Source organism: Leptopilina heterotoma, unplaced genomic scaffold (genome assembly GCF_015476425.1).
Source record: "Leptopilina heterotoma isolate Lh14 unplaced genomic scaffold, ASM1547642v1 Lhet_80, whole genome shotgun sequence".
NCBI lineage: Eukaryota > Metazoa > Arthropoda > Insecta > Hymenoptera > Figitidae > Leptopilina > Leptopilina heterotoma.
Window position 1 is genome coordinate 686,726 of NW_025111181.1, and position 53,500 is coordinate 740,225.

Consider the following 53,500-nt stretch of genomic DNA (forward strand, 5'->3'; position numbering starts at 1 on the left):
TTAGATTTTGGAGGATTATTTATTATTTATGATATGGGTTTTTTTTATATTATTTAAAGGCTAAAATTTTTAAATGTTTAAGAATTTGAATTATGATTATTTAGGTTCTCAAATTTTAGATTTCTTTTTATTTCAAATTTTAGATTTTTCAAGATTCGAATTTTGAACTTTAGAATTTTTACTCCTTAATTATTTACAGATATTAAAATTTTTGATTTTGTATTGGATTCAAAATTCAGACTCTAAACGATTTAAAATTTTTGATTCTTTATTGCCCGGAATATTTTGATGTTTTAGAAGCTGGAAATTTAGCAAATTTTTGAAATTTTGATTTTTGATTCTTTAGGCCTAACAATTTTACATTTATTATTGTTTATCATTTTTAATTTTATGTGGTTAGAGAATTTTTTCTTTTAAGATGTTAATGTAAAATCTTCGATTATTTAAAATCTATATCTAATCTAGATTTAAAATCTATTTTTGAATAATCAAGAATTTTCAAATATTAAATTTTAGAATTTTGGAATTTTCAAAAAAAAAAAGTTAGAAAATTAGAAAACAGAAAATTAAAATTTTGAGTGTGTTTTTTAGAAACTAAATTTGATAATCGAAATTATTGTCTAGTAGCTGAAGTTAATTAAGCTAATTAAGCTAACATAAAAGCAATTATAATCGTTCAGATTAATATCTATAATAATAATTGTAAAATAATAAATAATAAAAAGCAATATTTAAATTTATTTTTATTTTTATTTAGTTTATTTAGTATATAGACGGGACATATTAAAAAAAATTTTACTTTCTAAAAAGCGTTTAGTACTTTCATACAAAGTAGTATATTAACTGAAATTATTCATATTATTCTCAAATGATTAAAATAATTATTGATCTGTCGCGACAGAGCAATTTGCAAACAATACATCGACCCAAGAGTTACTTTTTATTTACTTCCAGTTAGAGATTGAGAGAGAGAGAGAGAGACTTAATATTAATGACCTAGTATGCAAACTATAGTTTTTCTTTGCGCCAGTAAAGTTTTGAATTAATATAATTATTTGTCATGACTGGTAATTTAAAACATTTTAAATTATTACTTGTAACTAGCAATTTTCTAAGAAGTATTCAGAAGTTGTTAATTGCATAAAATAATATCGAGTTAAAATGCTATTATTCTTTTTAATTTTCATTACACTTAATTATTTTCTAACATAATAAACATATTTATGATGCGATAAATAATTAATCACACTAATCGTGTTGTCTGCAATTATTATACAAATGAAAATTTTTCTTACTGTTTTGTTAAACAATTAACACGTAATAATTATAATTAATTATTACTAATTTCTAATTTTTAATAATGTTACTAATAATGTTATTAATAAATGATAATAAATATATTATTAATTAATGATAGTTTATTAATTATTATTCGTATCATTATCAATTGTTAATTATTATTTTTATTATAATTAATTAAAAATTTGTTAATTTGACAACTATTTATTCAATAAGCTGATAATTTAAATTAAATTATCAATTTTATTAATTGATTAATTAAATTTTATCAATTTATTTCAAAAATAAATTATTTATTTTTTAAATTCGAACCAAATTGTTCTCAATTTTTTTTTTTACTATTTTCCTTTTTGTTATCACGAAATAATAGTAATTTTTTTTATTTGTTTATGCAGAAATTTATCCCCATATTATTTGTATATGAAATTGATATATTATATAAATATGAGTGATTAGTGTGATTAGTGTGACTTCAATATTTTGACAATAAAATTAGGGGAAAATTCTCTCTCCCCCTCGAATGGTATAAAATCAATTTTATGGAGATGTTCTAAATAACTATAGTTACGTGAATTTAGTACAAACTGAAATAAATTAAGCTGCAGCCGATGATTTTAATGGCATGCAGTTTGCCGACGGCAGTGCTTGTACGTGATTTGAATTAAATACTATGCAGTGTTTAATGTTTATGCAATCAGAAAACAACGTATACCGGTTTTGTTTTTTTCAAAATTTTCGTTTATCAGATTCTCTTCTACAAAATAGATATACATTTATATGGGTGAATTTTTTTTTCTTTTTTAAATAATATTATAATTTTGTCACACTCTTGTTTAATTGTCAAAAAAAAAAAAATGTTTTTATTTACAAAATAAAAATAAAAGAAATAAACAAATGAAAGTAATAGAAAAATAAAATGTAAATAAAAATGGTAAAAATTTATAAAAATAGAAATAATTTGTGGAGAAAAATAAAAATATTTATCAATATATTGTGACACGCTTCGAAGATGGGTATCTAGGAAGCAAATAATATTTTCTTATTAAATTTCTTTAGTTTTAAAGTTTTCTTTTCTGACCAAAATAAAGAATTGGCTTAATTAATTTTACCTTTACTAAGAGACTTAAAATTTACTTTAAAATTGTTTTTTAATAGGGTAGAGAACATTTTTCATGTAAAAAAATTTAACATAGAATCGAAGTAGTAGAATAACTGAGAATTGCATTAAATAAAAGACGTCATGATGTAAAAAACATTCTTCTAATTACTGATAAAGAAGTATTTTCTTGGTCCAATGCCAGTATTTTTTTTACAATTCATGTCTCACGGTATAAAAGAATTACACATTAATCATAACAAGATTTATTATTATTGTTTCTATTATTAAATTACATTTTCTGCTCGGTTATTCTATGTTTTATGTACTTTTTTCCTAATTGCAATTATAATTTAATGAGTAATATATAAATGATTATAAAAAATTAATAGCAATAACTAATAATAATTGATATTAATTGACGTATTAGTTAATTAAAAAAGTTAATTAATTTATTAATTAGTGTATTAAATAATATTTTTATTAATATATTAATAATGGCTATATAATAATTATTATTAATTATAGTTATTACTAAATTAGTTAATGTGTTCATTTTTTTTTAAATTTTATTTATTTAATTTGGATAATATTGATAATTTAAAATATTGCTAATTAATGTCTTTGTTAGTTTATTTAATATTTTAACGATTACATTAAATTATAAATTTGTTAATACAGTTTATTTTATTGATTATTACATTAGTTAAATATTATAATTACTGGGGTGCGTTCACGTGACTTTCACTTACCCTAAAAAATTTTCATTAAAATTTCTTACATTGAACCAAAAATTTTCACTTTCACTTCAAATTTTCAAATTTTTCAAGTGAAAAATAAAATAATTTATGTCACAGTGAGGTAAAGTGGTAATTTTTTGGGTGAAAATGAAAATATAAATGAATGAATTAAATGAAATATTAATTTAAATGAAGTACAGTAGTATTTATTTGTAGAATTTATTATAAGGGTGAAAGTAAAAAAAAAGAAGAGGGGAAAGATGAATTTAGATCGGGTTACGAATTAAAATTAGAGACAGAAAGACCGAGTGTTATGTTGGATAGACCGCAGAGTGTGGACCCTATTAGTTATCTCTTAGTTGGGGATACAAAAGCTGTCCTGGTGTCTCAGCTAGTAATTTCCCTGGTGGCAAAATCTGGTATAACCACAAGGACGGCTAACACTTAGGAATACTATATAAACAACCACTGTTCACGTTTCGCTAATTTTACTTCAAATCCTTCATTAATGCTTCACCGCGAAAACTATTTTATTAGATCAACAGAATTGCTTTGTTTCGCTTTATCTTTTTCTTCACTGTTTTCCTTCTTTTTTTCTCTCTTTTCTTTTTTTTTGCACCATCATATGTGTCTTTGGGCTGTAAATCACTTGAATGAATTGTAAATTAATTTTTTTCAACCATATAAATTCACTGAGAAAATTCGAACAAAGGAAAATTTTTTATATTCTTGAAATGGAAATTTATTTATAATTTTTAACTTCTTTTATTGATTTTAGATAAAGGTTTTTTTTTTGTAAAACTGTAATTTTATTAGAGGAGAAGAAAAATTAATTAGTACTAAATAATTTATTAAGTTTATGTAATTAATAACTTTTTTTAGTTTTTACTTTTAAATAAATAGAAATAAATAGGTGATGAAAAAAATGTTTCTGTTTATTAAATTGTTGGTAATTAATTCTAATTTATTAAATCTACAAATTTAAAATTTTTTTTTTTTTTTGAAATAAATAAGAATGAATGAGTAAAGAAGGAAATTTGTTTTTTTGTATAAAACGATAATAATTAATACTAATTAATTTATTAAGTCTGTGTAATTGATAATTTTATGCAATTTTTCTTTTCTTTTGATAAATATAGAAATAACTAAATAGGTAAAGAAGGAAATTGTTATTATGTCTGATAAATAGAGTAAAAAAATTCTATATTGAGCAATAGTAATTATACAAAGGCTTATTATGTAAACTATACTAGATGGTAAAAATTGTTACAATTAGGAAGTGTCTTAACTACGCGAAAAACTTCTCTCCACGACGAAACGGACAATTAAGGAGAGTACCATTAATGATAAGACAACGATCACTGCCATCAAAATTGTACCATATCCTGAAAAAGAAAATAATTTATAAAGTACAAAAATTATTATATGATAAAAAAATTGAAATTATGCAGATTTTTGTTCTTTACTTCTAAACAAAAAAATTAGAAAATTATTAAACAACTGTGATTAAGAAATAGAAAATTTATTTATTTTGCATTATTTTTCTTTATGAATCACAATTTTTTCAACAAAATTATTATTTTGTTTTATTATTATTTTGTTTTAGAAAAAGAAGAAAAATATTTGCACAATTCCTATTTTTAATATTATTTTTGGAACAGAATTTTCCACAGGAATTAAAACATTCAAAAATTTAAAATTCAAACCTTTTTTAAATTAAACAACTTCCAAAAGTATTTCTTCATGTTTTCTAATAATTAAAGATGACCGAGAGATAAAATTATTATTTTATATTATATGAATATTGTGACTGTAACTTCATCAAAATTATTTTCATCATTTTAATTCAATTATTATTTTCTAGAATTTAAAATTATTTTTTATGAAAATAATAATTGAATTCCTTAAAAAAAATTTATTATTTATGAAAATAATTGAATTCCTGTGAACTTTTTATTATTTATAAAAATAATTAAATGTTAGCATACAATTTTATTAACATTTTTTCTTAAATAATTGAATTCTTTTTGGGAAATTTTATTAAAATAATAGATATTGAAAATCATTGAAATTAGAAAAATGCATTTTATTTTTGAAAATAATTGAAATTAGGACAAGAATTTTTTTCACATTTATGAAAATAATTGAACTTTGAAGAAGAATTTTGTTATTTATAAAGATAATTGGGATTTTAACGAGAATTTTTTTCAAATTTTGAACATAGTTGAATTTTAACGTAAGAATTTTATTTTTTTTTATAATAATTGAATTTTTGCAATTATTTGTAATTTTTCCAAAATTGAATTTTTGTAATGTTTTTAACAAAAATTTAAATTAGAAAATTTTTAAATTCTATTATTTTTAAAATTACTAATTTTATTTAAAAAAGGCAGTAAGAAGTTAGCCGCGCGCTTTAGCTTGCAAATTGTTGTTTGTATTTTTATATTTAAAATTAAATTTTACTTTTTAAAATATTTCAATGAATTTTACAGTTTTAAATTTTGATTTTAATTAAAGTTTCAAATTGTTATTAAATTATAATTTTATTTAAATTTATAACTTATTTCCAAAATAAAAATAAAAATTTTAGTTCTAAAAATATTTCTGTTTATCGTTTCAAATTAGTATTGAATATTGAATAAATGAATTATAAACATATTAGTAAAACAAATAGTACTAAATTATTGAAAGAATTTTATTTTTAGAATTAAAAGTGATAAATTAAATTTCGAAATGTTTTTCTAATATCTGCTGTTTCAGATTATTACTAAATTATAAAACGTTGGTGAAGTTCACCACGATTATAATCAACAATTTAGAAGAAAAATTATTTTTCCTGGTAAAATTTTTAAAAAATTAGTTATTAAGTAATTTGCACACTTTCTTGGTGAATAATTCAAAAAAGAAAAATTTGTAAAGAAAAAGTGTTTAGTGTTTTGCTCGTGAAAAATATTCTTTTTTTCATTTTTAATTGTTTAGTAATAAATTAGTTAATATTTTACATTTAAATTAAAATTTTAGTTTTAAAAATATTTCTTCGATAATTATGGATTCAAATTACTATTAACTTATAAACATAAGTATTTGAAAACAATACTAAATTAGTAAAAAACATTCTGAAATTTAAAATTATAATTTTAGTTATAAAAATGTTTTTTCTAATATTTAGTTTAAAATTGTTAAAATATAAAAATGTATTTACAATTAATGGTAAATTATTAAATTATAAAAGCATTTGCATATTAATATATTAAAATTGACGTGGAAGATAATTAATAATTATTATATTTGTAAGAAATAGCAAATATTTTTTGTAAGTAATAGTAAATTATGTTTATAAGTAATAGTAAATTATGTTTATAAGTAATAGTAAATTATGTTTATAAATACTAGTAAATTACTACATTACAAATATACAATTTTTATATAACAAATTTCATAAATTCCCTGGAACAAGTTGCATTTAAATGTGATAAATTTTCCACACGTTATTTATAAACTAATTTTTTTTTGTCTATGTTGACTTGATTAAAGTATCACGTTGCCAGAGCTGTGAGACTTTTTTTTCTCTATTTACGTAAATCAAAACGTTTTTCCCTCACAAAGAATAATTATGCAAATAATTTATTAATATCGAAAAATTGACTCATAGTCTAGTATGTGAAAAGAAAAACGAAAAAGAAAAAAAAATTAAAATTAATATGTAATACTCACTGCGAGGTAAATTTGACATTTTTCCTATTCTTAAATTATCAGGCGTTGTGAAATTTGAGTGTAATTTTGATGTGACAAATGTTGAATCCAAAGAATTTGGTCTAGTGCAGTCGGGACATGTTTCATTATTATGATGATGATTTGATGTGGTCATTCTTTGTTGAAATTGTTCTAGAGTTATTGAATTTCTCACTGTATTGGAATTATTTTCGGGGGAAAATTTATAATACCAGGCTGCATGATTTTGTGGTATTAACGCCGAATATGGAGGTGGATTGTCATCGTCTTCTATTGTTAAACATATTGGTTTATCAATTCTCAATTTTCCATTTGGTGAATGTCCATTACATTCATCTTCACTGTTATTTGTTTCTGCGGTTAGTCTTGTGTGCACTTCGATATTTTCATTTGTTGTACTTGAAGCTGTTTCATCAGTCATTGGAATTTCCACTGATTCTGGAAAATGCTGATTGTCTTCTAGCCTTGACATTGCTGAAAATGTGGAAATTCTTTTGTAATTAAAAAATAATAATCCAATTTTTTAATGATGAAGTCAAAAAAAATGTATACTGATTAAGACAAATTTTTGTTTAGTTTGAACAATTTTTGACTGATTTAAATAAGAATTTTCTTTCTTAAACAAATTACGCCTGATTTGTACAAGTTTTTTTTCTTTGAACTATTTTTGTTCGATTTGAATAATTTTTGTTTGGTTTAAATAATTTTTACTTGATTCTAACAAATTTTCTTCTCTTGAACTAGTTTTTTATTATTTGAATAATTTTTATTTGATATGAATAATTTTTATTTTATTTGACCAAATTTTATTCCCCTGAATTACTTTTGTTTGATTTGAATAAGTTTTGTTTAGTTTGAATAATTTCTGTTTAGTTTGAATAATTTTTGTTTAGTTTGAATAATATTTATTTGAGTTGATAATTTTTCTTTGATTTGAATAATTCTTATTTGATTCGAACTAGTTTTATTCGATTCCAACAGATTTATTTAAACAACTTTTGTCCGATTTACTTATTTACAAATTTATTCATTAATTCCCTTCATTTTTTATTCAGGATTTTATATTGGTTTGAAATTCATTCGTTGATTGAACTAAAAATTGAAATCATAAAGAAAAAAGATTTTCATTTTGGAGCGTGGGAATAATTTTCTAATTAGTTAATTAATGGTTAAATTAATATTATCTGACTAATTAGAAATATTATTCCATTTTACGTATGAATTTAGTACTTTTCTCTGTTGTTGATATTTTTTTTATTTTCCAATTCATTAGCGTCAATGCAGAGATGAGAGGTATAATAATAATTTTCTAAAAATTGTTATTTCGAATTTCCAGTGTTTCTAGATTCATAAAATTGAATGTCTATTATTATATCGAAATAAATTAAATGTAGAACTCATATTAAAAATTAATTTTACATTCTAATTTTGACGTTTTTTTTAATTTATTAATGAATTTTATATAAATTGTAAATTTATGATAGTGTTTGTATTTAGCCTAATTTTCACTTAATGTTGAATTCATTAAAAATAAATAAATTAAATAAATAGAGTTTTTATTAAGGAAGATTTTTTATTACACTACATTTTTATTTGCATGAATTATTCATTAGATTTTTTATTTAGCCAATTTTGTAACTAATAATTGTTGGTATTTGGTAGACCCTTCATAAACCGAAGTTTGAATATTGTCATGGAACGGAATTTTTATTTTCGGAATTTCAATAAATGAAATTTTTATTTAGCTGAATTTTTGTTTAGCAAATTTTTTAACTAATAATTGTTTCTATTTAGTAGAATTATCATAAAACGAAGGTTTTGTTTAGCAGAATTTTCATGGTACGGAATTTTAATTTTTCTAAATTTTCAGTAAGCGGAATTTTTATTTAGCCAAATTTTCACTAAATGGAATTTTTATTTGACAGAATTTTCCAATATATCTTTTATTTAGCCCATTGTTTATTAATAACTGTATTTATGAAGTAATTTTCTTCAAACAGAATTTTTATTCAGCAGAATTTTTATGGAACGGAATTTTTATTTAGCTAAATTCTCACTATACGAAAATTTTATTTCTGCAAATTTGAAAAGTAGAGTAAATTAAAAATTTCACTTAGTAGTAATTTAGAAAAAAATTAACTGTTAAATAAACGTTTGATTCAATAAAATTTCTATTAAGCTGAGATTTAATAGAGTGGAATTTCTGCTAAATATAAATGTAATTGAATATGAATTGCATTAAACGGAAATTTATATTATTTGTAATTTAAATATTGTTAAATAAAAATTCAATTCCTTAAAAAATTGTTTGCAAAAAGTTCGGTTAAATAAAAACTGAATTAAATGAAAATTTGTCGAAATAGTATTTCCGGTGAATGAAATTTCGGCTAAATAAAAAATTAAAAATACAGCTGAATAAAAATTTAGGTAAATAGGAATAGTTGTAAACAAAATTTATTTTTAAATCGAAATAATTAAATAAGAATAAAATTAAATTAATGAAGAATAAATTTGGCTAAATAAAATTCCACTGAAGTTAATAAAATCTAATTTCGGCAAAATAAAAATACAACTGAATGAAAGTTAAGTAAATGTGAATATTACTAAGTAAATTTATCTTTAAATCCAAGTAATTAAATAAAAATGCAATAAAGTTAATGAAAAATAATTTTTACTAAATAAAAGTTCAATGAAATTAATAAAATCCAATTTCGGCTGAATGAAACTCCAATTTCATAAAAAAATTCGATAAATAGAAATACTGTTACATAAAATTATTCTTAATAAAGGTAATATAATAAAAATTGAATAAAAAATAAGTGTGATAACTAAATCAAAGAAAAAAAAGAATAAGTTATTTAAACTAAAATAAATAATAAAAGACAAAGAAAGTAAATAAATGAAAATAATTTAGAAAATAATCAAACAATTTATAGAAAATTAGAATAAAATTCTGCATTAATTGTTTAATTCTTTAATGTCTACTTTAATTCTTTAATTTCTGCTTTAATTCTTCGATTAAATATATTTAACCAAATGTATTTACTGTACAGAGTAAATTCATTCTTAATTCGATTTCACAAATTTCAATCCAGAATCCGGAAATTCTAAAAAAAATTTCTCCCTTCATTGAGTTTTTAAAACTCGATGAGGCAATTTAAAAAAAAAAAAAACCTCTTAATCGAAGAAGAAAATTGATAAAAGACTGCAGTATTAATCTTTTTTTTCCCACACAACTGCAAATTGAACTTTATTTTACATCACGTCACACATGTAACCACTGATTAAACATAATTATTTGCACAATTATATCAAAGCTTCGAAGATGAGGTTCAATCACTCCCGCGCACAATGAAGTTCAATGACGCGAATCGAAGGTCAAATTTTCGCACACTATTTTTTTTTTTTTTGTCTACATTTATTTTCCCTTTTTTTTGTTATATTGTTGGGAATAGAAATGATGGAAAATTTCCTTTTTTTCTAATTTGAGATAAAATAGGAAAAAAAATTAGAAAAAAAATTATATTGACTGTAGAATGGAATTTTGAAAATTTTATTATATTTAAATAAAAAAAAGAACTTTGAAAATTTCGTTTAATCCTTGTTGGTTAAATATACCTCTTTCTGTTTGATTGTTCGACATGATCCCATGCGTATGTGTACGCGAGATGACGGCAAACTGTCGCGAATTATGCGTCTTGTTCGTGACCTGACTAAGCGACCGGTTAACTCTCGCCTCTATAAACACCGAGGACGTCCAAGCACTAATGATAAGATGCGCAGTTGTGATTCGACGGAAAAGTAAATATCTTCTTTTTCTTCTTCTTCTTCTTCTTCTTCTTCTTCTCGTTGAAGAAAGATCACGCCAACTTGAATTGAGAAAAAAAAATGAGACTCAATATGATGATGAGCACCAATCGGTGATCTTGAAATTCGTATCACGTGACTTAAAAACTCGATACCGAAAAAAATAATGTACATAAAATTTTAAATATATAAAATTTTTTCTCTGTGTGTGATATTTTCTGCTTGTGTCTGTGTGTGTTTAATATTCCGACAAGTTTGGAATGTATTGCTTGAAATGTCACAAATATAGCCTCGGCAATCTTTTGAAGGCCAAGGTTTTTCTTTTTTCGGCAAGGACGATTACTTGAGAAAAAAAAACAGGCAGGTTTATATCTTGCAAACTACCGAAAAATTGTTGAGTGAAGGTTCGAGGAAGTGAAGTAGAATCAAGGACTTTTTATTTTATGCTTCGAATAATAATTATTTATTGGTTATTTTAGTTGTAATTTGTTTTTTTATTCTTTCAAGTCAATTTATTGAAAATTTTCTTTGTCTCTTTTAGATCTAATCGAGAATTTAATTGAATTTGATAATTTTTTTGATTACTTTTGGTATTTTAATTGGGATTTGCTTTGTCAATTTTTTCTTAGTTTGATTTTATTTGTTTGGAATAAATTCTAGTGTTCTGAAGTTTTTTTTTTTAATTGTATCCTTAATTTTATTTTAGATGAAAATTTTTGGCTTTAACAGGGATCACAGTTTGTCCCCCTTTTTTTCTCTTTTCCTCTTTTTTATCCCCTTGAATTAATAAAATCTCCTAAAACACCTAAGATCATAAATATTCTCCCCTTTTCCCCTTATTTTTAAGAAAAACTTGTAAAAATTGTCATTTTTTGTAAGATAGAAAAATTTTCAGTTTTACTTGAAGAAAAGATTTTTATTTTTCGCAAACTTTGGAAAAAATTTTGTATTTTGAAACTTAAAAATCGTTTTATATTATTTCTCAGTCTTTGAACATATAAATTTTTTCATAAAAGGTTTTCAAAATATAAAATAACTTTTTCTTCTGAAAAAAATCCAAATTGTTTGGAATTTTTGATAAATTTTATTTAAATTCAAAGTATATTTTACTAATTTTCAATGAAATTTACTACGGATATTATAAAATTTACTTTGGAAATAACAATTTTTAATATCAAAATTTACTATTTTTAATGTTAATTTTTTTATAAAAAATTATTCCAATTTTCATCGAACATTACAATTAGCTATAGAAAAATTCTTATTTTTAGAGTAAATTTTACAATTTTTGAAATAAGTTTTTCTAAGTTTTATTAAAAAAATTGCCTTTGAAAATAGTAAAAATTATTCTGGAAATATCAATAATTAACAGAAAAAGTTTAACAAAAGAAAATAATTTGATTTAAAAAAGCTGAAGTTAAAAGAAAAAGTAAAAAAAATCTTTAAGTTTTATTTGTTTTGGACCAATTGTGTTTGATTTAATCTAGTTTTATTTTATTTAAAGTATTTTTCATTAATTTGATTCGAACAGAAGTTTCGACCAAATTTTCTTTGACTCGAACTAGTTTGATTTGGTTCGAACTGGTTTTATTTACTTGTATACAAATTCTGTTTGATTCGAACTTGTTTTATCTGATTCGAAATGGTTTTTTTTCAATCCGTACTAATTTTGTTTTATTCGAATTAATTTTGATTAATTCAAACAAATTCTGTTTAAGTTGAACAAATTTTATTCGAATCGAACTATAGTTTGATTTAATTTAAACAGGTTTTTTCTATCCAAACCAGTTTTATTTCATTGAAACTTGTTTTGTCTTTTCTAAACTAGTTTTCTTTAATCGAAATTCGTATTGATTATTCCAAACTAGTTCTATTATTATATTCTTAATTCAGTAAAATTTATAATTTTTAATCGAATAATATTTATTATTAAATCAATAATATTTTTTTGCATAAAATAAATAAAATTTACATCAGTAGCATTTGATTTTATTAAACACAAAAATTATTCCAAAAATTTGAATAGCAAATTTAACCATCTTATTAAAAGATTTTTATCGAAGCAAAAAAAAAACTCGAGAATTATTTTTTTTTTTACTAATCAATTGTTAAAATGTCATAATTTGTCAAAGATTCGAACGTTAAAATTACTTTATGTTTTAAAGCAAATAAAAAAAGAGAGAATAGAAAAAAATTCTTCATTATCATGCAAAGTCGTTTGACTTTTTTTGTTGTTGCCTTTTTATTATAAATTTTTCGTAGAAAAACGTATTTTTAATTACAAATAACTTCTTTGGAGTAGTCACGTTAATCAGATCGCAATTCTCGATTGAAATGACAAAGCCGGAAAAAAAAGAATAAGAATTTATAAATTGTAATAAATATTCTGTAGAGAAAAAAAAAACTTGACAATGTCGTAGAGACGTGTTCTCAACGAAGGAATATCTAGGCATCGATAACGAGTTTAATTTTCCATCTCGTCTTGAAAGGGCTGACGATAATTCCATCATATTAGGAATCAAATTATCCCTATGTAATTAATGTTAATTTCAAAATTTATAATTTTCACTCTTGTGTTAAATGAAAAAATGAAAAATAAAATTACAAAAAGAACACGATACCTCTCAAATAAATCGAATTCAGGTAATTTTAGAAAATATTTGTAGAAATAAATAAATGAAGTGATAATAATAATTCTAAAAAATTACAAATGTGAAAAAGTAATAATTAGAAAAAATTAATAAAAATATAATTATAAATAATAATGTTTTAATAAAAAGCCCTAATAGCAATAATTTCTGTGTCGTATATTTAATAAATAAATAATAATTTTGTAAACAAAAAAATAGTAATAAAAATAATAAAATAAATTAAAGAATTTTCAAATGCGAAAAATATTTTAATAGAAAACAAGGAGTAATAAAATTTAAATACAAAAAATAGTAAAATGATTGCAAAAATTATTTTTGGATAATTATTATTCTTCTGTGGTCGGAATATTTTTTTTTTTTACTAATATAGTAAAGTGCAAAAGTTGCAAAGGTCATTGACACTTACGCTATTAAAAAGGCGAACAAAAATAAAGAACCGGATACCAATAAAAAACTTAATTTTTGAATATATTTTTCTTTTCCAAAATAAAAAAGGAGAGACACTTGAATCACTGAACAGAAACATGTAATTAACGATTTTGGTTTAAAAAAAAATTGATACTCATTCAATTGGCTATAGAGTAAAAAAAAATGATTATGCATGCATATCGTATTGCTGAAGTATGCAAATAATCGTCTTTTAAAGCCTTGCTCATGTTCTTCACGTTAGTTACTGACCTTGCAACGATAAAATCAAACTCAACGAGAGAGAAAAATAGAGAGAGAGAGAGAGAGAGAAAATTTTTATGCAAAAAGTTATCGGAATCATCGGCTCGTGATGCAGATGCTTTACGAATTAATTTATAAGAAGCATATATAGTAGAATTATAATACAAAACATTATCCACTTAATTAATTGAATTAATACAATTTTTTTTTCTTTTTTATCTCATTTTTATTTTTTTTTATTTATTTTTATTCATTCGTAGAAACGGGTTTACGAAAGAAAAATTGCCCTTTCGTACTTATTTTATGAAGAACTTTTGCTATTTTTTACAAAAATTAAAAAAAATTTAATGAAAACTATCAAATTTTTATCTTTTTGAAAAAAAAATTCGTATTAGTATTCAAATTTTTTTTTTTCAAAGACGAGATACAAAATTTACTCTTAAATAATTATTGTTGGTTGTTTCAATATTTAATTAGCGCTTGAATATTATATATTTTGCATATAACAATATAATCTTTGAACTGTTGAATTTTTTTTTTGAAAAAATTATTATTTACGTAATGACATAACGCTTAGTGACGTGATTATTTTTATTTATAGAATAAAAGTCTATCGTGACTTTTAACAAACATATGTAAATTTTTGTTTTTTCAGTTTGGAGAAAAATTTTTATAAGCTACAGGTTGAAGGACTTTTATGATAATAAATTTTGTTGAACGGTACAGTGCAAAAGTTATTAGACGAACACAAAAAAGAAAATGGAAATAACGAGAAGAAACGAAATCTTGTATTCAAATTTTTTTTTTGTTTTCGTTATTTGTTAATTTTAAATGAAGTAATAATTAGCTGAACAACAAAATAAGAATTATAAATAAATATTCTAATTTAAGTTTTTATGGTTAATAAAAATTTTAATTTTTAATTAAAGAAATAAGAATCTATAGAAATAAGTAGATAAACAAATAATAAAAGTAATAAATGCTTACGCATTTATTACTTTTATTATTTGTTTATATATTTATTTATTAAATTGTTAGTCAAATTTTATTAATTCTCACAAAATATTTAATTAAACTATTTATAAACAAATAATTGTTTTTTAAATTATTAGTAAAATTTTATTGGTAAATAATTAAATAAATAAATAAATTATTAAACAAATAAATTATTAAACAAATAAATTATTAAACAAATAAATTATTAAATAAATAAATTATTAAACAAATAAATTATTAAATAAATAAGTTACTAAACAAATGAATTATTAATTAAGTAAATTATTAAATAAATAAACTATTAAAAATATAAATACAGCGAAGGATTCTAGTAACTACTTGGATGTATAGGAACGCACTTTGAAGAAATGACAATCATAAAAAGAAGAGAAAATACTTTTTAAAGCGCGACATTCTACGTGAAACTATTGCGACACGATACGTTTTTAGATCTTCTCCCCACATTTTACGCGTATTTTCTGCGTATGCGCTTTGCAAAAAAAAAAATTTTTTTTTCCCATCTGAACCTTATAGTGTGGAATGTGCCTGTAAAAAGTTTGAGTCGTGAAACGTGTGCTGCTCACGTATCAGCCACAACCAACTGTAACTGCACATGAAACATTTTATAAAAGGTTCTCCAGCACTCGGAAAATGTGATTCTATTAAATAAAAAAAAAGAAAAGAAAAAAAAAATTAGGTGCCAAAATAGTTTTTTTTTTACAATTTTCTATGAAAATTTTTAATATTCAAAGAATTTTAGAAAAGAGTCAAAGAGATAGAAACTTTTGAAAATAAATATTACTAGAATTTATATCTACTTTTTGTCTCCAATTATTTTTATAAGACAAAAAATTTAGTTTTTTCAAATATAAAGGTACAATTTCGAAAAAAGGTATCTATTTTTAAATAGATATTAAATATAAATAGTAAAATTATTCATAAAAAAAATTTATTTAAACTGTTTCAAAAATTTAAGAATTTAATTTTTATTACAGAAAATTTTCTTTCTATAAAAAAAGATTTTACAGAGAATTTCTGCAAAATCGCACCCTTCCCACCGCTCCCAAAGAATATAAAATAAAAATAAAAATAAAACTTTTTAATCATTTATTGTTACATATAGAGAAAGTAGAAAAAAGGAGAAGAAAATTAAATTTACAAGTGAAAACGATAAATGGTTCAATTTATAGTTTTTACGACTGTAAAAAAAACTTTTTTTTTTTTTTCTCTCCTTTTATAAGTCTTCTTTATTTTCTTCAGATAAAAGTTTTTTACTCGCAATGAAAACATTTTGTTAATCTTTGAAAAACAGTTTTATTTATTTATTTATTATCAAAGTTGTTTCGAAGTTAATTTTAATTCACAAAGTAGACGATAATGTGCTTTAAAAAAATTATTAAAGAAAAAGAAGCTGAAATATCTCTAACGGAAATGATAATTATTTGGAAAAAATGTTTATAATATGTGTGCATGTGTTTAATCATTATCAGCAATTGTTGCCAATATTTCTTCATAATGTTTAGTAATTTTCTCTGGTATTTGATAAAATTATTGGAAAAAAGTTTTTATTAGAAATTTTACAATTATATTGATATAAATATAGTTATTTTTAAAACTATTTGAAAAGTTCAGTTTTTATTTTTATTTTTTTTTTAATTATTGATAGTTATTTTTAATTGTCAACAGTTATTTCTTTATTGCTTGTAGTTATTATAAAATATTGAAAGTTATTATCTATTGGGAATTATTTTAATTTTTTAATTATTGGTAGTTATTTTTAATTATTAATAGTTATTTTCTATCTATTATTTTTAATTATTAATTATTATGACTTATCTATTTTTTTAAACACTAATAGTTATTTCGAAACTATAATTTTTAATTAAAATAATAGTTAAAATCCAGTTACATTTTAATTTATATTTTTTAATTATCAATAATTCCAGTGTAATATTTTTAAAAAAATTTTTTAATACCTATTTATTGAAGAATTATTTTTTAATTATTAATATAATTGAATACTTATTTCTGAAAAGGAGTAAATTAATAATTATTTTTTAAATATTATTAATTAAATAATTATTTTTAAATATTAGTAATTGAATATTTATTTTTCACTCATCAATTGACAATATTATTCAATAATTTTTAACTGATATTTTTACCCGTATGTAAACTTGCCTTTCTTAATTATAAACAATTGAATAATTAATATTTATTCAGTAATTAATTTTCAATAGTTGCTTTACTAAAAGAAATTTGTAGAATAATTTTTTTTTTGTAACAATAAATAATTTAATTAGTCACACTTTATTTTAAACTAATATTTTTTTTATAGTTTTTTATAGTTAAATCAATGTAAGGGAAAATTTTTGAATTATTTTTTATATTTAATTTAAACTTTTTTAAATGCTATTAATATTTAATTAATTGTTATTAATGATTAGGCAAAAAAACATAAGGTTAATTAAAAAATAGAAGAAATTAATAAATTAACAGCAGTAGAAATGAAATAGAAATGAAAGGTAGTAGAAATAAAATAATAGTAAAAATAAAGTAATAGATAAAACAAATAAGTAAATTGTAAAAATACAGTAATAAATAAAATAAATAAAGAAATAAATAAAATTAAAAAAAAGCGAAACTTGAATGACCTAATGGGATAAAAATGGAGATAAAATTAAATGCCGTCGGATAAAAAGTATCGATAACATTTGATAAGAGAAAATAAATGAATGTCTGTGTGTGAAAAAAATTTACAGCTGATTAATTAGATTTAATGGTAATTAGCGTTTGTGTAAATATATGTACGTATATATATATATATTGATTATAAGTTGATGGTGCAAACTAAGATTAATTCCATGCATAAAATCTTGACGTGGAACTTTCTCAGTGTCGAGATCGGTTTGTGGTGATAAAGCTGAATGCAGTCGCCTGAGCTTGCAAGCTGCTAACCGGATTATTCAGTTTCGACGTCCCTAACTAGTAATCGAATCGTCCAGTTCCGATTAAAGTTCATTATCATCCTCGTCGAAACTATATGACAGGGCACTTGAAAATTGCACGCTGATTATTTAAGATGAACCATTTCCAAGGAAATTCACTATATATATATTTATTATTTATTATTATTTACTTCTTATTATTTATTTTAATTTTCATTTATTTATTTATTTATTTATATATACTATTTATGTTTATTTATAATTTATTTAGGTATATTATTTTTAATTCAAATTAAAATCTCGTCAATAAATACATTTTTTACAAATAGCAATCTTTCCCCATACATTTTTTTTAAACGTGTATAGGTAATAATTTTTCGGTATTTAAAAATTTAAATAAATAAAATAAAACAAAATTTATAGCGTATAGGAGGAAAAGGAGATTTTCATTGATTGCAAAATACAGAGTGGACATTTTTTTTTTTTTTTTTTTTTTTAATCGCACTTCTTTTTTTTTTCTTTTTTTTTCTGTTGTTGTTGTTGATGAAAAGTATCTTCGCAAGTCGCTTTGTGTATACATCCATTCACCTTCGAGCGGATAATCCGGATTTGCGAGCGATTGATCCCGCTCAAATGGGCACGAATAACACGACTCTCTGCTTTATCGAGCTTTTCGTTCGGTCGTTTTGACAAAAGTACCACTTCAAATGGACATCCCGTTTTTTTCACAATTTGATCAAAACTGTGACTACAGAATACATTAACAGTATTTAACGGAAAACATGAATTGCCTATGCAGTTATCGGACACATTTATTTTTTATTTGCTTTTATTATTTTTATTATTATTATTATTATTATTATTATTATTATTATTATATTATTCATCTTTATAAAAAATATTTTTAACTTATATTTTATTTATATTTATAATAATATAATAATTATATTATTAAAATTGTAATAATTATTGAATTTAATAATAATATTTATTATTATTGTTTTTTTTGGTCTGCTTTTTTCAAATATTTTTAATAGATCGAAAATTAACCCTATCAATTTTCATATGTGAAAATGAGACCTGGTGAAACATAGTCAGGGTTGGACCACATTTTGAACTTTGTTTATCAAAAAATTAAAATGATAAAACTATATTATCGTTTTTATATTTATCTTCCTTATTCGTTTTATTTAATTTTATTTTACAGAATTTTTTTTTTAATGAATTAAAATACTTTTTAAAATGAAATAAAGACCTCATTTGATCAAAGAAAAAAAATTACCTATCCATCATAAAAATGCAGCGTTTTTCTTAAGAGGGAAAATTTTATTTCCAGTTGCGCTTTGAATTTTTTTTTATCTCCTTTGAAAATAAGATTTTCTTTCCCTTTTTTCTATTATTGTATTTTGATATTAGTCTGACAGGAAAAAAGTAATTTTTCTCCTTTTCTTCATTTTTGCAGAGGTTTCAATTTCGAAATGCACTTCGAAAAAAAAATAATATTAACAATTGAAATTAATAATTTTACTATTAAATTTTATTAAAATTATTGATAGAAAATTAATTTCATTTAAATAATTTTTTTAGCGTTTTTGTAAATGATAAAATTCTTTTGGAAGAATTTTTTAATTTTTTATAAAGTAATGTAGTTTTGATTAATAATTTTAATAGAAAATTTTGAAAATAATTGAAATAAAGAATTTTTGTCAACATTTAAAAATAATCGTGTCTGTTGAGAATTATAATTAAAAATTTAATTATTGAATTTTATTATGTATTGAAAATAATTGAATTCCTGAAAAGAATTTTGCAGAGGTTTCTATTTCGAATAATCTTCTTCGAAAAAAGTAACTAATATTGCTAATAGTAAAGTAACTAATAAAAAAAATTCCAAATAAAATTTTTTGAATTTATCAACAAAGGATTAAATAAAATAAATAATTGCTCGTTTGCTGACAGATGGATAGCCGGTAGAGTAAAAAAATGAAATTGCTCCATTTTTGCTTTATGTGTGTTCTTTATTCGCTCGTGTATGTGTCTATTTTTTTCTTTCTCTCTTTCTTTTTTTTCTTTTTTTTTTTTTGCTTTTTCCTCTCTCGTATGTCTTTCACAAGTTTCTCTCTCCCTCTTCTTCTCTCTATGCTCATCCTTTTATTTCGTATCTCTTTCTTCCTTTCTGTTTTCCTCCTCTTTTGGCCCCCTCTCATTCCCTCAATTCGTTGGTTATTGAATATTCAAAGCTTTCCTCGTGGAAGAAACTTTCGTATCTTGTGTCTGGGTTTGAAAAGGCAAGCTTCTTGCAGTTGGTTTCCTCCGAGATTCGTTTCATGAATCGAGATAGCCAGACATGAGAAACCTTCGCTGTGAAAGAATTCCTCAAACAACTAACACTGTAACTAATGCTAATTTAAAAAAAAAATGAAAAAAAAAATTTTACATACTTTCAAAAATGTTTAATTATTGTTAAGAAAATATTTATTATAATTATATTTATTTATTTATTGAACAAATAACTAACACTGTAACTAATGCTAATTTAAAAGAAAAATGAAAAAAGAAGAAATTTTTACATAATAATAAATAATTTAAATAATTTTAATTGAAAATTTTGCAAAGAATTGAATTAAGTAAAGAATTTTTATCAACATTTTAAAATAATCATGTCTGTTAATAATTATAATTCAAAAATTGATTATTGAATTTTTTTTACAAAAAGTATTGAAAATAATTAAATTTCTCAGATGAATTTTATTGTTTATAAAAATAATTTAATTCTTGCGAAGAATTTTACTATTCAATGCTCCTGAAGTTCTGAACGTTCAAATGAACGAAATTTATTTATTTCTTCTTTGAATTAAAATTTTATTATAATAATATTGTCACTTAGCTTAAAAATATTAATTTTCACTTTCCAAATATTTAATTTATACTTTGAATTTTAATTGTAATCGCAGTAATTGTTGAAAATATTTGTAATGAAAAAATATTTCGTTCATTTGAACGTTCAGAACTTTAGGAATATACTATTCATAAAATAATTGAATTATTTCAAAGGATTTATTAAAATTTTAGAAAATAATTTAATTCTTTTGTTAAATTTTATTAAAAATTTTTTTAAAAATAATTGAATTCTTCCGAAGAAGAAAATAACATAAAATAATAAAATTTATGAAAATAATTGAAATCTTGCGAAGAATTTTATTACAGTTTTTGAAAAAGAGATAGACAATAATAATTAATTCTGTACTTACCTAAGCGAATTTTAAAAATTTTATTTTTTATATTTGAAAATAAATTTTTTTTGACACTTTTTATTAAAAAAATACTAAAAAAATTTTCAGCTGCTGAATAAAAAAGTTAAATTTTACAAAAAATTAGCAAATAATGATAAAATCATTTTTTTATATTATAAGAATATTGCCACTGTAAGTTCATCAAAATTATTTTCATCATTTTAATTCAATTATTATTTTCTAGAATTTTAAATTATTTTTTATAAAAATAATAATTGAATTCCTAAAAAAAAATTTTATTATTTATGAAAATAATCGAATTCCTGTGAAATTTTTATTATTTATGAAAATAATTAAATGTTTGCATAACAATTTTATTAAAATTTTTTTTAAATAACTGAATTCTTTTTGGAAATTTTATTAAAATAGTAAATATTGAAAATCATTGCAATTAGAAAAATGCATTTTATTTTTGAAAATAATTGAAATTAGGACAAGAATTTTTTTTTGACATTTATGAAAATAATTGAACTTTGAAGAAGAATTTTGTTATTTATCAATAAGATAATTGGGATTTTTACCAAAATTTTTTAAAATTTTGAACACAGTTAAATTTTATGAGAAGAATTTGATTTTTGTTTTGAATAATTGAATTTCTGCAATTATTTGTAATTTCTCCAAAATTGATTTTTTGTAGTGTTTTCAATAAAAATTTAAATTAGAAAATTTTTAAATTCTATTATTTTTAAAATCGCTAATTTTATTTAAAAAAAAGATAGTAAGAAGTTAGCCGCACGCTTTTGCGCGCGATTTGTTGCTAGTTTTCAGTTAATTAAAAACAATTGAAAACAAAAAATTGTCTCTATGTTTGTGTGTGTATGTGCGTTATTTACAGACAATAATTTATTCCTTTGACGTGTAATGACTTTTCCAAATTGGTTTGTATATTTCAATACATAGTAGATTAAAATGGTTAGTGGCCATAAAGGAAATTCTAATGGGGAATTGGTACACATACGCGGAAACTGCAAATTGTAACAAGCTGATGTTGGATTTAGAGGAAAATGCGTGTAAGCTTGGCGTAGGGTAATTACACAGTTATAGACCTGGGGGCTAGAGCTTAGAGAAATGTAGACGAAACCGGTAGTTGACTGTGTTAACATAATACAACATCGAGTCGGCGCATTGCTTTGATCTTAGGAATGTAGTCGTAAATTACACCAGTACACAAGCGGGAAGAGACAAACAACACGCATGACTTTCAGTACAGTAAAGTCACAAACTACTCTCTCGCTGTATGTTTATTTTCCTCTGATTTTTATATTTTTTAAATTATTTTTACTCAGTTGGTATTGATAATTATTTATCTCTTGGGAAAATTATTAAGTTTATGATTATTACATTTTTGCTTAATTCTAAAAATAAAATTCTTTTACAGTACATAACTAGTTATAAATACATTAATAGTTTTTTCGTTAAACATATTTTCGATATGGTTCTCGTATTTAATTTGAGAGTTGTATCATAAAGTTTTGTAAATAACATCATTTTGACTGAGTAATAAAATTTTATGGCATTTTGACTGATTAACATTTATGTATATATACTTAAAAGGGGGAAACATTTAAATTAGCAAATTGTGGAAAATTTTCCCCTCTTAAATAAGCAATTTATATAATATATATAATTTTCATTCTCGTTATGTGTATGTATATTTATCATATCTCTAAAATTTTACCTCAAAATATATATTTATCATCATCATCATCAACATTTTCAATGCAAAGCCAAGAGCGTGCTTTTAGATTTTGAAACATTTAAACGTCAGGGAAATTTCTATTTGATAAAACTTGTCGCTTCTATTCATTAACGTTAGCATTTACTGGGTGGAGAGTTAAATCAGTTTTACAATAATTTCGACAAATGTACAGGGAATAACTGTAAGGAAATTTTCCTCCCTCGTTTACATTTAGTTGAGAGCGAGAGAGAAGGAGAGAGAGAGAGAGAGAGAGAAGGAGAAATGGTTGCAGCCTTCGTCACATCCCGGAAACCGCAAGATCGTATCTTCTGTTGGTAGCTTTCTGGTTCGACCTGGTCTCCCTTTTATTTCATAGAAATTAACGGCAACCGCCGAGTAATTGTCGGGCATTAAAGCTCACAGAACGTAATTACGCCGGACAAAGAGTCTCTCTCCCTCCCTCTCTCTCTCTCTCTCTCTCTCTCTCTCTCTCTCTCTCTCTCTCTCTCTCTCTCTCTCTCTCTCTCTCTCTCTCTCTCTCTCTCTCTCTCTCTCTCTCTCTCTCTCTCTCTCTCTCTCTCTCTCTCTCTCTCTCTCTCTTATTTCTGGTCGACGAAATGTTGTGAGGTTCGCGAACGACAAATACGGAAATACGAATTTGTCGTTGCGCCCATTCTTGTACAGGCCTTCGTTATCGGCAACCATTACATGCTGACTACAGGTGGTGGCGATGCTTCCAACCAGAGCAATTTAAAAGTCCATTTGTTTCCGGATAACGTCGGAAATGCGACTATATATATACATGAATGTATATGTATATCAACTCTGTGTAGTTGACCACTCCTGAATAATTACTCAAGAAAATTCTCGACTCTTTTCTCTCTCCCTCTCTCTTATTCATTCACTCTCTTTCTCTCTCATTCATTATGTGAGAGAATCCCCTTTTCTCTCTCTAATTCACTCTCTTTCATTTACTCTCTCTCTCTCTCACACACAGTTTCTTTCTCTCTTTGTCGAGTTATTAAAACAAATATTTTTCTCCCACGTAAATTATTTAGCTTGACGATTAAAAAAGAAAAAGTTTTAAAAGAAGTCATAAGTTTTCTACTTTAGTTGCGGTGTTGTTTCGCATTTTCAAGATAAATTGTAGCAAAAAAAAGTTTTAGGTGGAAATAACAGTTTTTTTTTGGCTGATAAAATTAAGGTAATTAGATTTTTAATTAAGTTAATTATAATGTTGTTTGTTAGTTTTAAGTAGAAAAATTAGTTTATAGTCATAGCGATAATAGAAAAAGGTGGTTTAATTTTAATCTAAGTAGAAAGGGCATATGAATTAGACTTAAATTGAAAAGATGGGTCAATAGTAAGTAGAAAAGGTAGTTCGGTCTGACCCAAGTGGAAAATGTAACTTGGGACCTAAGTTTTAATTTATGTAGAAAATTTTTGTTTTTTAAACAAAATTAGCAATTTTAAAAATAATAGAATTTAAATATTTTTCATAAAAATGAAATATAAATTAAATATTTCAAAATTAAATAAACTTTAAAAGAGTTGCGTTTACAATTTAAAAAAAAATTAACTCAAAACGGTTTCAGTTTAAAATTTTCTAAAATTTCAATTTTGAATTAATTGAATTAGAAATTATAATGAACTTAGATTTTTGAAAAATTTTAATAATTCAAATTCTTCTGAACTTTGTTAAATTTGTCAATAAATATTTAATTAATTATTATAAATAATGGATTTATAGAAGAATTTTAGTTAAAAAGATTTTAAAAAATATTGAATTTTGTCGAATTTACAAATAATTTTCAACATCTACTATTTTAATAAAAGTTCCCAAAAAGAATTGAATTCTTTAAAAAAGATTTTAATAAAATTCTACGCAAACATTTAATTATTTTCATAAATAATAAAGCTCATCACACAATTTCAATTCTTTTCAATACAATTTTTTTCGAATTTCTTAAAAAATGTAATTATTCTTAAATATTTGATTAAAACTCGCCAAACAAATTTAATTATTTAAAAATTTGTTGATAAAATTCGTTATGAGAATTTAATTTTGAGAAACATTCAATTATTCAGCAAATTATTTGAATTTTCTGAGAAGAATAATTGATTTAATAATTAATTTTAGTTAATATTTTCGATAATAATTGAATATTAAAAGCACGTTTCAAAAGGTTTCAAATTAAAATCTTTGAAAATCTGAATTTTTCATACGTTTAACTAACAATTCTGTAGAATTAATTTTTTTGAAAAAATTTAATTGAATTTTTTTGAAATTATTATTTGATAATTTTATTTTCTAATAAATATTTAATTGAAGAAATTCCCAATAATTAAAATCTCAAGTAAAATTGAATTTGCAATAAAATAGATTTAAAAATTCTCAAAGAACTTTTTAGAAAATTATTAAAAATGGTTGATTTAGAGAAGAATTTTAGTTTAAAATTCTAGTAAATTTTTTCTTCATGTTTTATAACAATACTTTTATAAGTTATATAATTTCAGAAAATTTTGAATTTGAAATTTTTGAAAATCCTTTGGAAAAATAATAATAATTATTTAAAAAAGAAGTTATTGCTCTTTTCGAATATTTTTTCAATTAAAGGAATACGAATGGAATACGAAGATTACTATAGTTAATTAATTTATTTCATCGCTTCAAGTCTACCTAGAAATTAAGTATAAATTTGTTACATTTAATTCAATTAGTATTAGGAGTACTTTGTACAAAAGGGCATGTCCCGTTATTTTGAAATAAATAAATAAATAAATAAATAAATGAATTATTTAATTCAAATAATTAAAATAATTTATTATAACAAAATTTGTATATTTTTATCAATTAAAATTCTGTCTTTACTAGACTAAAGTTATTATTAAATAACAAATAACAAAAAACGGATAAATTTCCAAGAAAATTCCGCTTTTATATTCCTTTTAAACATTTTCCAAGTAATAAATAAAACAAGGTAATAATTCAAGAAAAATTGTGTCATATTTAGTAATAAACATTTGTTTTTTTTCTTGCACCTCACATAAAATCAAATGAAAATTTAATGGCTGAATTTGATAGCTTTCTCGAATATTCTTAAAGAATAAATAAACGAGACGGAAATTTTTATTGAAGAAGAAACAGTGAGGTTAAAAAAAACTTGTTGATTGACACAATTTTCACATCAACATTCAATGTATTTAAAATTCAGATTTGTCAGTAACATTCCAATTGATGTGTTGACAATAAAAAGTTAATGCCAATGTTTCATAAAATGAATAATTACATAAATATATTTATTTATGTAATTTAAGGAAAAATTTATTTTTTCCTTGCATTATAATGCAAGGAAAAAATAAATTTTTCCTAGAGATGTTCATTTGTTTCTGCCTTAAATTTATTGTTCCTTCAATGACTAATATTTGGTTAAGTACTTTGAAAGATTTTCTTTTAATTAAAAAAAAAATTCTTTAATTTTCCCTTTGTTATTTTAATAATAAAATAATATTGTCCTTTTTTATTATTTTTTTTTACTAATAATTTTAGTAAAATATCCTTTTTTGTGCTCGTAAAGTAAAAATTCTTTTTCCCAAAAATTTGCCATTTAAATCTGATAATATTTGGTTTGCTTTTTTTATTAGTTGGCTTATTTTGAATTTTCACTGAATTTCGTGTCAGCTGAGCGCGAAAAATACGACAAACTCGACAAAGTTCTTTGGCACATCGTCAGAGTCGAAAAATATTTACATCTTTTGAGGTGGGATGAGGATGAGGAGGAGGACGTACGTGTAAGTCTTTTTTCCAAACCTGCTTCCTCAATATCCCAAGATTTGCTGCACGCCAACACCTTTTCCCATTCCCTAACTCTCGTTTATACATCGACCGTCGTATTTACGTAAATCAGCCGTAAACTCTCTTCGTATTCTTTATTTTTGTTTTACTTTATTTTTTATTTTTTTTGCTAGCGCGCGCGTCTAAAGTTTGCGAGTTGAATAGATTTAAGAAATCAGGCAACTGTCTACATGTCTATGTTGATCGAATAAATGCATAAATTTTGGTAATTTTTTTGAATTACTTTCATTGTGTTTTTATACTGTGAGTTTATGATTTTATTGGTATTGTTGAAAGTTTTATTTTATGTGATCAAATATTTTGTGATTTTTTTAAGAGGAATTTTTTCTTTTTGAAGTCTTTATAATTTTTTTCCACTTGTTGATAAATTATCGATTTCTTCAATTGTTTTGGTAATTTTTTACTTTTTTATTATTATATTGTTATATTATCTTCTTATTATATTTTATTATTTTTGAAATTAATTTTATACTAGCGACATTATTTTTTTATTTGCTTGCTTATTTTAATTACCCAAGAAAAATATTTTGCTAAATTAAAGTATCATTATTGAAAATTCATTTTTGATAATTTTTTGTTATTAATTTTCTATAATTTTGATAAAATTACTGAAACATAATTTTAACGAATTAACTCAGACCGGAAGTTCTTCTTCTCGAAGTTTCTGTAATTAATAGTAGAAGTGGATTTTAGTCAGACTGCAAGTTTTTATTCTTGTGATTTTTAAAATCAGTAGTAAAAACAAACTTTAGTCGGCCTGAAAGGTGTTATTTTCGAAACCGGAATCACAGTAGTAAAAGTGAGTTTTAGTCAGACCGACAGTTATTATTTTCAATATTTCTGCAAATAGTAGTAAAAGTGAATTTTAGTCAGACTGAAAGTGGTTATATTTGTAATTTTTGAAATTAGTGGTAAAAGTTAATTGTAGTCAGACCGATAGTTATTATTTTAAAAACTTCTGCAAATAGTAGTAAAAGTGAATTTAAGTCAGACTGCTGGTTATTATTCTTGTTATTTTTGAAATCAGTAGTAAAAGCGAATTTTAGTCACCCTGAAATTTTTTATTTTTGAAATTTTTGGAATCAGTAGTAAAAGTGAATTTTATTCAGACGAAAAGTTATTACTTTCATAATTTTTTAAACAGTAGTAAATTTCTTTTTCTGACAGACAAATATTTTAAACCTTTTTTTAGTATCAGTAGTTAAAGCTGATTTTTGTCAGACAAAAGAGTTTTTGATCTTTTATTTTAATCTCAATGTTATTATTAACTATAGTTAATAATAAATTTCCCTGAGACAGAATGTTTTTAACTGTTATCAATTTTTACCAAAAGTATTTAAAATAAGTTTTAGTCCGTTATTTTCGGATCTTTTTATTTTTATAATTCCAGTAGAAAAAGTAATTTACAGACAGACATTTTTAAATTTTTTGTAATTTTTTGTTAGACGAAAATTTGTTGCCTTTTGTTTTCAAAAACAGTAGTATTTTCAATGAAATTTGGAAAATAGGTTTTAGTCAAACTAAAACTAATTTTTCGATAAGTTTTTAATTACAATTCTGGTATCAGTAGTAAAAATAATTTTTACTAATTTATCTTTTTGTTACTTTTGCTGTCAGTAGTAAAAGCAAATTCCAGTCAGACTTTTTTCAACTTTGGTAAATTTCGCTTTCTTGTAAAGGAAAATTTTTTAATTGCAGTAGTAAAAGCAAATTTTAGTCCGACATTTATTGTTGTATTTCTTTGCATTCAGTAGTAAAAATAGATTTTGGTCAGACAGTTGTGATGAAACTATTCAAAAATGATTAAATTATTAATTACTATTCTTATTAGTTAATTGTCATTAGTTTTCGCTAATTACATCTACATGTGACATGGGCGCGAGTTTCGAGAGGAATTTCCGATGAGAAATTTCTCCCTTTCCCCCCTTTTTTTTCTCTCTCTCTCTCTTCCTCTCACTTCCTCCTTCTGGAAAAAGAAGGTTTACGTGTTCACTTGACTTGGCGATAAATTTGAAAATATCCCTCAAGAAGGAAGAATTTTTCGATCTTTTTCTGATGAAAAGAAGTGGTGTGAGAGGGGTTCCCAGGCACGATGTAACTGGCCACGAAGAATCTTGATGAGAGTGCAAGCCCTCGGAGCACGAATTTTAATGGTCCCGACACTTGGCTAGGTTTTGCTTCGTCAACTGACTCGTTGTTACAGCAGTCCTTTAAAAAAAAAGAAGAAGAAAGTAGAAGAAGAAGAAGAAGAAAGTCGATAAAAAAAATCCCCTTTCTTACCCCCTCTACTCCTAAGATTAGTTACAGTCATTTTCTGACATTTCTTCTTTTTTTTCCTTGCTGACAATTCGAATTGTCATCGTAAGAAAATGTCTATTTGTCTTCGTGTATAATTTAATTATAAAGGGAATAATTTTTCATTTTATTTATTTTATGAATAATTTTTCTTCCTTTCATTTCAAAATGGAAGGAATATGAGAAACGAAAAATTTGTTACTTGAGTAATTTCTAAACTAGTAGTGAAAATAAATTTTAGTCAGACATCAATTGCAATAATTGTCGTAATTTTGTAATTAGTAGTATAAGTCAAATACAATTAGACAACGTAATTAGTTAGGTTTATGTGTAATAAGTAGTGAAAGCATTATTTAGTCAGACAAATTTTTTAATATTCGTAATTTTGAATGTAAGTAGTAAAAATTAATTTTAGTCAGAAAATTGTTTAAAATCTGGTCTTTTTTTAATCGAAAATAAATTTTTGGTCTTGTAATTTTAATATCAGTAATAATAGTAAAGTTTAGTCAGACAACTGTTAGAATATTCTCCTTATTTTTACATTTGGTAAAAGAAATTCAATTTTCATAAAGGAAAAGGTTTTTTTAGCAACTTTGAAACTAGTAGTAACAACAATTTTTAGTCAGACATAATGTTTTTCTTATAATTGCTTGTTACAGTTGTAAAAATTTGTTGTAATCAAACTTTTTTTACTTTTTAATATGTTCAAAACAGTAAAAAAAATTTTTTTCCCTATTTTATTATCAGTAGTAAAAGTAAATTTTGGTCAGACAAGTTTAGGAACTTTTTTTATTTTCCCAATGGGAAGTAAACGATTGGTTCAATAATGGGCCATGCTTGGCGAACTCCGTTCCATTATTGGAACATTAATGGCAACCATCATTGGACCACCAATGGTTTAAACTTGGGATGATCACGCTACTGCCAATGATCGGTAGCCAAGCATCGGGCCAATATTATTTGCCAAGGAATTGCCAAGGAGACAAAATCGATTTTCAAAAGCTTGATTTTTTATTGGCAGCCAACAAAAAACAAAGGTTTTGAAAATTGATTTTTCTTAATTATTAATTAAAATTTATTTTTAAAAAATATATTTTTCAAAAAATTATTTTAAAAAAATATATTTTTTAAAAATATATATTTTTTTAAATTAATAGAACATATTAATTTAATTTGTCACCTCTGGTAAAACAAAGATGAAAGACTGATAAATTCCCTCACTTTATATTTTACAGTGGAGGGATAACTGTGAATGTCTTTGCGAGAGAGGAGCAGGTACTTATATAGAGCCAGTGAAACAGGTCACAAGCGAGAAGAAATCATTAGCATGCACTCTGGCGGCGCTTGTCGGAACTGTTTTCTGGCGCGCATGCATATCCTGACGTTATCGACACAGCGCTTGGCAACCAACGTTGCGCCACTTCCGACAAGCGCCGCCAGAGTGCATGCTAGTGATTTGTTCTCGCTTGTGACCTTTCTCACTGGCTCTATATAAGTACCTGCTCCTCTCTCGCAAAGACATTCACAGTCATCCCTCCACTGTAAAATATAAAGTGAGGGAATTTATCAATCTTTCATCTTTGTTTTACCAGAGGTGACAAATTAAATTAATATGTTCTATTAATTTAAAAAAATATATATTTTTTTAAAATAAATTTTTGAAAAATATATTTTTTAAAAATAAATTTTAATTAATAATTTAAAAAAATCAATTTTCAAAACCTTGGTTTTTTGTTGGCTGCCAATAAAAAATCAAGCTTTTGAAAATCGATTTTGTCTCCTTGGCAATTCCTTGGCAAATAATATTGGCCCGATGCTTGGCTACCGATCATTGGCAGTAGCGTGATCATCCCAAGTTTAAACCATTGGTGGTCCAACGATGGTTGCCAATTGTTTTGCCAAGAAAAAACCATTGGGTACCAAGCATGGCCCATTATTGAACCAATCGTTAACATTGGCAACTTCCCGTTGGGTTGTAATTATTTGAATGAAAGTCATTTTTATTACAACAAAGAATTTGTTAAGAAAATAATTCTTCAACTAGTAGTGAAGGTAAATTTTAGTCAGACAACAATTTTAATAATTACCTCGTAATGTTGAATTTAACTAGTAAAAATTATTTTTAGACAGAGATAACTGTTTAAATTTTAAAATATGATATTTTCACGTTTTTGCAGTCGAATATAAATTGTATACAAAATTAATGTAATTTTTTTGTTGAAACGGTTTCAATTTGAAATATTTTTTATAAATTAGTATTAAGTCTATAAATTGATTTTAATTGAACGAAATGATTTAAAATTAATTTTGTATGTATATTAAGTATAATGTTTTCTCAGTGTAATTAACTTTTATTTTTTTTTTAGAAACTTATAGAGCAAAAACACAATTTTCAAGTATATATACAAGGTATACAAAATTGAGATAAGAGTTCTTGTGACAACTTACCTTCAAGGAGAAGCGCGACAACTTTGGCCCGTCTGTCTTTCTCTCTCTCTTTCTCTCGACCCCTTCAAGAAAATTGTGTTTTAGCAACTAAATGAGAAAATGTTACGCTAGAATTGTATGTGATGTGAGGAGCCCATTAAGCTTGCAGACATGGGGCATATGTTTGAAGCACCCACTCTCAACTAGACACGAGTTCCTTTTCCTAAAACCGCCCTCAATTTATCTTCACAAGCTACCGCGCTGTGTATAGTTATATATATATATATATAGTAGTGACTTATTTTCACGGTGAAATCGTCAGGTGTCCCGTTTTCGTCGAAACTTTCAAACATTCTACTCAAATGTAAAGGATGAAGGTTGGAAAAGCAGCGAGAGGTCCTAGATAGTCCCACATACGTCTCGTCGATTTATATGTATATAGCTAACATAGGCACCAAACATGGTAGGTATATAGTGTATGCTTTATATATATAGTATACAAGGACGGAAAAGCAAGTTTGCATAAAGGAAGTGCCTCTTGAATCGATCCATCGAAAACATCCAACTCCCTTGGAAACCTCTTTTCCACTCCCACGGGAGGACTTTCGAACCCAAGGAGCAAGCCGAAACGTTTGCTTCGAGATCTAAGACGAATTGCAAATAAGCGAGACCGTCTTTTTACTACCGGTATATACACAGTCAATACCGTCAAGTAAATAAACAAACTAACTTCATAGTTTACCAGAGAAAAAAAAGGAATTTAAATTAATCTCTATCTCTAAGTAAACCCATCTCTGGAGAGTAGTGTATTCCTGTCGAATTGAGATCATGGAAATGGAAATTATTCTTTTTTTTCTCTTTTTTTTATCTACTCTGTCTGATTCTGTGGTGAATTTTGTTTTTATTTTCACTTTTACTTGCAAAAATTTCCACTTTCACTCAAAAATTTTCACTTTAATTCAAGAAATTTTCCATTTAACCCACAAAATTTTCTCGTCAGCTTCACTCAAAAAATTTCTACTTTCAATAAAAAAATTTTTAAACTTCTCCCAAAATATTTTTATTTTCACAAAAAAAAAAAAAATCTTCACTTTTACTGCCTAATAAAAAAAAATTAACTTTCAATTTCACCCAAAATAGTTTCACTTACTGTGAAAAAATTTATTCCATAAAAGTACAAATTTTTTTGGTGAAATTAAAAGTACAAATTTTTTTGATGAAATTGAAAGTAACCAATTTTTGTTTATGAAATTGAGAGTGAAAATTATTTTGGTGATCGTGAATGTGAAAATTTTTCCTAAAAAATTTTCACATTCACGATCACCAAAATAATTTTCACTCTCAATTTCATAAAAAAAAAATTTTTACTTTCAATTTCACTGGAAAAACTAGAAAAAATATTCAATTTTTTAGAATTTATAAAAAAAATTCTCAATAATTTTTTATTAATTATTTAGCAAATAATTGTATTTAAAAATTAAAAAAATAATTGAATTTTATAAAATAGTTGCTTTTTCAGTTTATACAAATAATATTTAAATATCTAGAAAATGTTACGCGCGAGACGCAGAAGATTTACTCTCGTAATTTTGGGCATCAATAGTAATTTTTTTTAGCAGACAAAAAGTTTCTATATTTTCATTATTAGTAGTTAAAGCTGCTTTCAGTGTCAGACAAAATTTTATGTCCCATTATTTCACGAACTAAAATTGTATTTTATAAAGACGAAAATTTTTTTGATTCCTGTTATTTTAGTCAGAATAAAAAAAATTTTAGGCAGAACATTTTTAATTTTCAGTCTTTTAAGTAGAGAAAAAAAAATTCTTAGGTACAAATTTATTGTTTTGTAACATTTGCTGTCACAAGTAAAACTAAGTTCCAGTCAGACGTTCTTCAATTTTTGTATTTTTTTTAAATTTTCGTAGTGAAGGTAATTTTTACCACGACATTGGTTATTATTCTAGTAATTTTTTGCTATCAGTGGTAAAAGAAGATTTAGGTCAGACAGTAAAAAAACTGTTAAAAATTGTTATATGATGAATAATTGTATTTATTAATTAATTTTAATTAGTTGACTTTTAATTTGTTCTAAATATATTTTTGAAATCAGTGGTAAAAGTAAATTTTAGTCAGACAAAAATTTACGATTGTCGTAATTTTTTAAATCAATAGTAATTTTTATTTTAATCAAACAAAAAGTTGTTAGTATTGTATTTTTAGTTTCTGTTGGTCAGCAAAAATTGTAATCTCGTAATTATAGACTTTTTAGATATCGTAAGTAAAAATTTATTTAGAAATAAGTTTTTTAATTCCTAGCTAACAATGTAGTAAAAATAACTTTTAGTAGTTTAAACGTTTTTAATTTTTATAATTGTCAGTCTCACTATTAAAAATAGGTTTCAACTTCATTTCATTAACTACATTCACAAGCAACATGAGTGGAAAAAAAAATTAATCTAATTTGATTAATCTAGAAAAAAAGTCCAATATTAAAATTTTTTTCTATAATTACTGAATGAAAATTGAAAAATTGCAGTAATTCCTGTAATAAACGAAGGTGACTATTTATAAATGTAAAAAAGAAAAAAAGGAGAAATGAGAGAATATTAATGTGCCTTGAAAAATAATTTTTTTCTCTCGTTCTCTGTCTCTGATAACTCTTTACATTACTACTGGGATCTGTGGGTTCTATATTGCAGGTTATAGAGTGACCGAATGAAATGGAGATAGTCATCGGTGTACCGGCGGTCTAGCCTTGGTGAAATGCCTCAGATTACTGAGAAAAATTGCTCGGTAAAATTGCCTCTTGTATTCTTAATGCTTCTCACGCTAATTACCCTTGGGGATCTCCTTCTCTCTCTCACCCTTTCATTGTCCTCGTCATTCGCTGGAAGTGCGCTTACGACGAGCAAGATAGTTTTCTCTTGAGAAAAATCCCTTGAGAGAAATAAAAACATAAACTCGTCACTTTCAGCTTCATTGGCAATAGAAAAAGAATTTTTGCTTTTTTGGAAAAAAAAGTTGAATAAATATAGGATCGCTTTTTTACAGAAAACTTTTGACTATATCGGTTTTTAGTATTTTCTATTTATAATGACTTATAGTTTATAATTATATAGTTACAATTGCTTTGATAGTTTTTAAATAGTTTTTCACTTCAAATGTTAGTCATGTAGTTTTTACATTTATTTGAAAATTATTATTTATTTATTATTATTTTTTATTATTATTTATTTATTTGCCTCTATCAGACAGGACACAAAATTATATTATCAGTAAGAGTAGTAACTATTAGGCAAAATCCCCAATTTTTGTAACTCCAGTAATTAGTAACTGGTAGTTAAAGTAAATTTCAGTCAGACTTGCGTATCAGTCTTGTAATTTTATTATCAGTAAGTTGTAATAGTAGATTATAGTCAGACCGAATGTTTTCGATTCTCTTATTCTATTATCATTAGTAAAAGTAAATTTTAGTCAGACATCTTTAGAAACTTTCTTCTTATTTTGCAATTAGTTAAAGCAAGCTTAATTTTAGTAAAGAAAAAGTTGTTTATTTCAGTAATTTTGAAACTAGTAGTAATAGTATACTTTAGTCAGACAGAGTCTTTTTCTTATAATTTTTTGTTACAGTTTTAAAAATTTGTTGTAATTAAATTTTTTTCTTTTTTATAATTTTGGAAAAAGTAAAAATAATTTTTCTACAAAATAAATGTAAATTTTTCTCGATATTTTTTAATTTTCGTAATTTTTTGACTAGTAGGTAAAAGAATTTAGAGTCAGACAGAAGTTTAAGTCTAGAAATTGTTACCAGTAAAAGTAAATTTTAGTAAGAACACTTTAGTAATTTTCTCCTTATATTGTAATTAGTTGAAGAAATCTTAATTTTAGGAAAGAACAAAATTTTTTATTCTCGTAATTTCTTAACTAGTAGAAAAGGGAATTTTGAGTCATACAGAAGGTTAAGGATTAAAATTTTTTTTAACAGTAGAGATGGTAAATTTTAGTCAGACTGAATGATTTTAATTTCTCTATTTTAATGTCAGTAGTAAAAATAAATTTTGGTCAGACAACTTAGGGAACCTTTCATTTTATGTTCAATCAGTTGAATTACCGTCAATTTTGGTAAAGCAAAAAATTTAATATCTATATAATTTTTTATCTAGTAGTGAAGTTAAATTTTAGTCAGACAAGAATTGCAAAAATTTTCAGAATTCTCTAATTAGTAGTAAAAATTCAAATACAAGAAGACATCAAAATTAGTTCGTGTAGTTTTTGAACAAGTAGTAAAAATAATTTTTAGTCAGACATGAGGTTTTCACTAGTAGAGTATCCAAAGTGTTGTCAGACAGAAGTTTTTGTCTCATAATTGGATATTTTAATAGTGAAAATTAGTTTTATTTTGATGGGTACTTATTTTGTATAATTTTTTATTAATTGAAAATTTAGTTCTTTTATTTATTTTATTACAAGTAGTAAAAGTACATTTTAGTCAGCCATAGGATTGAATTTTTATAATTTCCATTTTCAGTAGTAAAAATTTATTTTAGTCAGACAACTGTATAAATTCACGTAATTCTACAATTTTTATAGCAGTAAAAACTAAACATTTTTTGAAAAGTTTAATTTTTGAAATGTTTTATACTAGTAGAGTAACAAAAGTGCTGTCAGCCAGAAGTTTATTTCTAGAAATTTGATATTTTAATAATAGTGAAATTTAGTTTTATTTTCTTAGGTATATTTATTTCGTATAATTTTTAATTAATTTAAATATTAATTCTTATATTTATTTTGTTACAAGTAGTAAAAGTACATATTAGTCAGCCATAGGATTGAATTTTCATAATTTCTATTTTCAGTAGTAAAAATTTATTTTAGTCAGACTACTGCTAAATTCTCGTAATTTTCCAATTTTTATATTAGTAGTAAATGAAAATTATTGTCGGACAAAATTTTTTATTTTAATTCTTGCAATTTTAGAATAGTAGAATAAGCAAATTTTAGTCTGACAGAACTATTTTGATGCCCTTTATTTTACTATAACTAATTTAAAATTTAAATTACTACAAATATTTATTATGTAAATGTTATTAATTAATTTAAAATGGCAGTGTGTAAATTTTCATTTATGTTTATATTATTTAATTTCTTTACCGCATACTTAAATTTATAATTTTTACTTTAAAAAGAATATGTACATTTGAGTCAGACAGATCTGTAATTGTTACAATTTTTTCGTTTTAAGTAGTAAAAGTAAATCACAGTCAGACAAGAACTATAATATTTTTATATTTTATTTCAATCCATAGCAGTAAAGTTCTGTTGTAACAAAAAGGTTTCTTTTCTTCGTATTCTAGTCATTTTTGAACTCAGTAGTAAAGGTAAATTTTAGTCAGACATGAATTCAAATTCTCATAGTTTTAAAATCAGTAGTAAAGAATGTATGTCGATCAGACATAACTATCAGTAATTATATTTAATACTTAAGGTTTACTAAAACCTTTATTATTGCAGAAAATTTTAATTTTCTTATTAAAAATAGTATATTAAATTTGCTTTAATAAAAAATCGAAATAAAAAATAATATGTAAAATTTGCTTTAATAAAAAATCGAAATAAGAATAATATATAGAAATATAAAAAAATGAACTGAAATAAAAAATAAGTTAAAAATTAAAAATAAATGAAAATTAATAAAAATAAAAAAAAATAAAAATTAATAAAAATAAATAAAAATAAAAAGTAAACAAAATTAAGTATAAATGTGAAAAAATGAATAGAGGTGAAGAAACTGTAATTTTGTGAGGATATTAAACTACGAATGTAATGAGTGAAATAATACCATGAAAGACGGGGAAAAAAAGAGAGACGAGAAAATAAAAGAGAAAACACAAATTACTCCATCTAATGGGTTTTTACATAATTCATGATACATATACAGTATAAGAAACGCGCATTAAATCAGTCTTTAAGAAGAAATCTTTTATGATATTTAGGAAAATCCGTTCTGCCCAATATATACACAACAGTAGTAGGATAATGTATGGAAAGAACTATTGCGAACATTCATGCCTCGGTTCAAGGATTATATCTACTGCTCTTGAAGCTTTTCAAGCTTTTTGAGCTGCTCCTGCGAACAGTAGTGGTGGTGGTAGTAGTAGTAGGAGTAGTAGCAGTAGTAGTATCCATACCGCTTTTGCATGAACGCACAGAAACGGGTCTGCATTATTGCGGCTTATCCGGTATTACGCTTGTGTGTCGCGCTGGGTAACATCAGTTACCTTGAGCGTCATGGCGCATCAAACATACAGGTTTTCTTGTTTCTCTCTATTCTTGTTATATATACACTCTTCCCTCTCTCTCTCTCTTACTCTCTCTCTCTCTCTCTACATTGCTCCTCATCTTTCACATTTTATTTACTTCTTAACGTAATACTTTGCATATTGCAAAGACTGGATTAAAGATATAAAGCTTGTATTTTGACCCACACTTAGGAAAAAAATTCCTGTTTGAATATTAAAAAATATTCTGTAAATGAAAAATACAAGAGGCGGATATACTTTTTTTGCAAATATAGATTTATATTTAATGTTAAAAATCGATAGATTCCTACAGATTTTTTTTTGGGTAAAGAATATATTCTTTGTATTTTTTTTTTTTTTTTTAATTTTGATGATAGAAATTTTGACCACGTATTAACCTTAATATAAAAAAAAATAACCTTAATATTCTTTGTATCTGTATTTTTAAATTCGAAAGAAACTGTTTATTAAATCACACGTTGAAAATATAAAATATAAATATAAAAAAACTTGCAGAATTTTCATGAAAACTCCATGGAAATTCCATGGAATTTCCATGGAGTTTTCATGAAAATTCTGCAAGTTTTTTATTTAAAAAATATTTTAACATTTCCGGAATTGTCATAGGTCAGGGGAATCAGGGAGAAGTCAGGGATTTTTATTAAAGTATACCTACTGAAATATGTTTATAAATTAAAAAATTCTTCTTAAAAATTCAATTATTTTCAAAATTTTTTAAAAAATTCGTGTAAAAATTTCAATTATTATGTTTAAAGAATTTTCTCATTTCAATGATTTCCAATATCTGCTATTTTAATAAAATTACCCAAAAGAATTCGATTATTGAAAAAGAATTTTAATAAAATTGTACGCAAACATTGTTATTTTCATAAATAATAAAAATTTTACTGAAATTCTATTATTTTCGTAAATAATAAAATTCTTAATTTTAAGAAACATTCCATTGTACAATAAATTATTTATTTTTATATTCGAATAATTGAATTCTCATAAAATTTTCTAGTAAAACTTGATTTTAAAATAAAGTTTTATTTAAAATTTCAAATAATAATTGAATATTAAAAAATTAAAATATTAAAATATTTCAATTATTTTTAATATAATTTTTAATCGAATTCCTCGAAAAATGTAATTATTCTTGAAAATTCTATTAAAATTCGTCGAAAAAATTCAATTATTTAAAAATTTGTTGATAAAATTCTTCATGAGGATTTAATTTTGAAAAACATTCATTTATTCAATAATATTTTTGTATTTGAATAATTGAATTCTCGACGAATTTTCTAATAAAAATAGATTTAAAAATGAATTACAGTTAAAATTTTACATAATAAATTAAAAGCATTATAGCATGAATTTTCAAAAATAATTGAATTTTGAATATTTTTAAAAATAATTATATTTTTCGAAGAATTTATTGCAAATTGTATTAAAAATAATTGAATTTATGTGAAAAATTTTATTAAAATAGTAGATTTTGAAAATATTTAATTTTCAGCAAGGAATTTCATTATTCGTGAAATGTAATTGAATTCTTGCAAAAAATTTTTGAAAATAATTAAATTTTTCAAAGAATTTATTGAAAAATTATATTAAAAATAATTGAAATCCTATGAAAAATTGAATTATTTATGAAAATAATTAAATTCTTAGAACGAATATTATTACAATTTTTTTAAATAATTGTTTTGAAGAATTTTAATTCATACGGAAAAGTAATAAAGATTAAATATTTATTAAAAAAAGAATTTATTAATGTATTGGAATAATTTTACAGTTAAATAAATTTGAAAGTAAATGTAATAGAACATTTTTTTGAGTATCTAATCATTTTTAGAGTGAATTACAGAAATCAAATAATTCCGTCTGACCGAAAAGTGATTGTACTACTAATATTGAAAATTCATTAAAAAATTTATTTTATGGCAAATTAATAGTAAACTGTTTTTATGTTTGACTATATTTGGTACTTTTACTACATATACAAAAAAGATCAATAATTTGTTTTTGCCTGACTAAAAATTGTTGTTACCACTGTTAAAAAATATTTCAGAAGAAAAACTAAAACAATTTTTTAGTTAGTTCTTAGTTGTCAGTTTAAGTAAGTTCAAATTAAGTTTGAGTTAAACTCGAGATAAAAATTGAAGTTAAAATTTAATTTACAGTCGTTATTTGTCACTTTAACACTGAGGTGTTATTTGGTTATTTGAACATGAAAGTTAAATTTAAAAATGAATAGAGAACAATTCTACGAAATTATCTAAATTCAAAACTAAATAACATCTCCTTAAGGTTAATGAATTCCCCCCCAAAAGAAAAATTTACATTTCGTTAATAATCTGCCATTGCGCGCCTCAATTATAAACAAGTGGATCGTTAAATCCTCGTTTCCTCTTTTTGTCGGTGAAAATAATCCTTTTATTAAAAATATTCTCGTGAGGATTTTATGAAATGAGTTTCATTAGCTTTAAAAAATGAGGCAAAAAGAAGGAATGTTTGATGCATTAGAAAGGAGAGAAAGAAATTGGTTTTTCTTCCCTTTTTTCTCTTACTCCTCTTTTTCTTTCCTATTTTTTTTCTTTTTTTCTTTTTCTGTTAGTTCTGTTTCTATTTTGCTTTCTCCCCTTTTTCATTTTCAGATTTGTCACATGTCAGGGAAATCAGACAATAATTTTTATTAAAAAGAATTTAATTCTCAAAAAACTCTCAAATTTTTAGAGTGAATTCATGGAAAAAGTGAATTTTTTTTTTTGGAAATCAGGGAGAAAGAAAATTTAATTTGTGTGGACACTCTGTTTTTTTTCTTTTCTCTTTTTCGTCTTTAACTTTTTTTTTGCTATTTCCTTTTATTTTGCGTTTGGTCTCAGAATCGTAAGACATCATATAGGGGCATCATCAATGTGAAGTGAGCGTCGGTCAGAGGAGACGAGTCCTATTTCAATTCCAGCGAGTTAATTGGAATTGTTTGCCGCAGACACCACGAGCAACCAGCCAACTCGGCTTGACTTGGCTTGGCCTCAGTCTGGCACCCTCTTACTTTCGTCGCCATGTACCCTTATCGTTATCCACTGTGACTTGAAGCCTATGAGAATCTCACACGTACAGCAGAACTCTGAAGACCTTCTTGAGCGGAATTAATTCAACATACAAATGCTTCGAGTAGTTTTCGCAGTCCTCGAACGGCATTGCATATTATTTGTCCGGAATAATAATTATCCCTCTTCAATATGGAAAAAAGGTTCTCAATTTAATTTTGTTCATTTTTTTTTTTTTTTTGGAAAAGAGTTTAATATCATTTTTTTTACTATGTTTATGGATTTGAAATTTAAATCGAATTTTTTATTTTTTAATCAAATGGGATGAATTAACTCAGATTAGAATATATAAAATTAATCTTATACTATGGTAATATATTAGAAAAACAAGAATATGGAAATTGTCTGACTAAAAACTAATTTAACTACTAAAAATTAAAATATAAAATTTAGTCTTAAAGGAGATTCACTTTCTATAATATAAAATTTAGTCTTGTAATTTATAAATAATGTTAACAAATGTGCGCGAAACGTGGTATTTGATTTATTATATTAATATGTAAATTAAAAAATTTTTTATTATGTAATACGAATTTCTGAATAATTTTAGATTCAAACTTTAAAACAATTCAATTATTAACTAATTTCCTAATTAATTATTCTTGTTCATTAATTTCAAAAAACGTTAATAAAATTCTATGCAAGAATTCAATTATTTTCATAAATATAATAACATTCTTCGTAGGAATTTAAATTATTTTTTTAAAATAGTAAAATTAATTACAAAAATTATTTTTAAATAAGATTTTAACAACAATTCACAAATTCTAAAATTCAATTCAACAATTGTAAAATTTTTATAAAATCCTTCAAAACATTTCAATTATTTTTTTTAAATGGTAAAAATTCTTCAAAAGAATTTAATTACTTTCTAAAAAATTTCACAAAAGGATTCAATTTTTTTTTAATTGATTTAAAATATTTCAAAAGAATTCAATTATTTTCTAAAAAAATTCACGAAAGAGTTGAATTTTTTTCTTAATTCGATATAAAATATTGCAAAAGAATTTAATTATTTTCTAAAATTTTTATAAATTATTCAAAAATATCCAATTTTACTTATAAACAGTAAAATTCTTTGCAAAAAATCAATTTATTTATTTATTTATTTAGTATATAAACGGGCTTATATTGTCCTTTACTTTATTTATTATTTTTAAGACAATTTTAATAACATTTCATGAAAGAATTTAATTTAAAAAAAATTTTTAATATTATTTTTCGAAAAAATACAATTATTTTCTAAAATTTTAATAAATTCCTTCGAAACAATTCAATTATTTTTTTAAATGGTAAATTTTTTTGTAAAAATTCAATTATTTTCAAAAAAATTTCACGAAAGAATTCAATTTTTTTCTTAATTCGTTATAAATTTATTCAAAAGAATTCAAATTATTTACTAAAAAATTTCACAAAAGGATTAAATTTTTTTCTTAATTCGATTTAAAATATATCAAAAGAATTTAATTATTTTCTAAAAAAATTTCATAAAAGAATTCAATTTTTAAAAATTTTTTAATATTCTTCAAAAGAATTTAATTATTTTCTAAAATTTTTATAAATTATTCAAAAAAATCCAATGATATTTATAAACAGTAGATTTCTTTGCAAGCATTCAATTATATTCAAAACAATTTCAGAAAAAAATTCAATTATTTTCTTATTTCGTTATATAAAAATTTAAAAAGAATTCAATTATTTCCTAAAATTTCAATAAATTCTTCGAAACGATTCAATTATATTTATAAATAGTAAAATTCTTTGAAAAAATTCAATTATATTCAAAACAATTTCAGAAAAAAATTCAATTTTTTTCTTAATTTGATTTAAAATATTTCAAAAAAGAATTCAATTATTTTCTAGAAAATTTCATAAAAGAATTCAATTTTTGAAACATTTTAAATATTTTTTTAAAGAATTTAATTATTTTTAAAAAATTTTATAAATTATTCAAAAAAATCTAATGAGATTTAAAATAAGTAAAATTGTTTGCAAAAGTTCAATGATTTTTTAAACAATTTTAACAACATTTCATGAAAGAATTAAAATTTTAAAAAATTCAATTATTTTCTAAAAGTTCAATTATATTCAAAACAATTTCAGAAAAAAATTAAATTATTTTTGTAAATAGTAAAATTCTTTGCCAAATTCAATTATTTTCAACAAAACTTCACGAAACAATTCAATTTTTTTCTTAATTTGTTTTAAAATTTTACAAAAGAATTCAATTATTTTTTAACACTTGAAAGAAATTGTTCATAAAATTAATTGTTTTAATTTTAATTTTAAAAGTTGAAAATATTTAAAAAGAAAAATTATTTAAAAAGTTACGAAACAGAAAAGGAAACAATTGTTAACTTTAAACCGCGAACAGATTACCGGAATACAACGATTATTAATATAGATTTTAATTTGATTCAATTAAATAAAATTTATCAAATTAAAAATTATTTGATTCAAGAAAATATTCAATTGATAATAGTCAAGTAATCGAATCGAATAAATTTGTTATCAGTGTGTTTATTATATTTTGTAATTACTCAATTTTAGTCTTAAATTTAGCTAAATAATCGAGTTAAATATTCAACCTGAAAAAGAAAAGTCCTCGTGATAATGTAAAACCACCAGAAGAGAGTGGAGAAAATTTTCAAGTTGTGAAGAAACTTCTTATACAATATATAATAAGGACAAGAAGATCCTTAAGTAGAAGGGTAATTTTTAAACATTTTTTAAAGAATGAAGAAAAGAAGGAGACGTCGACGAAAAACAAATAGCACTTAATCCCTCAAGTGGGGCAACGCATTATTTTGTTTTCCATAAAGAAGGAATTTGCTGCGGAAAATCGCTCAAGTGAGCCAACCGTGACGAGGAAGACATTTAGAAGTAGGTAGTAGAGTGATCCGCTTACAGGGTTTAAAAGTCAAGTGCCAAGAGCGCAATTCTCTCCTTCCATGAAAAGACTTGGCCATGAGAGAGGAGATGGGTCGAAAATTTTCTCTCTCTCAATTCATATATATATATATATATATATACACATACACACCCTCGCTTCTTGTGGCTCTTCAATTTCACCTTTTTAGGAGCTACCAGTACTATTTCATTGAATGACTCGTGTTCTTTTTTTTCACCCTCACCTCCCTCTCATCCCATTTTTTCTCTCCCCCTTAACATGGAAAGTATCACATCCTATGAAAATGTTTCGTCTGACTTTACGATGCAAATGTGTATCGTCAACCGGAAGAAATTTCAGTTGAAATTGCATATGAAATTGGTTATGGGACAAGAAGAAAATTTTTTTTGGTCCATTGCCATAATTTACTGGTTTCTTTTTTTTTGGTCATGGAAAAATGGTTTCTCTCGATAAAATTTATGCGAGGGTTGAATTCTTTTTCCATTATGTAAAATTGTATAGATTCTCTGAAAAGTAAATTAGTTAAAAGTAATTATTATTAAGTGAATTCTTGGTTTACTTTTTGTAAACCAAGAATATTTTTTTTTTTTTTTTTTTTCGTCCCGAAAAAATTGTAAATTAGGTAAAAAAAAATTAATTTAAAGTTTGGAATTTCATTGAATACAAAGAAAGTGAAGAAGGAAAATTGAAAAAGACAGAAAGATATTTTAATTTGTAAAATTAAATTCTGTTTTTATTATCTACTATTTCTTATTGAATAAAGAGAAAATTTTCTTGTATTTTTTTTTTTTTTTTTTTTTGACAGAAATGTATTGGAAAAGTGATTTTTTTCTCTCTCGAAAATTTGGACAATTTTGAAATTGTGAATTTTTCAATATCATTGGTGAATTCTAGTTCTAGGATAGTTCTCTCTATAAACAGAAGCCAAAATTTCAAGACAATACAACGAACGGGGGGTTTGCTTGAACTGCTCGGATATTGAAGATGCCCAAAAGCAGTATGTACCAATTTCACTGTGTACAAAATGTCTAGCCTTACTCTCTGCATTATTAAATTCAGCCTTCCTTTCTTGCTATAAGCTCCCCATACGGGACAATAGCTTCCATCGTTTTCTGCTTTTCTCCCGAAAATTTTATTAATTTTACACAATCACAATTACACTCAACTTTTTGTTTCTCCAATCTCCTCTATTTCTTATTGTACACGTATATATTGCTCTTGAGAAATTTTATTTTATTTAACGAATTAATAGAAACTAAATTAAAAAATCAATTTGTCATTCAGTGATTAAAAACATTAGAATTTTTTTTTTTGGTTATTGAAAAAAAATTATTTTTGTTATTAAAGTATTAAATTAATTTTATTAGCAGTAAATCCCAATTATCTTTATAAATAACAAAATTCTTCTTCAAAGTTCAATTATTTCCATAAATGTCAAAAAAATTCTTGTCCTAATTTCAATTATTTTCAAAAATAAAATGCATTTTTCTAATTTCAATGATTTTCAATATCTACTATTTTAATAAAATTTCCCAAAAGGAATTCAATTATTTAAAAAAAATTGTTAATAAAATTGTAATTGCAAACATTTAATTATTTTCATAAATAATAAAAATTTCACAGGTATTCAATTATTTTCATAAATCATAAAATTTTTTTAAAGAATTCAATTATTATTTTCATAAAAAATAATTTAAAATTCTAGAAAATAATAATTAAATTAAAATGATGAAAATAATTTTGATGAAGTTACAGTAACAATGTTCTTATGATATAAAATAATTATTTTATCTCTCGGTCATCTTTAATTATAAGTTAGTTGTTGTTTGCTTTTTTGTTTCTAAACTTTTTTTATAATTTTTCTTTTAAAATATTTTCAACTTTTAAAATTAATGTATTAAAAATCATCGAATTGTTGCAAAGAATTTTATCAAAAAATTTGATAATAATAGAGTTTCTTCAAAGAATTTTATTATTTAGGAAAATAACTGAATTCTCGCAAACAATTTTATTAAAATTTTTAAAAATTCTAATTAAATTCTTTTGAAAAATTTCTTTGAATTTTTTTTGGAATCTTGCGAAGAATTTTACTATAATTATAAAAATAGTTGAATTGTTTCGAAGAATTTATTAAAGTTTTAGGAAATAATTGAAATTTATGGAAATATTTTTAAATATTTGAATTCATCCGAGGAATTCAATTAAAATTGTTTTGAAAATAATTGAATTCCTCCAAAGAATTGTACTATTTTTAAAAATAATTTAATTATTGTGAAGAATTTTACTATTTAGAAAAATAGTTGAATCGTTTCGAAGAATTTATTAAAATTTTAAGAAATAATTAAATTGTTATGAAGAATTTTATAGAAATATTTGAAAATAATGAAATTTTTTAAGGAAATTCAACTAAAGTTGTTTCAGAAATAATGGAATTTCTTTAAAGAATTTTATTAAAATTAAGTGCTTATTCAAAATAATTGAATTCATCACGAGAATTTTATTATTTTTTGAAAATGATTGTATTCTTAAAATTTTTTTTTGACAAATATATTTAAAAATTGCATTCAAAGAAATTCAATTTTTATATAGATTTTTTTAAAAATATTTTGAGAATAATTGAATTATTTTTAGAAAATTTTAAATTCTTGTTGAAATTGAATTTTATGGAAATTTTTGAAAATAATTAAATTCTTTCATGTAATTTTATTTAAATTTGATTAAAAGTAATTTAATTCCTGCAAAGAATTTTAGTATTTACAAGAATGATTGAATTGTTTCGAAGAATTTATTAAAATTTTAGGAAATAATTGAAATTTATGGAAATATTTTAAAATATTTGAATTCATACGAGGAATTCAATTAAAATTGTTTTGAAAATCATTGCATTTTTGTAAAGATTTTACTATTTAAAAAAATATATGAATTTTGTTTAGAAGGATTTATTAAAATTTTAGAAAATAATTGAATTCTTTCGTGAAATTTTATTAAAATTTTTGAAAATATGAACAGTAATAATTAATTTTGTACTTAATAAGTGAATTTTTTAAATTTTGATTATGAAATTATTTAAAAAATTTATACTTGAGGGGACAGAAAAAGTGAATGAATGAAAGAACATTCAAAGTATAATAGTTAATTAATAAATAAATCGTATTTTTTTTACAAAATTTTTTTTTATTTTTTGTCGAATCAATGAACGATGTCCATGAAAAGTTTTGTTGTCAAATATGAATGAAAATGCGTTAAGAGTTCAATGGCAAAAATAATTTCAATATTCGCCTCTTTTGCCCAATGAAATAATCGTTGAAATTCCTGACTCTCGTCAATTCCTTGACAAAATTCATCGAATTCACGTGACATTAGAAGAAGGAGAAAATGGCGAAAACTTCTCGATTCAATGACTTTTGAACAAAGAAGTAAATGTAGATCGTTCATTTTTATTTTACCCAAAATTGCATTAATCATCGAAGTAAGACCACCGTAGTAATCACTATTATTTCTCACTCTATTCCCATCGGATGGAATATTATTCCAAAATTTTTGAATTTCATCGAACAAGTGTTGTGTCTTGAGTCCATTTTGTTGTAAAATGTGTTTAAAAAAATCGATATTCGGTAATTTTTTGAATTCTCTTAGAATATAAATTTTCATGTCATTTATGAATATTATTGTTTCGTTAATTTGATTATCATTTGATGCGTAAGTGTAAATTATTTGTTTAACTTCATCGAGTGGAATAAATGAGAGGATATCGTTTAAATCTTCTTCCAAGTTGCTAGTGTCGAGATTTAGATATATTTCGAATTCTGATAAATTATTTGATTGCGATGAAGTGCGAAGGATTGATAAACCTATTATTATGATGGAAATTGCTGTCGCGAGTCCCAATGCCACAATTGCTCCATTCATTCTTTTTTTCTTTTGAAAATAATCATTTTTTTCTTTTGCTTTTCTGTCAGAGATTTTTTATCGTAAAAGGTTCTTCATTTTTTATTTTTTTTCTTTGTAAGTGGGTCATATTTTTTGGTATTTTTTTGGAAGAATTTTGTCTGTCATCTGAGAATGAATAAAAAAAAAATAGTAAATAACATTTTTTCGCCAAAGTGAACAAAATGTGAAATATTTATTTCTATAGTGAAAAAATACGAAAGTTTTAATTAAGCAAAATATAGGAAATTTGTTTCTAAACAAAAAATAAAACATTTTAATATCATCAAACAAAAGAAAATATAGGTATTAAAAAATGAGATTGTAGGAAATTCTGTAATTTAAAATGAAAAAAAAATGTATTCTAAAAATGAAAGACAAAACATTTTACTATCAATTGTAACAAATAAATGGAAAATTTAAAACGAGAATAATTTTAAATAAAAATTTGAAATAGTTCAATTAAAAATTTTTTTTCTAAAATAAAAAACTAGGAAATTTTATCTTAAATAAAAAAGAAGAAAATTTTATACTCTAAAATAAAAATACGAAATTTAATATTTTCTAGTGAAAAGGAGAAAAATTATAAAATTAAACAATAGAAAATTCTGTTTTGAAATTAAATAATAGAAAATTTTAATATGTATTGAGAAAAATATAAAACTTTCATTTTCAAAATTGAAAAATTGAAATTGCAATAAAAGAATAAAAAAAAAATTGTATTCTAAAATAAAAAATTGGAAATTTTATGTTAAAATTAAAATACTTTTAAATAGAAAAAATTTTCTTTTTTTTAATAGAAAATTTACTTTTCTAAAATCAATAATAGTGGATTTATTTGTCTCACTTTTTATAATAATATGAATTCATTAAAGAAAAACTGATTTAATCATTAATAGTTTAATAAAATTTGTAAAAGTAAATTTTTATTTTCGAAACAGTTTTTTTTTATTATTATAATAATTTTTTACTTACAAAATTTGTTTAAACATTTTTTAAATGTAATTGGAGGTTGTGTTTCTATTTTTGAAATACCTTTATGTTACATTCGTCTCGTGCTCTTTTAATTTTAATAACATTTTTACATTTCCAATTTCAAAAATTTACAAATTTAAATTTATAATTTCGTACTGACTTTTCTTTGAACTAAATTTTCCATGTTATCTGAATAAATTGAAAAAATTGAGAATATTCTTTCTGTCTGTTTCTGTCAAAGTATAAATTTTGTATTGCGTGAAGTTAATGTTCAAAAGAAAAATTGATTATTTGAAATCGATAAATAAAATTTTATTTTGAATTTAAATTTAAATTTAAATTTAAATTTAAATTTAAATTAAATTAAAATTTTTTTTTAAATTAATATTGAATTCAAAATTTTTCTATTTTTTAATATACAATTATTGTTTTTATCCACTGAAATAATGAAAAATTTGTATCAGTACCTAATAAAATTTATAATTGTGACATCGATTTTTAATTTCTGGATATTTTTAATATTTATTTAATTACAAATTATATATAACAATAAATAATGGTAAATAATAGAAAAAATAGTAAATAATCTTAAATTATTGTAAATATTATTAAATAACATTAAATAATTCACAAAAATAATTAATATTTAAATAAAAGTTAAATAAATTATGGTTTAAATAATATTTAATTTTAAATAAATAATTTTTAAATTTAAATAAATTTTTGAATAAAATTTTATTAATTTATGGTTTAAATAAAACTTGAATAATTTCCGGTTTAAATAAAATAAAAATGAATTACGGTTGAAATAAAATTGAAATAAATGGTGGTTCAAATAAAATCTAAATAAATTATGGTATATCTAAAATTTAAATTAATTTATTTAAATAACAATAATTTTAATAACAAATTATACACTGATGAAATGAGTATATATAATAATTAAATGATGAAGGGGAAAAAAATTTACATAAATCATAATAGTAAAAACTATTAGAAATAAAATATCAATTGTTTATAATTAGTTAAAAAAAATTAGAATGTCCCGGTCTTGGTGGGAATTTAATACCAAAATAATCTGACAAAAGTTGAAAAATTCCATTAACATCAACATTCATTGATTCCAATTTTGTCAATACTCTCTCAACTTCATCAATTTTCGCCAATGCATTTACAAGATTTTGCAATTCCTGTGAACGTAGTCGTTCAACAAATTCAGCGAATACTGCTGAGTCTTTGAGTTTTTTTTGATAAAGTGCATAAAGTTCATTTATTGGTAATGCAGCTTTAATATCCTTTATCAAACCATTAATACCACCACTTATTTTACGCGACGGTGAATAAAATTCAATTTCCATTTTTTCCATACCAATAATTTTATGAAATATTTTAATCCACTTGTAAACATCTAATCCAATTGAATTTAGATAATCAAGGAATTGTTTCATTTCATTAGTTGCTTCAACATTTTTAATTAATTTATGAAAATCATTAGATCTTACGTACTTAATCACACGTTTAAAGTGCTTATCACCCAGAGAGTATTTAATAACAATTTTCGCAATTTTCTTCTTCGGGACAAGTGCAGCAAATTCTTTTAAATCCTTCTTAAGGGCTTCGTTTACAAATGCTGATATTTTCGGTCTCGATGGTAAACGAATTCCAAGAAGTTGACTAATGGCTTTTAGAATTGCATCCACGTTGACACCTTTTGCTTCAACTTTTGTCATTAGATCGTTGAGTCTCTCATTGATCATAAGGGTGTCGACCATTTTTTGAAAATCCGCGGTCTGTATTTGTTTCAATAGATCCTTTAGTGAGGGGGAATTTTGCAATTTTTCGTTGTATACTTTTTCGATTTTTTCCACTGGAAGTGCGGCGATAGTGTCTTTGATAAAACCCGGAAGTCCGCCGGTAATGTAATTGTTCCTCTGTGGTGAAATTGGGTCCAGGTCCCATATTTTGTGGAGTTTGTTTAAAAATGTATAGACGTCAAGACCGGATTTTTGGAGATAGTGAAGAAAATTGGTTACTCCGGGTATGTTCTCGATGTCGGTGACCAAACTTCCGATGTAGGGGGACTGCAGATATTCGAGGAACCATTGAAAATCGGGATCAACAGCCACGTAATCCAGTGCAACTTCTAAAACATCGTTCATTGGAATTAATTCCAGAAGATCGTTTAAGTCATCATTTAGATTTTTTTCGTACCTGACAAAAATTGGTGACATGTACCGGGAACCGGGGAAGTGGATACCTAGAATTTCGGTTATCAGCTTTAGGATTGCCTTGACGTCGACGCCTTTGGCTTGGGCCTTGTTGAGTAATTCCTGGAGTTTTGGATTCGCCCAGACGGTGGTGATGATTTTTTGGAATTCCGGGGAGCCTAGGTTTTTGATGAGTTTGGCGAATTCGGCGGAGGTTTGTAATTTCCGTTGGTAGAGTTCTTGGATTTTGTCTAGGGGCAGGATGGCTTTGACGTCGGCAATGAGTCCCGGAAGTCCTCCGGTGATTTTGTAGGCTCCGAAGGTGATTGTGAAGGGAGACATGTGATCCAGACCGAGGAAATCGTGGATTTTGTTGAGGACACTGTAGACGTCTAGACCGGCATTGTGGAGATATTGGATGAAGGTTTTCACGTCGGGTAGGGCTTCGATTTCGAGAACTAGTTTCTTGAAGTCGTTAGAGAGCATGTATTCCATGGCTTCCTGGAAATCGGCGTCAGAAGTTAGGTACTCCATTACTAGGTTCTCGATTTCTTTTTGGGGAACCAGAGCCAGAAATTCTAGGAGGTCTTCATTTAGACCCATTGTCGATGATACGAGCCTGGACGATGGGAACCGAATACCTAAAATTTCGGTGATTAGTTGGAGAATAGCCTTGACGTCGACTCCCTTGGCTTGGGCCCGTTTGATCAACTCCTGGAGGGTTGGATTCCCCCAGACGGTGTCGACCACTTTTTGGAACTCCGGTGAACCTAACTTTTTGATAAGACTGGCGAATTCGGCAGACGTTTCCAATTTCCGTTTGTAGAGCTCTTCGATTTTATCCACTGGAAGGATAGCCTTGACGTCGGCAATCAAACCCGGAAGTCCTCCTGTAATTTTTAAGGTATAAATATAGTCAAGTTCGACCGGAACCATGTGGTCGAGACCTAGAAAATCGTGGAGCTGGTTTAGGAGACTGTAGACGTCTAAACCCGCATCGTGCAAGTACTTAATGAACATTTTTACGTCCTTAATGTTTTCGATATCGAGGACCAGTTTCTTGAAGTCGTTCGACATCATGTATTCGACGGCTTCTTGAAAATCGGCATCTGATGCTAGATACTCCATCACTAGATCCTCGATCTGCTTCTGTGGGACCAGAGCCAGAAATTCTTTGAGGTCTTCATTCAAACCCATTGTTACCGAACGTTCCTGCAATGTTGACGGAAATTTAATTCCTAGAATTTCGGTGATAAGTTCCAAAATAGCCTTGACATCGACTCCTTTAGCTTTGGCCCGTTTGATCAATTCCTGGAGAGTTGGATTTCCCCAAACCGTGTCGACCACTTTTTGAAACTCCGATGAACCTAATTTTTTGATGACATTTGCGAATTCGGCGGATGTCTGTAACTTTTGTTTGTAGAGAGCTTCGATTTTGTCGACTGGCAGGATGGCCTTGACGTCGGCAATCAAACCCGGAAGTCCGCCCGTAATCTTAAAGCCGTAGTCTAAAAATTCGCTAACAGGCACCATGTGGTCAAGACCTAGAAAATCGTGGAGCTGGTTAAGTAGGCTGTAGACGTCTAAACCAGCATCGTTTAGGTACTTAATGAACATTTTCACGTCCTTAATGTTCTCGATTTCTAGAACCAACTTTTTGAAATCGTTCGACATCATGTATTCGACAGCCTCCTGGAAATCGGCATCTGAAGCCAAGTACTCCATCACTAGATCCTCGATCTGTTTTTGTGGAACCAAAGCCAGAAATTCTTGGAGATCCTCCTTCAAGCCAAATGTCACCGAACGTACTTGCCTACTCGATGGGAACTTAATACCTAGAATTTCGGTAATCAGTTCAAGAATAGCCTTAACGTCGACTCCCTTAGCCTTGGCCCGTTTGATCAACTCCTGGAGGGTTGGATTACCCCAAACGGTGTCGACCACTTTTTGAAACTCCGGCGAACCTAACTTTTTGATAACATTTGCAAATTCGGCTGAGGTTTCCAATTTCCTTTTGTATAGCGCTTGGATTTTTTCTTCTGGTAGAATGGCCTTGACGTCAGCAATCAAACCCGGAAGTCCGCCCGTAATCTTGAAGCCGTAGTCGAAAAATTCGCTAACAGGAACCATGTGGTCAAGACCTAGAAAATCGTGGACCTGGTTAAGGAGGCTATAGACATCTAAACCGGCATCGTTTAGGTACTTAATGAACATTTTCACGTCCTTAATGTTCTCGATTTCTAGAATCAACTTTTTGAAATCGTTCGACATCACATATTCTACAGCCTCTTGGAAATCAGCATCAGAAGCCAAGTACTCCATGACAAGATCCTCGATTTGTTTCCGTGGAACCAAAGCCAAAAATTCCTCCAGATCCTGCTTCAAACCCATAGTCACCGAACGATAGACCGTTGATGGAAACTTAATTCCAAGAATGTCAGTGAGTAATTGTAAAATAGCCTTAACATCAACACCCTTAGCTTCGGCTCTGTTAAGCAACTTGATGAATTTTTCATTTGCCCAAACAATGTCAACGATTCTTTGCGATTTCTCCGATTTTAGTTGTTCGACGAGTGAT

General features: G+C 24.5%; 3 protein-coding genes across 4 annotated transcripts in view; all 3 read right to left on the reverse strand.

Moving 5' to 3' along the window:
- Positions 1 to 4,321: 4,321 nt before the first annotated feature.
- Positions 4,322 to 15,384, reverse strand: LOC122511079. The gene is made up of 4 exons (XM_043626122.1): positions 15,350 to 15,384; positions 10,486 to 10,736; positions 6,850 to 7,341; positions 4,322 to 4,520 (listed from the first exon to the last, which is right to left on the reverse strand). Exons 1-4 carry the CDS (start codon positions 15,367 to 15,369, stop codon positions 4,420 to 4,422), a joined length of 864 nt encoding a protein of 287 aa, XP_043482057.1. The 5' UTR covers positions 15,370 to 15,384; the 3' UTR covers positions 4,322 to 4,419.
- Positions 15,385 to 46,997: 31,613 nt separating this feature from the next.
- On the reverse strand, positions 46,998 to 47,722 carry LOC122511112. Its single transcript, XM_043626171.1, has one exon. It carries the CDS (start codon positions 47,720 to 47,722, stop codon positions 47,003 to 47,005), a length of 720 nt encoding a protein of 239 aa, XP_043482106.1. The 3' UTR covers positions 46,998 to 47,002.
- Positions 47,723 to 49,704: 1,982 nt separating this feature from the next.
- The window catches only part of LOC122511091, a 5,796-nt gene continuing 2,000 nt past the window's right edge, over positions 49,705 to 53,500 (reverse strand). Inside the window, exons 2-3 of one of the 2 annotated variants that reach the window (XM_043626142.1) lie at positions 50,927 to 53,500; positions 50,688 to 50,858 (exon numbers count right to left, since the gene is read on the reverse strand). The exon at positions 50,927 to 53,500 is cut by the window's right edge and continues 1,088 nt beyond it. In XM_043626142.1, coding sequence (XP_043482077.1) covers positions 50,831 to 50,858; positions 50,927 to 53,500 — 2,602 coding nt within the window. In that variant the 3' untranslated portion in view covers positions 50,688 to 50,830. The other variant, XM_043626141.1, reaches the window with a different exon arrangement.

Excerpts from the sequence above, each read along its gene's own strand:
- LOC122511079 (XM_043626122.1), bottom strand. The coding sequence starts at position 15,369 with ATGATTGTCATTTCTTCAAA. Across the intron at positions 10,737-15,349 it reads ATGATTGTCATTTCTTCAAA|TTGGCGTGATCTTTCTTCAA; the intron begins GTGCGTTCCTAT and ends TCTCAATTCAAG. Across the intron at positions 7,342-10,485 it reads GAACAATCAAACAGAAAGAG|CAATGTCAAGGCTAGAAGAC; the intron begins GTATATTTAACC and ends CCACATTTTCAG.
- LOC122511112 (XM_043626171.1), bottom strand. The coding sequence starts at position 47,722 with ATGAATGGAGCAATTGTGGCATTGGGACTCGCGACAGCAATTTCCATC.